This window comes from Myodes glareolus, chromosome 21 (assembly GCF_982192425.1).
Source record: "Myodes glareolus chromosome 21, mMyoGla1.1, whole genome shotgun sequence".
NCBI lineage: Eukaryota > Metazoa > Chordata > Mammalia > Rodentia > Cricetidae > Myodes > Myodes glareolus.
In genome coordinates, this window is record NC_142046.1 from 63125398 (window position 1) to 63197486 (window position 72089).

The window sequence follows — 72089 nt, forward strand, 5'->3', positions numbered from 1 at the left end:
TAAACACTATTCCCAACGAATTCACTGTTGTCAGCAAGTGAGCAGAGCATTCCTCGGTTCATTTGAAAAGCCATCCCAAGGCCCTATTTTAAAATAACAGTGAAAGCATTTGTCCTTGGACCTTTCATATTGGGTGACAGCAAGAGCACGTGGAAGAAAGACATAAAGTGAAATTGAAAAGCAGCGAGATTGCTAATATCGAATGGACGGACACTGGCATTTTCATTTACGTCAATGGCAACAGTCCAGTGTCCTTACAATTTCTTGTCGCACAAAGAAAAGGCTTGGAGAGCCTGCTCTAAATGGAGGTAGTCGGCTGTCCATTAAAGTTCATTTCTTTTAACTCATGTTCTAAGTCCGGTGCTAAATTTAGATCTTTTGCAGCCATGCTTCACTGTTGGACAAATCCACTATCAGGACTCAGAAACCTGGAGTGTTTTCTTCTTCTGGGGAATATTTAATGCTTCATTCTTAATGAACTCAGCCTGACCTTCAAGGATTCTAAATATTGATTGACCCTTTAAAATAGCAGCCAGATATATGGAAATGTCAAGTTCGGGCTGATACGCGATAGAGAAATCAGAAAAATTTATAGCAAGGCAGTTAAGATTATATTCAGATCATTCAGCAGGATTTTTCCTACAAGGCCATTTAGCTGTAACCAAAGCACACTGGTGACTGATCCAGAAGATGGGGAAAGTGCAAAAGACCCTCGCCTTCTGAGTTTTACATGCTTCCAAATATCCTCTCTGTCTCACACAAGAGCTTTGCTTGCATTCATAGTTCCAACCTGGTCTCCAACTTCCTCACGATGTAGAATCAAATTTCCAGAGGTTATGACAGAATAGTTTACCTTTTCAAAGAAAACATTCATCAGACACTGAGTAAGTGCATAACCCAACCAAGCTCAGTTTCAATATTGTCCGAGATAGGTTGAAACGACTTACCCTAGCAAACTCTGTCTTCAGTGCATTGTTTTTAACCCCCAGAGCCATCTCTCCAGGCCTGGTGAGTTGTTTTTTGTTGTTGTTGTTTTAAGGAGAACAGTGCATGAGAATCATGGGGCAGAAATGCCAGCAGGAGTGCTCACCAGCCTTGGGTGAACCAGACTGAAAGAGCTGTGGGTTGCAGGGCTGACTCAGCAGGTAGGAGGATTTGCTGTGTAGACGTGAAGACCAGGGTTCAAATCCCACACTAAAGAAAAGCTAGTGTCATCCAGCTTCCACCTCTGACCCTGTCACTGAGGAAATGGAGGCAGTAGGGTTGCTGGGGTTGGCTGGTACAAGTCTAGCTGAGAGGTGAAAGCTCTAAGTTCAGCACAGACCCTGCCTCAAGGAAACAAAGCAGACGGTAACACATGCCATACACATATGTACTTCATTCACATACATTAATTCCAAAAAATAAATGTTTTTAAAATCCTGTGCCACATTTAAGGCACAAACATCCCATTAATAAGCAATTTTTCTTGGTCAAAAACTTAAACTCTTTTTTTCCTGTTGTTGAAAATACAGTCTTTTCCCCCATAATAGACCCTGATTCCAGTTTTCACTCCCTCCGCTCTTCCAAGCTCCTCCCCACCCCGCCCTCCCATCTGCATCCACTCCCATTCTGTCTCCTTTAGAAAGCAGCAGGCTTCTAAAAGATGATAATAAAACAGAACAAAATAAAATATGTAGCAAGCTTTTTCTTTAGGGCCATGAACAAGCTCCCAAATCATGACACAGATGTTTAATATTAGTGATGAATGCTTGGCCTTGGCTTTCACTCATTTCTTGCTAGCTCTTATAAGTTAACCTGTTTCTCTTTATCTGTGTTTTGACTCGGGACTTTTACCTTCCTTCCTTCCTTCCTTCCTTCCTTCCTTCCTTCCTTCCTTTCTTTCTTTCTTTCTTTCTTTCTTTCTTTCTTTCTTTCTTCATATCTCACTTTCCTGCTGTCTCCATGGCTGGCTGACTGGCGACTGCCTGGCTTCTGGTCCCAGGCATGTACATCTCTTTCTTCCTCATTCTCTTCTCCTTCTTCTCCTCTCTTGTCTACATTTCTCCTCCTACTTATTCTCTCAGCCTGCCAGCTCTGACTATCCTTTCTCTGCCTAGCTACTGGTCATTTGGCTCTTTATTATGCTAATCAGTACCATGGGAAGGTACCAACACGTCTTTTCATAATCAAGCAAATTCATCATAGATAAATGTAACATATCTTTTCAGTTAAAGTAATATTCTATGGTATAAAAATTAAACTAATTTTCTATAGTATAAAATTAAATGAAAGTAATATTCTATAGTATAAAAAATGTAACTTATCTTTACATAATTAAATATTCCACAGCAAAAGTACAATAGGATTAAGCAAAAACATTAAGCAATTGAAGTTGGACAAAACAAACCAACAGAAGAAAAAGAGCCCAAGAGAAGCCCAGAGTCAGCAACTCACTCATGTGCAGTCTCAGGAATCCCATAAAAAGCTCTAACCTGGAAGCTATAACACACGCAGAGAAACTGGCGAAGACCTGTGCAGGCGCTATACATGCAGCCTCTGTCTCTAAACAGGTTTTCTTTAAGTCATTCCTAATTTGCTCTTACAATAGCTACCACATTTTAAAGAAAGTAAATATTTTGCTTGAATAGAACTGCCAATAGAACTGCCAAAAACTGTTCATTTCTTTTGGTTGATGTGAGCTATGAGAAACAATTGTGAGACAATGAGAGTGAAATGACCAAGAAAACTTGATAAACTACACCCAAGACCCACAATCATTTCTCACTACCTAGGCGTATAAAAGAGGGGGAGGACTTGCAGTAGACACAAAATCAGGGTTCTACTAAACACAGCAACTTAAAGGGAAAGCTGGTTCCCTGTGGGCCTTCAATCGGATGAAAATCTCTGACCGGGGTGGAAACCTAAAATTCCAAGCTATCCAAAATACAAAGAACTTAATTCAATTGCCTGACTAATGGGCCACCACTCGGGGAGGTGGGGCCACCCTAGAGAGGTGGGCTGGCCTAAAACCTTTCTAAAGAGACAGCAGAGTAGTGTTTCTTTAGTGAGATAATGTACTTTCTTCCCCAAATTCCTGTCAGCCGGCACAGTCCCTAACAACATCATGAAGTTCAACCAAGCGTGGCCTCCTGACTCCTGATTCATAAAGGTACAACTTTGCCTTTTAATGGCTCCTTCTTTCATTCAGATTCTGGCCAAAACCTAAATGTGTTCTCTTTGGTGCTTTTGAGCTTCCTTGGTCTTTGAGAAGTGTGGCTGACTCCATTCCAGTGTACCTCAAAAGCTGTGTCTTTGTTTATCTTTTCCTTTCTTCTCCTCCAGGCAGCTAATAAGATTCAATTGGCCTGTCCTGCGGTTTTTCTTTCAAAATTTTTTTTAATAAACTCTGACTTTGTTTGGTTTTCTAACTTTCCCTGCTTTTTTAATTTCTTAATCTACAGAGAAAACTAGCATGTTCCTGCAACCCTGACCTGAAGGGTCAATGACCTAAAAGCCTCAGGTGGGCTGAGAGGCTTCCTCCAGAGAGGAACATCAACTTGACCTGTGTGCACTTAGGATCCTACAAGCTTCTGCCAAGATTGTCTCACCAATCTCCATGTTTACTACCTCGAGACTGCGCGGAACCGACCTGCAAATGAAACTTTCCATCCCCAAGGTCTCATTGCCTGTCCTACACAGCCAGCCCCAAATCCCCTGTGCCACAGACGGTCAGTTTCCACTCCCGTGGAGAGACTTGGATTGTTCTGAAAAGGTCAGTTTCCTTTCCTTCATTTTCATATTCCCTCAATTAATCCTGACCTACCATAGACAGCATCACTATTGATAGCATAAAGGGGAGAGGAGATCATGAACAGACCACAAATATACTCTGCCTCGTAAACATATTAAGATGTCTCAAGCTATTGCTATCTCTTTACGGGAATAAAGACAGGCATTTTAATTTTTATCTTGTGATTTGATGTATGTCTTAATTTGGGTTTTTATTGCTATGAAGAGACACCATGACCGTGGCAATTTTTAAAAATTTTTTTATTCATTTTATATACCAACCGCAGTTCATGGTAACTCTTATAAGGGAACCATTTAATTGTGCTGGCTTGCTTATAGTTCAGATCTTCAGGTCATCACGGGGTGGGGGGAACATAGCAGTGTGCAGGCAGAGGTGATGCTGAAGCGGAGAGTGCTGCATCTTACAGGTAACAGGAAATCAACTGAAACACTGGGCAGTATCCTGAGGATACAAAACCTCAAAAGCCTGCCCCTACAGTGACACACTTCCATCAGGTGTGGCCCAGGTTAAAGACACGCTCAGGTCTCAAGATCTGGATTAAAGGTGTGTGCCATCGAGCCTTCTCCAATAGGACCACACATCCTCCAACAGGGCCATAACTCCTAATAGCACCACTCCCTCTGAGTTTATGGGGGCCATACACATTCAAACTATTCCAATGTATGTGGATGTTTGCTTACATGTACATCGCATGCTTGCCTGATGCTCGCAGACCAGAAGAGGGGTCAGATCCCTTGGAAGTGGAGTTGCAGATGACCATGAGTGGATGCTGGGAAGAGAACCAGAGGCCTCTGGAAGAACAGCTAGTGTTCTTAACTGCTGAGCCATCTTTCCAGCCCAAGAATTGCATTTTAGTTTAGAAAGGAAGGGTGTGGACAGGGCAAAGCCTGTGATGGGGTCCTTGGTCCTTGATAGTGTCCTTAGAAGAACAGATCACAACCAGAGAATACGGAATGGTTAGCCCAGCGACTGTTCTGCTGACTAGTCACAGATGGGCTAACACTGCTGTGGCTTTGTAGAACTTCCACAGCTGAATTTATTCAAGATTTTATAGATTAGATAACATACTACAAAATTTAAATTTTGTTAAGTTTGTTGTCATTTTAATAAGAAATTTGCTTTACACCTAATATCTACTTATGAGTGAGTACATACTGTGTTTGTCTTCCTGTCTCTGGGTTACCTTATTCAGGATGATTTTTTTTTCTAGTTCCACACATTTGTCTGCAAATTTCAGGATGTCACTGTTTTTTTACCGCAGAGTAGTACTCTAATGTGTAAATGTGCCACATTTTCTTTATCCACTCTTCGGTTGAGGGGCATCTAGGTTGTTTCCAGGTTCTGGCTGGCAGGTATAAGTCATTTTGATTTGCATTTCTCTGATTGCTAAGGATGATGAATAATTCTTCAAGTGTATTTTGGCCATTTGAGATTCTTCTGTTGAGAATTCTATGTTTAAATCTGTGCCCCATTTTCTAATGGTACAAAGGGCATCAAGATCATGGTGGGGAAACCCACAGAGACAGCTGACCTGAAGCTAAGCTGTGGGAACTCATGAACTCTGAATGGACAGCTAGGGAGCCGGCATGTGACTCCACTAGGGCCTCTGCAGTGTGCAGTTGTATAGTTGTGTAGTGACGGTTGTGTAGCTTGGTCTTTGTATAGGGTCCCTAGTAGTGGGACCAGGACCTGTCCCTGACCCATGAGCTGGCTCCTTAGAATCTACTCCCCATGGTAGAATGCCTCACCTAGTCTTGATGCAAGGGGGAGGAGCGTGGTCCTGCCTAGACGTCATAGACCATGCTTTGTTGACTCCCAAAGGAGGCCTTACGCCTTCTGAATGGAGAAAGAGAAGGAGGAGATGAGGGAGGGGAATAAAAAGGGAGACTTGGGGAGGAGGGAGGGGAAACTGTGGTTGGTATGTAATATTAAGAAAAAGAAATTTGGTAAATAGAAATTAGGCTAAACATGGGGTTTTGCTAGCATTCAGCAAAACTGTGCTGTTATATGAATAATACACCTTTCCAGTGAGAAATCTCTCCTCACTCCTAGAGAACAATAAAATAGCTCTTCACTAACAGTAGCACTTGTCCTGCTCTGGCTAATGCTCAAAGAAGAGCTGGCCACAAGCAGAAGGTTTTACTAATTTAAATACACCTTAGGCTTAGACAGTCCATGAATGCTGTCATCCTTAAATCTCTTTTAGACCTCAGCCCCAGGTAATATTTGAACAACCTAAATGGATAAAGGAGGTTACAAGTCTGGCTGCTTTAGCAGGTGGTACATTTATATGGTGAAGACATTGCCAAAAGTGTTTCTTAAGAACACCAGTGCTGTTCTTTTTGAATAATTGGTAACAGTTTCATCTTGGCCACTTCCCAGAATTATGTTTTCTCTAATGAGAGCACAGGGGACTTAATGGTAGATCAGGATTTATTGATAATTGTGACCCTGTGCTGCCCCCCTTAGAGGTAAGTTCTTTGATATGGGGATGGGCCTGCTAGTTAGTTGTAAATCGGGGGTGTCTCCTTTTGTTATGGGAACAGGGTCTAACTGAAGGTCAATCTTTGTATATAAACATTAGGAACAACATTCTCAGCCACCCTAAACTTCCATTACAGTAGAGAATCTTCATTCCTATACTTTCTAACAAGCCTGGTTACTATACTACCTGTCATATTGTAAGCCAGACTCCTTTGATAAATTCTGCTTTGTATAACTTAATATTTCTGACATACGTTTATTAGTCAGTCCTTCAGCATTGATTTTACTGCTCCAAGTCACTCCTACATGGGTATGAGAGGAGAATCCATTGAGTTTTCTGAATCCCTCAAAGGAAGTAGAGTCAAAATTAGAAATTTAAGATTCCGTGTGGAATAATAATAAACCTTTCAGCCTTTTCAGAAAGAACTTAAAATTGGCATTCATATGTGTTAAACTCAGTCTTAGTCAATACCCTGGGGCTATTGAATTAAGAGAGGCAATAATTATCTAAGAATAGAGTTCCTTAAGACTCTATTTTACTGCCACATATATTGTATGACAATTGTAATTCAAACACATAAAGAGAAAGCTAAATCGTACTTAAGAAACGGAAATGACCATCCTAAATTTAACTTCTATGCATTGACAATCATTTAGGTTATAGGACATTGGCATAATGTCTTTCCTTGCAATCACACCCAGAGTCACCTAAATTATAAAATACACAGTAGATGCATCAGCCTGAAAATTTCTAATTGTAAATATAGAATCATTGGTATGTGTTTAAAAGACACAATGCCCTTGGGAAATATAGCAAAACCGTTATCAAAGCCAAAACTGTCACTTAGCTAAAGCCTTAGAAACTCATTAAATTATAATGCATGTAATGATAAATACTGAATACTTGCCCCTCCCAAAGAAAAGGAGACATTAAAAGATGTAAACTCGAGTAGCAGAGCCGGCACACCCAGAAGTGTCTCATAATTCATACCAGCGTTCACTATACTGTGGATTTGCTGGTAACCTTCATCCTTTAAATATGTAGCTGTGGCATTAAACCAATGTTCCTGCAATGTAAGACTTGAAATACCCATTTCAACCCTTCCTTTCTATCTAAGCCTAAACCAGCCCTGAGTGGCTTCTTTACTATTCTGTCATAGATAGAGTCTTCTAACCAATGACCCCTGATGAGGGGAGCCACACACTATGCCTAATCATCCTTGAACAGTCTTCAATTCCCTGCCAGCCAGCAGTTATTTAGGTAAATCAAACAGAACGCGTTCATACTGTTTCTACTAGGAAGCCTGGGTCTTGCTGAGTGTTTGCTGAGTCTTTCCTAAAAGCCTCTGTCTGACCCTATGTGGTCATGTTGTTCTCCCAAAGGGTCTGGAGATTATAGAACAAATAAACCTCTAGATCTCAGCCTTCCAGTGCCAAATGACACCTCCATAGTCACAGAATGGAAAATCTGCCTTCTGCAAAAGAGTGAAGACAAGATCCTCACGATAGACGTTAACACTCAGAGCTTGAAGACCCAGAGATACAGCTCAGTTTGTAGGGCACTCGCTAGCATGAAGCCACATTCAGTCCCCAGCTTTTGGTTTGAGTTTTTCAAGACAGGTTTTCTCTGTATAACAGCCTTGGCTGACCTGGAACTCTATTTGTAGACCAGGCTGGCTCAAAGACATATTAATGTGATTCTCACATGCTGAGGAATGACAGTGGGAAAATATTAAAACACATCTTCCATAATTAGACCATTGTATTTCTGTAAGAGTATAAAACTGTGTGCAGAAAAAAAAAAAAAACCACTTCTATTCACACAGGCAACAGTTTCCACCCTGTGCTAAGGTGTTTCCGGCCGTAGGTGGTATCACATCATAGACAACACAAGCGGAGTTCAGAGCAGCGGGCGCAGTGACGTTGTGGGACACAACACCCACTCAGTCTATGTTATGTTACGTGTATGTGTGTTTTCAGAGCTGATCATTTGATATTGAAAACCAATTGGTGCAATCTTTCTTGGGGAAAATTATTCCTTTCTCTCAGCATTACTTTGTGAAGAGCTGCAACCTCCTGGGCTTTTCCTGTCCACTTAGATTATGAATTGCTGCTAGTGGTGACACTGAGTCTCTACTTCTCTGCTGCATATTATGTACCAGTAATCCTTCTGGAAACACCTCAGGACACCACCTTCAAGTGCCGAAGCTCCTAGTTTTTAAAAGTAAATGTTTTCAGAACTGATCACAGCAACTACCTGAATGTGAAATAGTGTTCCTCCCTGAATGCTGATAAAAATGCTTAAAGATTCAAATTTGTCTCAATAGTAAGCAAAATATACTTGAAACCACCTGTGCTTGTTATCCTAACTAAACTGGAATACGTTACCCAAATTTCTCAAAAAAAAAATCTTTTTCATAACCTTTATCCTACCTCTCATGCAGCTTCTGGATAATTTTTATTAAGAACTAAAAAAAAAAGACAATTTTCTCATACTCTGTTTTTGAGATGTAGATTTAAAATCTAGATCTGTAATATTGTTACTACTTTGAAAAATTATGCTTACTCAGTCTTCCCTACTTCTTGAAAAGACTTTTTGTTGCGTTTTGATTTCCCACTTTCAAAGCATCCCAACACGTATCAGGCAGCGACACAATCTAATCATTTAGCACTTACAGGTGAGCCATACAAATGCTAGGTCATCGGCTATAAAAATGAGTTCCACCTTGTGTATTTTTAGCTATGCAACTGTGAAGTAATAACTGATTTGTATAACAAAAAGTAAGATCAGATCTTTAATTTTATCCGTTTCCAATTCTTATATTAATCCTACTTTCATATCTAAACCACACCTTCATCCCAAGAGCAATATTCTTACAGGGTTACAGTGTCCAAGAGGTTTGGTAGGCACTGGGAAATAGCTGAACAGACAGGAGAATTTTCCATCTGAGGATAAGGAACTGCACATGGATTCTCAGCCCCCCAGAGAAAAGCCAGGCATAGCTGCATGCTTCTGAATCCCCAGCATTGGAACATAGAGGGAGGTGGATACCAGGGCTCACTGAACTGCCACTCTGGCTCAGACAATAAGGTTCCGTCTCGGGCAAAGGCTCACTCACTCTTAAAGTAATAAAGTAGTGAACAAGAGAGGACTGTATCTGGTGTTCTGCCCTGGTTTCCATGCACCACGTGTGCACACATTCTCTCTCTCTCTCTCTCTCCTCTCTTCTCTCTCTTCCTCTCCCTCCTCCCCACCCCCCACAACACATACACACACACACACATCGAAAACATTTTTGTAAATTAAAAAATTAATTAATTTAAATTAATTAAAAACTTTTACCTTCAATAACAATCCATAAATATACTCCTATTTTTATTCATATCTCCCTCCATTCCAAAAGACACTATTCCAGTTGTATTCTTGATACAGTAGAATGTGTATTAGCATTATCGACTTCTAAACTATAATAATATGCGTAGGATTTATTCCAGAGCAGCTTTTCTATCAATCTTGATCTCAGAAATATCAAAGCTATGTGCTTTTGGATACACATAATTTCATTACTAACTTAATTTAGTTGATAGGAAACACACATTCTTCTCCTATGGGAGAATGAATTTAAAAGGGAATTGGTTTTCTCCAGTAATAATCAAATTGGAATAAATATGAAATTCATCAAGCAAAGGCTTTTAATCATCAAAATATTTCCTATTCTAAGAACTTCATTAAAGGAAGCTGGCTGGCATTGGGCTACCACAGCTTCCAGGACCTCGGCTCTACCGCTCTTGGCCGTTTGCTTCTGTCTGAACAGCACATTTGCGCTTGTCTTCCCCTGTTCAAAGCACACCCAAGCTTCACAGTCCAGCCAAAGCCCACACCACACACGAGCTGTACCTCGGGCTGCTCTACGCTTTCCTTTCCCCTGAATGAATGTGGATTTGATTGTACCATTATATAGCTTTCTCTGCTTTTCTATGCTCGTTAGCCACATTCTCACAGATCCTAGGAGAGATGATCGTAGGATATGGCTTGCATCCCCAACTAGACCAAAAACTCTCTAGTGAACTAGACTCCTCTTTTTTAGCCAAGATTATTCATTGTAAGAGAAGCAGAAGAAATAATCATGATTATGTACATACTCTCTGTATAAGTCTTCAAGGAAGATCTAAAATTCAACACGTTTGACGATGATTTTTCTGGACCTAAAGCCCCCTTTAAGTTTTTTATTCTCATATTAAGGTGACTAATAAATGTTTATTCTTTGATATATTTATTCAACTGTATTAGTCCATCAACATATAAATTTTATAAGCACTCAGACACCCTGATTGGGTATTTCCCTGGCACACTCAAAACAAAACATTATATTAACTAAGACTCTGGCTTACCTGACCACATCTAGTGGTCCTGTCATCTGGAAATCTCTATTTTATTTGCCAGTACAAAATCTTCTATGTCCTTTTGACCTTGGGTTGATAAATAATTCATCACCTTTAATCGCTAGAAAATCTCAAAAGATTCCAGAGTTGTGTTGGAATCAATAACCCATAAAAATTGGCAGAGATATTTACCTTAGTATGTTTCTCATTTCTTTCACAGTAAAAAAAAAAATCCTCTCCAGAAATGCATGTGAGAGTTTATTGTTTTGAAGTCTGCTTTAACCTGTTAGGACATCTACCATTGTGTTCAGTGCCAAGTTAGATCCTGAATTCATACACAGGACAATAAATTCTGTAGTTTTCCATGGCCAAGTACCCACCATAATTCCAGCCCGCCACATGGGCTGTGTCAGTCACAAAGCAAGAAAAGAAAAGAAGACAAATCCTTTTCTGTCTCAAAACTGAGATCATTTTATGTGAAATAAGTCAGACTCAAACAGATACTGCATGCGTCCCTCACATGTGCAATTTTTGAGAAGACTTGAAAATCAAAGGAGAATTTGCAGGGAATGATGCGAGAAGCAGTGGAACAAGTGTAGGCGGTGGGCGTGGGGCACTAACAACCGAGTGCCTGTGTACGTGTATGAAAATCCAGAGCTGCAGGGCGGGGGCGGTGGTGGCACTCGCCTTTAATCCCAGCGCTCGGGAGGCAGAGGCAGGCGGATCTCTGTGAGTACGAGCTCAGCCTGGTTTACAGAGCTAATTCCAGGACAGGCTCCAAAGCTACAGAGAAACCATGTCTCAAAAAATCAAAAAGAAGGAATGAAAGAAAAAGAAAGGAAGGAAGGAAGGAAGGAAGGAAGGAAGGAAGGAAGGAAGGAAGGACGGACACAAGCAGCAGCATCTTCACAATTAAATGAGCTGTGCTTATTCCATTTTTGACATCCATTCGTCTTAAATTAAAATATGCGTGTTGGCAGCCTGTTGCCAATGCTTTAAATGAGCTGTTACTTTAATCGCAGGCCTTGGCAAAACAGTCTGGGTTTTCTTAATTGATAGGTAGCAAAGTTACATACAATAGGCATGCTCCTCTGCAGAAGCCATGCAGAAGCAATGCGTGGTTATTAATTTCTACACAAAGATTAATCGAAGCAGAATTTTTCTACTGGTGTGGGATTTTTTTAATTATTTGAATATAAAACTGTTGGTGTGTGTCTGGCATGTCCATCCTCTGAATGTAGTAATTTTTCAGAGCCTGTCCACTTGGAGACAAGGCCTCACCCCTGTGTTTTCTTTTGCTGAACTCCAGAGGAGATTTAGCAAGATGAGGGGAGACACACAAAAGAGCACTGGGAAGTTACTGGCCGGATCCCTTAGTCCATTCTGTGCCTGACAGTGACATCTTCTGGTGGCATGGAATACTGAGCCTTGGACCTGACACTCCAAACCACTCTCCTGTGTACCCAGACATGCTCCAGGAAGTAGTCCTGAATTCATGGTATCTCATCTTTAAGTATATGATGTGAGGGTCCACCCACTGAAAAGCGTGTAGCATGAGACACAGTCGAAAAGCAGATTTCTCAAAACCGAACAATTTACAGCTGACCCAATTAACAAGTCTGTTTTTAAGTATCTGCTATGAAATATCACTTCCTAAAAAGTTTGGTGACTGTGGAAGTTCATGACAAAATGGAGATCCAACAGGAAGACACTTTAGGGTTATGTCAAACAGGAGGTGGGAGAGACTTGTAGAGTCTGAGTGGGGAAAGGGCTTAACAGCAGCCCCCTCTAACTTTCCCTATGGGGTACATCTCTCCTGTCTAGGTTGCCATGGAACCCTGAGGATGCTTCTAGGTTAATCCTAGGTACTAAGTTCATGTTTCACCTGTGCATCCTTCTCCTTTACCTAAAGGCAATCCCAAGCAGTGCAGGGTGGGAGTACTTCTAGTGGTTGGAACCTCGGAGAAAGAGAACTTCAATCTTTTCTATAAAGACTGAGCCAGGCATTCAGCAGCGAAATATAAAATGTTTGTGCATGGACTGCTTTTCCAGAACAACAGGTAAGGAATAACATCTATGATTCCAAGATAGATTTCTTATCTTTTTTTCACTAGAAAAAACAATATATTTCACATATACTCATGGTTGTAGGAGAGGCCTCTTGTTTAGTTCCTAGCTGCTCAGCCCCAAAATAATCACACAGAAACCATATTATTTGCAATACTGTTTGGCCAATAGCTTAACCATGTTTCTGGCTAACTCATAGCTTAAATTAAGCCATCTCCATTCATCTGTGTATCACCATGAGACTGTGACTTAAAAGGTAAAGTTCGGAAAGTCTGTCTCCAGAGGCTCCCTGGCTTCTCGCTTGACTCGACCTTCTTTCACCCAGCACTCAGTTTTGTTTTCCCTGACTTCCTAAGTTCTGCCTTGCTATAGGCCAAAGCAGTTTCTTCATTCATTAACCAATAAAAGCAACACATAGACAGAAGGACCACCCACACCAACTCATTATATATCAGTTAACTTTAATCAATACCAAAATTCTAATCAAAGCTGACTCAAAGATCGTTTTATATCAGCAATAGCTTGTAGCAATAAAGGAGGGAGGAACTGGACTAAAATGTTTCACCAGTCGTGGACACAATGATGTACAGCGAGTTTAGTCTCATGAAGACAAAATGAAGCTCGTGATGATTTAAAATGGTTCTAATAATGATATACCCATAAAAACTTATTGTTAAACTTATACTAATTGTATTTGCCACATCATCTGTATCAGGCAGCATCTCCTTTGGCAAAGCCAGCTCTTCAGAACCTTCTTGTTACACGTCAGAAGGGAAATGTGTAGCGAACATTTTTAATGCCAGAAATTGCACTAAGGGATATGTGCCGCAGTCCTCTTTGTATTTATAAGCTAAAGCTTTAATGCTTCTGAAATTACAAATAAGACTTGGCTAAAGAAATATGAATAATAAATGATCATCTTTTTAAACTCCATCCATGTATTTGCATATGTGCATGTGTGCCCTCCTCCCTCCCACTGTATCTATATGGGTCCCAAGGATTCTACTCAGGTGGCCGGGTTTTGGGCCAAGCATTGTTTCCTGCTGAGTCTCTTAGCAGACTTATGATTATCCTTTAGAAGATGCATGATAATTAATAAGAATTTCTGTTAAAGTCAGAATTACATGTGGATATATTCCTTAATTCATGAAAATAACACTTTGAAATGTGATATAGATAAGCAACTCATTGATTTCCTTACCAAATCTATAAAAGTTGCATTGCTCATAATATTTGGTATTTTTTTTGCTTTGTTAATTAGATTATTCTGTTACTTTAAAGTACATTATGTGAATAGCAGATCCTTATTTCATTTTTAATATACTTTCTTGTAAAAAAAGGCTTTATAAAATAGATGTACCAATAGAAAGGAATGTTTCAAAAAGAAAAATTTAAATGCCCTTTAGGTATACAATAATAAAGTGAGCAAGCTATAAGAGTTTGAATTATTTTCCTAGTTGACAATAAATTCTCTTTATGTTCCATTTAAGAAACACAAAACTATCAAACAAACACCTTCAGGTACAATGTACGTGGTTTATTATGGATTTTGTTTTTAAAATTAGTAAATGAAATGCTAATATTGATCTATCATTTATATAGTTTATAAGCGTTGAAATGGATCAATGAAAGCTACAGCATGCATTCAATACCATGATCTTTCTAAGCAATTCTATTAACTAAAGCAAATTTCAAATCATCTAATGCCAAGAAAGGTAGCAGGAATCCGTTTACATGGTGGCCGAGAATGTCATTCTGATAGTGTTGGCAATTATTTTATTTTCAAATTCCACTCATTATGATTTTATTTCTGCAACTAAGGTTTTTGTCTCATGGTGGAGCCTGTATCTGAGCAAGGAGGCGACCATAAAGGGCAGAGGCATTCCGATGGGCACTCCCTAGCAGCACTTCATCTGCTGTGGGCTTCCACGTGGACTGGTCACATCTAGTACAGAAATCTAATTTTCCTCCTCCACTGTAATACCCCTTACCACAAACCTCCTTGACAACTCTGGGAAATACAGCTACAGCAGAATAGAAGATATACAACAGCAAGTTGCTTGAGTAACTGTGCTTGTAAGTGTATTTTTCAGTAACCAGTACTAAATAAAAAGTTTTGTGAGGGGAAAATGTCTTCTGTAAGTAAAACAAAAGAGTTCACAGGACAAGAACACAACAAAACAAACGTTTGCAGACACTGCAGTCTGTCTTACAGCAGTTGACGGAGCTTCTCAGAAAGGGAAATCTTGACTCTTGCTTTACAGCAGGAATGTAAGTCAAGCCGTGTTTTCCAAATACATAAGACTCAACATAATGTCAGTGCACCATGTCGGATACAAGGCAAAGTCTTTTCATGCATTTATCATGGAATCCCTGTTTGCTTGTGTTTTCCCCCCTATTAGCTGCATCAGACAATGCAGATCCAAACAGTTTTCATTGCTTTTCTTAAAATACAATCTTCTTTTTTGATAATAATTTCTGACTTGTGCATTTAACTACCAGACAACCTGTCTTCTAGGACTCTGCTTACCACAAGTCCGTTCCTATCACAGTGTCTAGTTCCTGATCTCAACCTTGATCCTCCACCTGCTGCCTAGAGCCATTCTTCATCCTTCAGCTAAAGCCACAGACACGGTCGTGGGACCTGCTACTCTGAACTCTCTCTGCTATGGTTCAGCGGACAGAGCTTTTTCTTGCGTTTCTCAAGCCGCCTTCCTCAGATTTGAAGAACATGAGACCAGCTTTTTCTTTCTCTCCCACAGCAAACTTGCTCATGACAACGCCTTCCTCAGCACCCCAGGCTGAGGAAGGGAAGAGAAAAGTAGCTCTTTTTATGTCGCATGCCAATCATTAGAACCATAGAATTCAATTTCCAATAGTTTTTCCTGCCTCTAACTCTAAAATACACAAGAAAACGTTTGCTATTACTCCAGCACTGCTATGATATGATCAAAACCAAACTGACCAAATAATCCAAACATGTAGAAAAATAAATGGATTAAAATGTTTATTAATCTCAGTCATCTGTCAGGTTTTTTAGTTTACTTCTTTGAAAATTACTAAGCTTCAAATAAAAATTTTAACCCCATGAATATTTCATGTTTAGAAAGGAAAATACATGGACCCTTTAATATTTTACAGAATGGTGTTTAATGATTAATTGGCTATTTTTTTATAAATGTGACACGTTTTCTGTTATCATTTACAAGGAAATGAATATTTTGCTGTGACCGGCAAATATTTCTTAACCCTGTCAACTTAATTTAAATAACCAAGAAATGAATCTACGGCGTTAGAAAGAACAGTTCTGTTTTCCCATTCAGCTGGAAGAACCAGAGTCTCAGGCAGCTCCTAGTCCATTCCCTGAGCAGTGTTTCCCTAGTTCCATTTAGTTTGCTAAATTGTTTTTTATTAATCACATTGCAGTTTTACATGGCCCTCTAGGATGCGACTCCCAAACCTATGAGAGTAATGACGGTGTAAACGTGTCTTGCACACACACCTGGATCGATGTTTGTAAAAGGAAACCACCAGCAGCTGGACCTAGACCTGCCCGTTAGCCGCCGTCACTCCCACTTCACCCTCACACTGCTTTCTGCAGAAGTGAATTTCCCCTCGAATCTGTTTTGTGTTTAAATTGCTGTAACCTTCCACAACTTTCTCCGAATATGGTACCGAAATCTGGCTCCCTTAAAAGTCTGCTCTTAGCTTTGTCTAGGGTTATCTTTTTTTTTTTTTTTTCTGCCTTCACACTCAAAATGAAACATGGGCTTTTCCTGGGCCTCGAGCTCTTTGGCATTCAAACTGGAACACCTAGTCAGCCTTTCCAATCCAGTCCGAAGGGATTAGCACCAATTGTGAACTCCCTCCTCATGGCCGGCCCCACAGCCTGTCTGTCCTTACAGCCTGTATCTAGACTCCAGTCCCAGTGTGCCCCCTAACGGTGAGAGATAGAAAACACATTCCAAAAGACCTACGTCAATTTCCTAAAAGAAATTGAAAAGATGTGCGAGACTAGATCCTAAAGTGCGAGAGGACCGTAGAAAATGTGTTGACTTTAATGGTGACACTCAGAGGATCCAAGAGGACCTGGTTTGGCTGCATCCTGATTTCGGTCTACATTGCTGTGATACAACACTGACAAAAACCGACTTGGGGAGGAAAAATTTTACTTGGCTCACAAGCTGCTAAAATCCATCATTGAGGGAAGTCAAGCAGGGGCCATGGAGAAGCCCCACTAACGAGCTGTTTTCCATGGCTGGCTCGGCTTCTTTGCTTACACAGCCCAGGACCACCCGTCCAGGGGTAGCCCTGTCCACAGTCGACTGAGCCCTCCCACATCATCTGCCAATCAGGAAACTGCCCCGCAGACACGCCCCCCCCGCAGACACGCCCCCCCGCAGACACGCCCCCAGGACACACCTCTTCAGTTTTGGTTTCCTCTTCCCAGGTGACTCTAGCTTGTATCAAGTTGAAAAAATTAATACAATTAGCGTAACCAGCACAAACTGGTTGGCTAAAAAGTAGACATGCCAAGGCTGGGGACTAGAGAGACAGCGCTGTTGGGGAGCTACTGACCTGAGTTTGGATGAACAACACCCATATTTGGGTGTTTGGGAACCCAGCTATAATTCTGACACTGGGGAAATGGAGGCAGGACACTTTCTGGAGCTCTCTGTCTGGCTGAAACAGCAAGCCCCAGGTTTAGTGAGACCAGAGCTCTAAAAGTAAGGTGAAGAGATGTGGAGGAACATACCCAATGTCAACCTGTAGCTCTCACACACATAGGCACAGGTGTGTACATACCTCCACACAGGTACGCACACCCAAAAAGGAATGGAGAGAGAAGGAAGGAGATGGGGGAGAGAAAGCAGGATGGGAGGAAGTGAGGGAAGGAAGGAGAGAAAGAGGAAAGGAGGGAGGGAGGGAGGAAGGGAGGAAAGGAGGGAGAGAGGGAGGAAGGGAGGGAGGGAGGGAGGAAGGGAGGAAAGGAGGGAGGAAGGAAGGAAAGGAGGGAGGGAGGGAGGAAGGGAGGGAGGGAGGAAAGGAGGGAGGGAGGGAGGGAGGGAGGGAAGGAAGGAGGAAAGGAGGGAAACCCAAGGGTCATGGAACCATGGCAGTTCCTGGCATTGAGGCCAGGCACGCAGACTGAAGCTCCGTAGCCAAGGTGAGTACAGCTGCCTTCCTTGGGGAGTGAGTGAAAGCAGCCATTGAAATAGTTCAGTTTAAACATAACAATGATGCTAGCAAATTGATCGCGTGTGTTCCCAGAAAACAGAAAGTTACCAGAGCCACATCTGTACAAGCAGACCTGAGCAAACATCTAACACTGCTCAGAAAGACAGCCTGGCACCTCAATCAACCCCCAAACTTGAGCCACTTTCTGAACTCAGAACTTCCTAGAAAGGCCAGCTGCTCCAGGGGAGGCCTTCTTAAACATTTTCCAGTAGCAATCCCTTGTCCCCAGAGAAACTTGTATACAGCCTCGAGTACATAAATATATAAAACAGGAGTACAAATGTTTACTGAAAATAAATTCCAAAGAAAATTATTTTAGAACAATTGTTTAATATATAGACACTTTTATCATTTATCAAACAAAAAACAAATGTATATACTAATAAGATAAATATGCTTTTATATTTTCACACAAAGAATTAAGTCTTGGCAATTATTCTTACTGAATATTTGTTAGTCTAGGATCATTAAGCATCTCCAATTTTTTTTCAGAGTTGGATCTCGTTTTGATTCTATAACTGTCTATGCTGGGAATGCAATTTTGTGTGAAGGTGCAATACAAAATGGCAGAAGTACATTCAGCGTGATTCAAAATTGGAAACTTTGTCCTAATCCCTAGCTGAAATTTATTGAATGATCTTTATGAAACTCAAGTCAGTAACTCAAATAGCAGTTTTAAAGTCAAACACAGTAAAATCCAAAGACATATTGATGTGATTCTCACATGCTGAGGAATGACAGTGGGAAAATATTAAAACACATCTTCCATAATTAGACCATTGTATTTCTGTAAGAGTATAAAACTGTGTGCAGAAAAAAAAAACTTCTATTCACACAGGCAACAGTTTCCACCCTGTGCTAAGGTGTTTCCGGCCGTAGGTGGTATCACATCATAGACAGCACAAGCGGAGTTCAGAGCAGCGGGCACAGTGACGTTGTGGGGCGCGACACGGACAAGCACTCCCAGAGGTACCAGGGATTCAGAGACCATTTACTGTTGCCAGTTTTTTTCCAACCCTGTATTCATTTGTGCAATACATACAGACTTATGATTTATGGCTTTCCTTTGTAATTTTTTTTCTTTTTGGTGGCATATGTGTTGAGGCAGGATCTTGCTTTGTAGCCAGAGCTTAATCTTAAACGCACGACAATTCTCCTGCCTCAGCCTCCCAAGTGCTGAGATTCCAGACATGTACAACTGTGCCCAGCTAGTGACTATTTACATTTATAAATGTGTTTTGGGAAAGAAAAAATTTAGAAGAACTCCCAGGTACTAAGAGATACAGGACCTGAACTAGCACTAAGTCCCAAAGTCCTAAAACATTGCGATGTCCCATCCATCAGGGTGCGTGCTATAGAGGCAAGGTAATTAATGCAGTTCTATAAAAGGGCTGCTTTACAGACTCTGGGGTCCTTGAGGCTGTCCTATGATTTTTCCCTCCAGTTCTGAAATACACAATCAGGACAGACAGACTCAGAATTAAGTAGAGTCTCCAAATGCTACTTTGGCAGGCATTTTCAAAGTATATCATAGTTATTCAAACTTTTCTGTTCTCCAAAGTATTCTCTCTTTGTTTTATTTATATTTGTTTAAATTAAATTATTTGTAGAGTGTGTATCATGTTTAACATTGCACCAGTTTTTAAATACATGATTTGTATCGCAATTGCATTTACCAAAGTCCTATGGTATTTCTTGTTCTCTCATATGGCCAACAGACTGATAATCAAGCCGCACCGAAGCAACTCACTGGAGTCCCAACAAAGAATTTTATATTTGCTGCTGCCGCTTCATCTTCTTGCTTCTGACCCATATAAAAAGCCAGGATCTTTAAAATCATAAGTGTCTCAATAAACAAACAGTGTTAGCCGACTCTGAATCAGACTTGGTAATGAGGCTGTCAAGGTGACCAGGACACTGCCTTTGACCTCCGGTTGCTCTGCTCAGTGAGCAACACGAAAAGTAAATAATATAAATAAGGAATGTGCTGTGTGCTGTAAGAGTGCCATGCAGGGGGAAAAAACTGAGTAAGTGGAGCTCATGGGAGATGGATGGGAAAGACAATCAGCACTGAGCACAGCCCGGAGCCGCCGCTGTGATGAAGGAGGGCAAGCTGAGAGCTGAGTGATGGGAAAAATAAGCAGAAGAGATAGAAAATGAAGAGAGGGGGAGCAGAGGAAATCACAAAGAGGCGAGGTCGAGTGCCGAGAAAACAGCAGCCTGACGGGCCAGAAATAACATGGCTCATTAATGATTGCCGCACGCCTTTAAGAACTATTATTGGAGATAAACGAATGGCTGGGGCAAAGTAAAGGACTGGTCAGACGGCGAGATCATTCAACACGTAATCAGCTACTCAGTCGACCTGGCACCTACTGAGGAGTTACAAGCAAGGACAAAAGAAAAGATGTGATGGTTTTAAGATTGTGTTTCCTGAAAAGCGTTGCAGAAGACAGCTCCTGTCTCTTCTGCCTCTCTGCAACTCAACCTTGTCCTCGTTGAGGAGTGTTTATTTTCAACTTTTCTCTGTCTCGTCACTGCTGTGGCCAACAGTCTGGGAGCAGGGAGGCTCTGTCACCTGTGAGAATAGCCCTTCCATTCCCTCTGGCTTTTTCTACCCATCTCTCGAAGCACTGGCTTTTAGAACACTGCTGCCTAGAAGCAATTGCCATACTATGAGAAGGGCAGGCTCTCTGGTAGAGCCACTCACAGGTGCTGCTTAGCCGTCACCGTGAAGTTTCCGGTATCTACTTCTGTCCGTCTTTGAAATGACTTCAACCCAAAACCAAATCCGACACTAAAAGACAGTGTCCGTGTAAAACTGTCTACCTAAAGCCATCAACGCGCAAGAAGCAAGCAGTAAAAATACAGCATTTTAAACTATTAAGCAGTGGGGTAGTATGCCACATGCTCCCATGGCCTGTTGGCACTGCTGTGTGGGTTAAACAACGGAAATTAAACTACTCTGTAGCGTGAAAAGCTGAGCTCAGGGATCCAGCATGGGCGGCTGTTAGAGTTCTCTTCCTGGTTTTCAGACAGTGTCTTTCCTATTGTGTCTTTATGTGACATAGAATAAAGAGAAAGACCTGTCTTTTCTCATTTATCCTAAGTGTTTTCATGTCACTCATGAGGATTCCCTCTTCATGACATAATTCCAATGGCTCCATCTCCTACTGCCATTTCACTGAAGAGTAATGCTTCCAAAGAGAAAGTTAGGTATAAATATTCAAACCACAGTACACACCAACAGGTAGCAGTAGGACCAGGGAAGGTGAGGGATAAGCAGATATCAAGAGTAGGAAGAGCAGGTTCTCCATACTCAAAAGTGATGTGGCTATTTCTTTATAGACCACGAGATTTTCTTGCTTACAGGGAACTGTGTAACAAGCAATGTCGTTAACCAAATATAATTGAAAGAGGATCTTGCCATTAACTAAATATTTCTGAAAGAGTTTACTGAAGAAATATAGTAAAGAAATTTAATATGTGGAGTCTGAGTTGTTTGTGATAGAGTCCTCTGACAATGATCAATAACCGCTTATAAATAGAGACTGTGGGTTTGTGAAAGACTTATGGGCTGTCTGCGCTTGCATCTCAGTATACTGAGATTTATCGAAGTCCTGTGTGGGGCTGAAAGGAGGCAGAGAGATTGCAAAAGAGAGACCCAAAGCACAGCAACAATTAAAGTGAGACATAGAAGTGTGGCGAAATATCAGAGTCAGAGAGTTTGCATAGCATGCACAGGGCATCATACAATAAGGTTATACAAAGTAAGAGTTTTTTTAATAATTTCTGTAAAATGCTTTTATTTTATTTTTCAGCCAATACTTGATCTATCCTATCATTAGGAATGCTGAAAAAGAATATTCTTATTTATCATTATTATATAAGTTTTTGGGTTTGGAAGGAAGAGAGAACAGGTTATACGACTGAATTCAGACTGAAATTGCAAAGTACTGAAACATTTTTGACAACACCAAAATATTCAGAATTTGCATTAAGTAATACATACATGTTTGAGTAAATAATTTACCCAAAATTATTATGAGATCCCAGACCAACCCAGCAACTCTTTGACCTACAAAGCATTAAAAATCAATCTCTTTCCCACATTACTTACAAGTCATTGAGTTTGATCTTATTTTCATGACATCTTTAACCTTTCCACAAAGCTAAATAATCAAATTATAAACTCAGACTGGTTAGGATTCTTTTTAAAATCTTTTCTGTCAATGTATAATTTGATTTTTTTCTGGATTTGCACTTTTATGGATCATCGACACCTGTGAACTGCATTTGCTATGTGTAGTGTGGCTGCTAGCTGTGAGCACAGGGGAAGTGGGCGCCATCACTCCTCCCTGGCCCACAGGAGAGAACCCGTTTCCAGAGCTGTAAACCGTCCTTTCTCTCTGCACATTTACATGTGTCCATTTATCTAGGCTTGCTCTCTTCCACGCTGTCCTGATTGGAGCAGCACATTGTAAAGCTCAGTTGGGGTAGTTATTCTGTAATGTTGCATTGAACATTGCATGGTTATTCTAGGTCTTTGGCCTTTTAAAAATATTTTTGAGATTATAATAATTATATTATTTCCTTTTTCTCCCTCAAAACCTTTTTGTGTACCCCACTCTCCTCCTTTCTTTCAAATTCATGACCTCACACACACATGAATACATACATATATTCCTAAATACATGTAATCTGTTCGGTCAATATAGTTTTACTTGCATGCGTGTTTTCAGGTTTGATCATTTGGTATTAGATAATCATGTCATCTAAATGAAGCAGGGAAAACTGATAGCTTAAAATACTGAGACTTTGGTCCAATTTGAAGCCCCTGCTGTAAGAGAAAGTTTATGTCTGACACTGGCTGGATAGCCCAGAGACATAAAATAGAAAATAATCAAAAAATGATTCCTAATGCTATTCTTCAATTCTCATACATAGATCAGTACCTAGCCCAATCATCACCACAGGGGTTTCCTCTGGCAACTGATGGGAGCAGATACAGAGATCCACAGACAAGCATTAGGTAGACAGAGAACCCAAATTGGAGATCAATCCCTCCCCTTGCAGGAAACTCCAAAGAAGAGGGAGAAGAATTGTAGGAGCCAAAGGGGTCAAGAACATCAGAAAAACATAGCCTACAGAATCAAGTGAGCAGGGCTCATAGGGGCTCATGGAGACTGAAGCGACAATCAGGGAGCCTGCAGGGGTCTGCCCTAGGTCCTTTGCATTACGTTATGGTTGTGCATCTCCGTGCTCTTGTGAGACTCCTAACAAGTGGAGTAGGGGCTGTCTCTGAGTCTTTTGCCAGCTTTTGGGACTCTTTTCCTCCTACTGGGTTGCCTAGTCCAGCCTTGATATAAGGGTTTGGGTCTAGTCTTTTTGTAATTTGCTATGTCATAATTGTTTGATAACCCTGGGAGGCCTGCATTTTCACAAGAGAAACAGAGAAAGACTGGGACTTTGTATTCACAGTCTCTTCTCTTATCCAAATCTTTTCCTTTTATTGAAATTTTTTGTGCTTTTCCTAGTACAGGTAGGTATTGAAAGCTTTGTTAGAAACACCTAAATACTTTACTTATTGGTATAAACAGAAATATTATTTGTTCAAAATTTCTAATTTAAATTGATTATGGTTAATATAAAAGAAATTGTTAGACATATATTTTGGTTTGGGGTTTGGTTTGGTTGGGCTTATGTTTTTTAAGACAGCATTTTTCTCTGTAACTGAGGTTTTACTGGGACAGCATCTTTCCTTTTAACTGAGGTTGTGCTGGAACTTGGCTCCTCAGCTTCCTCATTATAGAGTGACAGACACACAGAACCAACCAAGCAGCTTCGACTTTTACATGGTAAATAGCTCATATCTTGCAACCATGCTGTCTTCTTATACTGGCTTCAGAATGCAATTTTATTTGTCTTGTTCTTTGAGATTTTTCTGATTAGTTATCCAAGTTTTTTTTTTTTAATAAAAAGTTTTGTTCCTTGCTTCAAAGTTGATGTATAATATAGACCCTGTCCTTACCATCTCGTGTAGTTTAGGAGTACAGCACAATACTGAACAGAGTGGAGGGAAGGGATACCCGTGTCTCCTTCCTTACAGTTATAACCTCTACTGTCTCCTCTACTGTCTACTGCACATTACCAGCTAAAGATTGCCTATTTGCTTGAGGATGTTGCCTTCATTATGAATTTGCTAAGTTATTTTCCTTTTAATTGTGAACAAATGTTGGATTTCCTCAATGTGCATTGCTATCACCCCTGACAACAGTTAATTTGCCATACGTTGAAACTAGAACTCTTAAATGGTTTGGCAAGATTTCTTTAAAGTAGCCATTTCAGATAATAGAAATTTTTAATTTATAAACAAATAGAAAAGAACAATGAAGAGAAAAATGTGCATACAGATGCATAATCCATAGATTAAATATAGTATGATAGGAAGATAATTAATACAGACAGATAGATACGTAGATAGGCAAAGGATAGCTGGTATGGAGAAGATAGGCAGATAATAGAGCAGAAATACAGAAAGAGTCAGAAATAGGGACAGATGCAGAAACTGTGAGAGAATAAACTGTGCTCTGTTAATTTAAAAAAATATTTTTGAGGAAGGTACTGTGCATGAGAGGCCTCTTGGCCAAGTTGTGTTGACTCATTCAGAACTCACCAGTCATAAGAGAGACTTGAGAATAAGTTACTACGAAGATTGGTAAGATAGAAATAAAAAGTAATAGGAGCACTCTTTACCATTACTATAAGCCTCAAAGAACTAGCTTCTATTTTAAGTGAAATGCACTTGAAGTTTGCTTTAACCCATAAGTTAAAAATATTCTTACCAAAGAAATTTAGGAAAAGTAATACATGAGTTAATATTCCTAATATTGACTTAAAATATTACCAGTCATTATTTTGAAGCAACCAACTATTGTCTTTGGTTGTGTGATCCTTGTTCTTGTTCTCACTGAGTTTAGGAGTCTTCTTCAGCTAAATCAGGTCTAGGTAGATTTCATGCCTTTCAAGGAACTCCACAGGCGAATCATTTCTTTGTTTATATGGTTATCAAAACTCAGTTCCTCCTGATTAGATTATTTTACTGTTGTCAGATGATGGTCGTTCTCAGCTTCTAGAGACAGCCAGTGTTCCTGTGTTCATGGTCCCTTTCATCTTTCAGCCCAGAGCCCGTGTTGTTGACCTTGCTTCTGTCTCAATAATACTTTCTTCTTTTTCTTCTACATCTTGATTATGAATATCTTGGCTGAACTATCCTCACTAATCTTAGATAGATTACTCTCCAGTTAAGTTTTGAATCTGAATTGTTTCCCACTAGCCTAAGAATTGAATTCTTGGTCCAAGATGATAGCTCTAACTGGAGCTGGTGGAAATGTGGTATGTGGTACCAGCCAGTAGAGTAAGAAGGTTCTTCTGCTCTGCACCAAGGAAAGAAAATTTTTACCAAAAACTCTTTTAAGTAAGAGATTTATTTGGGAAGGAGGAGTCCAGGTGAGTGGCTGCCTCTACCAGGGTGGTGAATAGCAGCCAGCAACTGAACAGGCAGAGGGGCTTATATAGGAGTCTTAGGGGCAGAGTTTTCCCAGGGAGAATATTTTCTGCTCAGGGATTATAGTGTTCCTGCCCAGAGATTGGTTGGTTTATATGGTCAAGGGCAGAGTTAGCTCTGGGTTCAAGACCAAACTGTGTTTCTTTTACTGGCCCTTTTTAGCCGTTTGGCTCTATTTTCAAAGCTAAGGTGTATTTCTTTCAGTGCCTCTGGTTCTAGGGACAAAGTATGTTTCTTTGGTTCTGGTTTCAGACTTAGGGTGTGTTTCTTTGGATCTGGGTTCAGAGCGAAAATGTTTCTTTCACTGGCTCAGGTTTCAGACCCAGAGTGTGTTTCTTTTACTGACTCTGGGTTCAAGGTCAGAGTGTAGATTTTGTGCTCTAGGACTGGTTGGTTTCCTGCTCAGGGATTGGCTAGTTTTGTGTTCAGTTGATCAAGGGCAGAGTTGGCTCTGGTTTCAAGGCCCAACTGTATTTCTTTCACTGGCTTTTTTTCGTTCACTGGTTCTGGTTCCAGGGCCAAAGTGTGTTTCTTTAACTCTGGTTTCAGAGTCAGGGTATGTTGCTTAGGTTTTGAGTTCAGTTGAGACTAACAACTCACAGAGACTGGGGCAGCATGCCCAGGGCCTGCACAAGTTTAAACCAGACAGGGTCCCAGGTCTGAACAGAAGTAGACACAAGTCTCAGTCTCTAACTCACAGTTATCTCCAAGTGGTAACCACTCACAAATGGAAAACCTACTTTTCTTCCATTGAGCCTCACTGGATATACAAACTATTCTTAGAGCCAGGCGACTTTCCCAGTAGTAAATACGGCATTTTCGGAGATTCTTTTTTCATAATTCTTTGTCAGGGCTTTAATCAATTTTTTTAACCTTACAGGTCCTTTGCATATATGTGATGGCTTCCAGTTTTGAATTCTCATGGGATTTCTATGTGTACAAACATGTGTGTTGCTGCATCTCTAAGTGTTCCTTGAACTTTTTTTTGACTATTTTCTTCTGTTTGTTTTGTTTTTATTTAATATAATTTTATTCCATTATTATTTTTAGATGGTTATTTGTATTCTAATGAGAAAGAGAAAGAAAGATAGTGAATTTGGGTGAGTGAGAAAATGGGGAGGATCTGGGAGGAGATGAAGGAGGAAAAACTGATTAGAATCTACTGTATGAAAAAACTGTGTGAAAAAGCAAAGTGGAGAAATGCTACAATTACTGTAAATAACGGAGTATGAGAAGACTATGTAAAATAAGTATGTTTAATATGTTTAAAGAAATGAAAAGGAAATTAAGGAAGGATTATTAATATATAAAGGAGACATTAGAACTTATAAATGAAAAACATATAATAAATATTAGAAATTCAGTGATATAGACCATGTCAAACAGAATGAAAGGAAAGCAACAGGTGAAGAGGAAATGATGAGGATTTCTTAAGAACAGTTACATTAAACCATTTCTGCCTTAATTACTTTTCTATGCAATGATAAAACACCATGACCAAAGCAACTTGAGAAAGAATAATTTTAGCTGAATTTAGTTACAGAGGGTTAGAGATCATAATGGGGGAGCAAGAGCGTGGAGGTCGGTGGCTGGAGCAACGGTGCAGAGCTCACATCTTGATCCACAGGCAAGAGCAGAGAGCACACTGGGTAATAGTGAGAGGCCATACCTCCTTCAACAAGGCCACACCTCCTAATCCTCCAAACATTTCTACCAACTGGGGACCAAGTATTCAAATGCCTAAGACTTGCCTCATTCAAAGCACCACGCCATTCCAAGATTTCCACAAAATGGTGAGGGGGAAGGAAATATCTATCTAGCATTTTGAAATAAAAGTTTATTAAAGTAAGAGCTTAAAAGCAATCAAAGAAGAAGGAAATCAGTGACTGTGGAGACAGTACTTCTCATTCAAACACACAAACATGAGGGCTTGAGATCGATCCCCAGAACACATGGAAAAATCTGGGATCAGTGGTGTACGTTTGTAACCCCAATGCTGGGGAAACTGAACTAGGTAAGCTCCTGGAACTTGCTGATCAACCAGACTACTCTACCTGGCAAGTTCCAGGCAGCTGAGAGATCCTATTTCCAAAATCTGTGTGGACAGCACACGAGAAACAATACCCAAAGTTCTCTTCTAGTCTTCTTAAGAACACACATTTATGTATGACAGAAACACACACACACACACACACACACACACACATACACACACTCACATGCACATACACATATAAACTTGCACACACACACATTAAAAATAAAAAAGAGCAGGAAAAAACAGAGAACAATTACAAAAGAATATAGTGTGTTTGTGAACTCTATCAATTTTCCCTAACAATTTTATAAATATACATATAAATAATATATACATCATATGAATAACATATACATGTGCATATATGTATATATGATGCTACATGATCAATGTCTTCCTTATTGCCCTCTCTTATCTCCTTCCCCCTCCCATCAAATCCCTTGTTCCTTAGTCTCTCTCCTGCTGTGAATGCAAGGAGAGCTACGGTTTAGTTAGGGTTGCCTGAATAAGCAGGTGTAGGAGGTTAATTGTTTGAGTGAGGGAAATGTACCAGTGGCTACTCCCCTAAGGAATTACATTCTCTCTTACTTCTGCAACCTTTAACTTTCTATAGCTTCTCTGGGCAGGGGGAGACTCTTATGAGCTCTTCCAGCATTTCTGATAGGATGTTGATGAGCGAAGTCTTGAGCAAGTGGGCATCGCTGTTGTGCATTCCTGGGTACAACAGCCACATCCTGTCCAAATAGCAGCATTTCCCAACTGTTCTTTCCATCTTCCAGCCCTTATGTATTTGGGGTTACCTTTCCAGATGGTGCCTAGGTTTTGGGCAGATGTTATAGACATCCTACTTAGGTCTGCACATAGCTTTACAATACATATAGCAACAAAAAATAAATTGATATCTTAACCTCATATAAAAGAATATCATGGAGCAGGAGAGATGACTTGTCATGTAGAGGCACTCGTTTGTAAGTCTGATGACCCGAGGTCGATGTCGGGGCCAACATGGTAGAAGGGAGAACCAGCAACCTGCCAGGTGTTCTCAGAACTCCACACTCACACAGTAGCACACACAAAGATGAATACAGAGTGGGCAGAAAATTATTTGTGCATACATACACACATACACATGATCTTAAAATATTTTCAAAGTGTCTATTTGCTTTAATATGATTACAGACCTGGGGCTCTGTAGTCTAGCATCAAGGTACTGGAGGATTCAATGTCTGGAGAAAGTCTTCTTCACATTCATAGAGGACTCCTCTCTGGTTCTGTTCTCAGGTGGGAAAAAAAAGCATAGGAGGCCCTCGGGGTTACTATATAAGTGTATAGGTCCCATTTACAAAGGAAACATCTTCCCAACCTAATTACCTGAGAACTTTACCTCTCAATATTATTACACTGGGCAGGGGGTGGTTAGGATTTCACCATCCGAAATTCAGATAGCAAAAATAGTTAGTAATTAGAGTACACGTCACTAAACACACAGAGAAGCAACCAATTACAAATAAGTATAGACGTCACTTACAGTTGTACATTGATAAGAGAGGAAGACACTTGAAAACAGTGGGAAACAGTAACACTGGATTTTTCATATGTATGAAAGAGAAAAAGTAATAAAGCTTTTGGAAGGTAATGTAGGATAATAAATACTATAAATTGAAATTATGAAAATCTTTTACAATAAGATTATAAAATCATTAGCTAGAAAAATGGTTTATAATTAAACTATATTAAAATTAAGAATTTATGTTTATCAAAAGCTATTACTGAGAGAATTAAAGAAAAACCAGAAAGAAAGATATTTTCAACAAATATAACTAAAATAGCTCATATTTGAAATTAGAGTCTCTGCTCTTCAAATCATGTCCAGTACTTAGAATTATTCATTTAACATTTTTTAAAACAACACAGTGAAGTAAAATCCTAACTCCTGTGGCTTTATATTGCATTTCCCTGATAGTTAGCAAGGTCAGTTTCCCCCTTTTTCACCCATTTTATATTCTCCATATTTTCTTTTGAATCTGTAAATGTGCGTGTTTTTAAGATATAGTCTAAATAGAAGCGTGCTTATAGAGTAGCTTTATCTTCACAGTTCCTCGGTCAGATGTCCTTCCAAAAATGGTACCAAGTCAACAATCAAACCTCTCCCAACTAAGATGGCTCTTCACCGTCTGTGGTGCTCCCATGGGAATTTTCGGCTTTTCTAGCTTTTTGAAGTCAGTCACTGAAATGTTGATGGTAATTATCCTGAACCAGTACATCGCCTTTGGCAGCATGGCCATTTTGCGATAGTAATTTTGTTGTCCCAAGTCCTGCTCAGCTGGATCTTTCAACAGTGGCTAAGCCTCCCTGGCTCTTAGGTAGAGTTAGACTTGTGATGCAAGCTAGCAATTAGCAAGTGTCCTGTAGTTATCTGAGCTCAGAGGTTCTTTATGGGGATGTACTGAAAAGAGGCGAGTCGAAACGAAGCTCTGCTCTTTGGAAGTGTTTGACATGTCAAGTGCTCTTCCACCTCCAATGAGGCTTCCTTAACCACTTTCTGAAGGCAGGCTGTTCTCTCTGTGCCCCTTTTTGGGTGAAATAAGCAAAAGAAAGTTTGAATGGCCAGGTCCTTTGAATGCATGAGTCATGCTTCTTTCTCTGCAGCACAGAGATTCAGTTTGTATTTATTTGGTCATTTGCCCACACTTAAAAAGGCATCTCTCTCTGCTTGAACTATACTTAAAAATATGCTACATAGGTCGAAAATGAATGTATACACACGTTGAGAAGAAGCCCCTTTGATACGCATTATACATTTTCACTCGGTCACCGATATGATGGGCTCATCTCACTTTAGCTTTGTTTCTTTACCAGAAGCATTTTAAATATCATGGCATTGTTTGCATCAAGTTATCCAGACAGATGAGGCATTAAAATCATCCTCCATCCCTAAAACATCAAAATAATCTGATTTATTTTGTCATAAATAATTCTAGATCCAGAATCGTATGCTTTCTCTTGGTTAAGCCATTCTGTCATATACAGGAGTTCTTCATATATTGAAGATTTCAAAGATTTATGTTTAGATACCCCAATTGTAAGATTCAAACTGCTGGTATGATTTGGGACTTTTTCTTTGTACTTCTAAATATTTTTGTTCTTTTAAATATCTTATGAGTTATGAATTCACCTATTTCATTACTACAAGCTGTGCGTTGAAAGGGGTGTTTCCATAACATTTGTCTTTAGTTGTCAACACCATCTGCTTAGGTTTCCCCAAATTTTCAGTCTAGTATTTTAGGCAATTGCTAACAGAAGAAAAATAACAAATTAGATTTAACAACAAAGAAACTATAAAATAGTCTTCAGATCTCTGCTCTGCTCTCCAAGGCTGTATGAATGGTGTGGTAGACTATTTTGACACAAGGTCTACATGAATCTCTTCACCTGCATTTTAAATCTTAAAAGGTTCTTATGAGAAAAAGATCTAGCTCCATCTAGTTTCTATCTCTCTTCCTCTTTCTTTAAGAAGCTTTCCATAAACTTTCTTTCCATTAGAAACTGGATCAGTATTGCACTGTACCAACGTCTCTACGATAGTTTTGCTCTGTTCCATTTTTGCTGTGATGGCAAGGTTTTTGTTCTTATTCTTCTTCCTCTTCCTCGTCCTCTTCTTCTTCTTCTTTTTCTTCTTCTTTGTTTTCTTTTTTGTTGTTTTTTTGTTTTGTTTTTTGGGTTTTTTTTTTTTTGGTAAGGCCACTAAAACTCAGGTTAGGTATTTGAGGAAATGTGCAATAAAATAGTCAAAATTAAGCCAGGCAGTGGTGGCTCACATCTTTAATATATGTAACCTATAAATGAAAAAAACCTGAGTCATAGTCTAAGTATATAAGATCTGCAATATTATAAGTAAGAATTTTAGAATTTTCTTTTGCTATTAGGATAAAAAACTGTTTAGATAAATATTAACCTAAAGAATCTTTTAAGTTGTAGATACATATCATCCTGACACTCAGGAACTTAAAGGTGAAAAAGCAAGAGTTCAAAGCTGAGTTATCCTACGTAGTGGTTTCTAATGCAGTCTTGAGTATGCAGCAAAAGCATGATACAAAAAGAAATAAAATTAATTTAAACAGGATTAATTGCTCCTTCGCATATCCCTTTCTAGTGTCATAAATGATAAAAGATGTTTCTTCTATTATTTATAAAAATTAAATTATAAAAAGTAACTGAAATTCTCATAAACGCATGTAAATTTATGTATGGACATTAATTAAATTTAAGAATTTAAATCAAGGGGCTGGAGAGATGGCTCAGGGTTTAGAACACTGGCTGTTCTTCCAGAGGTCCTGAGTTCAATTCCCAGCACCCACATGGTAGTTCACAACCATCTGTAATAAGATCTGGTGTCCTCCTCTGGCCTGCAGAGATACACGCAGGCAGAACACTATGCATAATAAATAAATACATCTTTTAAAAGAAAAATTCAAATCAAAATTGTAATCTGTATTACCATGTAACCCACTAAATGCAAAAGGATCTGGATTATGGAAATTAATTATTAATACATTAAATCACAATTAACTTAAATTACAAAATTTTTCAGTTTTGTGTATTTTCATTTGCTCTGATAGAAACATAACTTGGAATTTTCAGAAAAAACAGTTCTACAAATATAACTTAAAGCTTTTGTGTTATTTTTAGCAGCACTGGGAATTGCTATTCATTGATCTTACACATCAAGAAACCTGCCAAGGCTAACCACAAAATCCATGAGCTGAAGCTGATATTAAAAGGGAGTACCCCGAATTTATCTGCTCTTCCCCTTTCCTCTCTTCCGGGAAAGAGCGGAGGCGAGCACAGGGGGCAGAGGTCAAACACTTCCCACATTCTGATGGTGCAGGGCCAATAGCCTGACACAGGCTAATAAATGCAATAGCACAGCCAGACTGACAGGAATTGGTACCTGGACTTCCTGCCCGCACCGAGGGCTTTAAGTTATGCTGTTCTTCCGTCTTTCTTTGTCTGACCCATTCCTCTGAAAGCACTTCCAGCTCCTTACAGGCCTAGACCTGAAAGGTTTCATCTGTGCTTCTTGCGTACTTAAATTTTATATTTCATTTCCTTTGAAGTCTCTCCTCTACTGACTCCCTGCACTCTGCAACTAGTCAATAACACAAAATATGGGGTTTTGATTAATCCATTTGTTTTTATGGTCACAACCAACTCCGTCACTTGTGGACTTGTGGAAAGTCCACTTTCACTTGTGGAAAGAAGAGGAACTTTCCATCCTCTCTCTTTAAAAAAAGAGAGAAAAGCATGTTTACAACTGTTATGTTTCTAGGTTAATCTGCTGTAGAGAGATATTGCTAAATGTGAAAGAATCTTGACATATATTCTAGCATTGAATTTCCTCGGGGGCTGCAGAAATGGCTGAGTGGTTTAGAACATACATTGCTCTTCCAGAAACACAGGCTCAATTTCCAGAACCCACATCAGAAGGATCACAACTGCCTGTAACTGCAGCTCCAGGGGGACCCAATATCCACCTCCCCCGGCCTCTCCAGGTGTCTGTACTCACATGCACATACCCAAACACACATATACACATCATTAAAAGTAATAACAATAAGTGTTTAAAAATTCCATATTTTTCACTTACTTTCCACCAAATTTTAGAATTCATGTGTCTCTAAAAAAATATTATAGCACAACTAATAAAAATGCAGAGACAGAAATTGGAGTTCAACCTGAAGGTCAGAAAAACAAAACAGCCAGCCACTGGTTCTTACCTCTACCTCAGTCCGAAATGGGGATCCTGCCTCCAGGAAACTTCAGAATGAGACTGTATGTTGAGAGCTGTCTCCTCCCGTTTAATAATCTAGTTCTGGGACTAAAGGCGTGCACCACTACCACCAGTTTCTATGACAAACTGGTGTGGCTGCTGGGATTAAAGGTGTGTTTCACCACTGTCTGGTCTGTAAAGTTGATAAGTGTGGCTATTTTACTCTCTAGTCTTTAGGCAAGCTTTATTTATTAAGATACTTATGAAATATCACTACAAAATATCTTGTTCTATCAATTTGCTCTTAAATGAGAATCCTTACTCACAATACTCTCAAAGATTCAAATTTTAATAATTTGAATATAATCTATTATTATAGATCATTTGAATTTTGAAAAAATATTTTCAAATAATTTTTAATGTTAACATTATCTACATTTTAAGTGTTTCTGTCTAAGTACTGAAAATATTTTGCCATTCTTAAGAAACACGAACTACGAGTTCCCAGACAGTCAGGGTGCACACAGAGAAACACTGCCTTGAAAAACAAAACAAAGGAAGAAAGAGAAAAGAGAGAGAGAGAGAGAGAGAGAGAGAGAGAGAGAGAGAGAGAGAAGAGAACTACAGCGCCATGTGCTTACCAAATATTTTATTCAGAGCAGAAACTCGTAAGAGCCCGTATTACGAGAGTATAGTTCTTTGTATTGTTCAGGCACTAAAGCAAAACAAAGGAAGTTTTGAATATCTGAAGATTTGGGGTGATAGTTTTATGTGAAAAGAAGGCCAAATCAGTTAATAACCTGCCAGCCAGAATTCTAAAATGCCTCCCAATACCTACACCTGAGGCACACACCTCATATATTCCTATGAAAGTGCTGGGAAAACCATTCATTTAATTGGACGGCATAATGTAAGTCTGCATGGTGGCAAAGAGAGCTCATCATTGTCCCAGTGATCCTGAAGAAACGGGAAGTCCGGTGGATCCTTCCACCACCGTCCGCCACGATGAGGTTTTAGTCAGTTTCCTGGGAGAAAGTGGTAGAAATTCATGAGCACTCTGAGCAGAAAGGCCAGTGGAGACCTGCGGATTCTCGACACAGAAATTGTCAGAGAGAACTGTGATGTCCCATTACTAAATGAGATACACAGCATTAAATATAATACAGCAGTTTAACACATCAGACAAAAAGCCAGTGGCCAAAACATGACAGGAACTGTCCACCAGGTCATTTGAGAGAGGACCCAGCACCCTGGAAATGTGATCATTTGCATCTCTCTATATCACATCTTGAAAGTAAGATGGTTATGTATGAAATTTTAATCTGATGTTTTGAATTTTTATGGGGTTTTTTGTTTGTTTGTTTTTATTGTTTTGGGGTTATTTGTTTGTTTATTTTTTGAGACAGGGTTTCTCTGTGTAACTTTGGACCTTGTCCTGGAACTGGCTTTTGTAGATCAGGCTGGCCTCAAACACACAAAGATCCGCCTGCCTCTGCTGGAATTAAAGGCGTGCTCCACCACCGCCCAGCCCTGATGATAGTTTTAATCTGAACAATCAGAGGGACACTGTAGAAAACATCATTTTAGGAAAATGTAATTACTACTCTAATGTATTTCACTGCCCCTACCTATATTTTACTCACAAATTCTAAAAAAGAGAAAAACAGTAAAAATACTGTATTGAAAATTGTACTTATCTTTTTTATTAAAAATTCCCACCTCTTTCCATTTCCCTCCCACTCCACCCACTCCTCCTCCCTCTCCCTCTCCAATCCTAAGAACAGTCAGGGTTCCCTGTACTGTGGGAAGTCCAAGGCCCTCCCCCCTCCATCCAGGTCTAGGAAGGTGAGCATCCAAACAAATCAGGCTCCCACAAAGCCAGTACATGCCGTAGGATCAAAACCCAGTGCCATTGTCCTTGGCTTCTCAATCCGCCCTCATTGTCAGCCACAATCAGAGAGTCCGGTTTGATCACATGCTCCATCAGTTCCAGTCCAGCTGGCCTTGGACGTGACAAATGTCTGAGGTGATAGGTACATCTACTTAAATATCACACTGTGTCCCACAAATATATGAAGTGGCTATGTGTTAAAATAAAAATAATTTTGGTAAAAAAAGTACTTATCTACAATACATAATACCCACTTTTATCAAATGTTTTTGTGCAGAGAAATAAATTTTAAAGCGAAATCTCGTGAGGCTGATTGCATGGTTCACCTCATATGAAATGTTAGAAAAGAAAATTAACACCTCAATCTTGCACACATGCTTTATATTAAAAAATTATTTCATCCTGAATTTCTGAGGAATGTAGAAGATACAATCTATTCATCAAATTACAATTCAAAGGTTGACATCAACCTACATAATTTATAAGCAATAGATTGTCTAATACTTCAAACAGCTCAGCTTTATGTTACAATTTACTTATAAGCATTTACCTTCTATTTTCTATATTTCTTGTACCTATTAAATATATAATGATGTTTATATTTCAAATCAAAGGGAGATAACTGGATAACTCTGCAGTTTCCTTAGAGTTAGTATTGTGTGACATACACCTCACCCTCTGAAGAAGTAAAGACCATTGTGTTTGTTTTGTGAGCGTGTGCATGTCATGTGCATTTGCGTGTACATAAATGTGCAGGTGCACAGAGAGTTGCAGGGACACATGTATGCCCACATGTGGAGGCAGGGAATGCAGATAGTCTGTTTTCCTCAGTCACTTTCATGGGCAGTCTCTTTCACTGAACGCCACAACCATCGAGTGGCTAAGCTGGCTAATCAGAAGCTCAGGGACCCACCTGTTTGACTCCCAACCCTGAGGTTACAGATGTTACAGACGTGTGCCTCCTTGCGTGGCTTCTACATGGGTGCTAGAGATCCAGACAAAGGTCCCTCCTACAGCCATATGAAAACATAAGCAGAAAACAGTCGACTGAGTGAGCCTCTGGGTTTTTATTATTAAACATCTTTAAAATTCCTTGTGGACAGGAATGTGAGAAAAAATTCAGGAAAAGGTTTGAATGGGAGTGGAGAGTGAATGTGTTCAAAATTATTTCTTATTGATGTACAAAATTTTTAAAGAATAGATATTTAATTAATAAAAAACCAATAGTTGTGTTAGGGATCGCAATCAGTGCCTCAGACATGCTAAAATACTGCTCTGTCAGTGAACTGTCTCCAGCCTCAAAGACAATCTTTTTTGGTTTTTTTTTTTTTTTTGAGTTTTGTGTGTATTTATTTATTTATTATTCATTTTGTATACCAACTAGTTCCCCTCCTCTCCGCTCCTCCAGTTCCACCACCACCACTTCCCTCCAGCCCCATCCACTCCTCAGAACCAGAAAGACTTCTCCTGGGAGTCAACAAAGTCATCTGTATCAAGTTGAGGTAGAACAAGTCCCCCACCTCACCCCGCATCAAGACCAAACACGGTATCTCACCATAGGGAATGGGTTCCAAAATGCCACTTCATGCACCAGGGATAAATCCTGATGCCACTGCCAGGGGCCCCATAAGCAGACCAAGCCACACAACTGTCACCCACATGCAGAGGGCCTAGTTTGATCCCATATAGGTTCCCCGGTTGTCAGTCCAGAGTCTGTGAGATCCTGGTAACTCAGGTCAGCTGTCTCTGTGGTTTCCCCACCATGGTCTTGACCCCCCGCCCTGCTCATATAATCCCTCTTCCCTCTCTTCCACTGAACACCAGGAGCTCAGCCCAGTGTGTGGACGTGGTAAAAGGTAAAGGTTCTATGATGACAGGTAGAGTTAGCCACTGATCTGATTACAGGGGAAGGCCAGTTCAAGCACCGAGTCCAGTGCTGCATCAAGTCATAGCTGGGGTCATCCTGTGGATTCCTGGGGGTTTCCCTAGCACCAGGTTTCTCCCTAGCCCCTTACTGGCTCCCTCTCCCGAGATTCTCTTTCATTGCTCTCCTTCTCCATCCCTCCCCCAACTCAACCATCCCATTCCCTCTTGTTCTCATTCCCTTTCCCTTCCCCTCTCCCCAGCCTGACCCCAATCTTAAATTCTATAACTTCACAATCCTCCAGCAAAAAGGGAAGGATTTATTCATTCACAGAATGGTTTCCCTGATTATTCATCCTTTTACGTTGATCAGTTAAAAAGTTTAGGAGGAGAAATATGTTATATTGTAATGATATCCAACTATATATGGCTATAATTAACTATATATGGAAATGTTTTTAATAAAATAAATATTGCTTTATCTTATTTTACATTCATTTTATTTTTTAGTTTTTTCCCCCTTTTCTATCATTGCATGAATTTCTTTGTATAGGTCTTTTAAGATTTTTTGCCCCTATGGGGGTTGAGCCTAGGACCTCATGCATGCTGGACAAGCTGTATCACTGAGTTACAACTTGGGGTTGAGCCTAGGTACTCAGACATAGTGGACAACCTTTATCCACTGAGCTACACATCCTGTACATTTTTTTTGCCAGATTCTATCATCACTAGCTCGTAAATCATGTTGTTTTCACATTTTTGCGCATTATATATTATCAAATGTTGTTGTATAACAATAGTATTGGTCTCTTATTAACTATATATGGAAATGTTTTTAATAAAATAAATATTGCTTTATCTTATTTTACATTCATTTTATTTTTTAGTTTTTCCCCCTTTTCTATCATTGCATGAATTTCTTTGTATAGGTCTTTTAAGATTTTTTGCCCCTATGGGGGTTGAGCCTAGGACCTCATGCATGCTGGACAAGCTGTATCACTGAGTTACAACTTGGGGTTGAGCCTAGGTACTCAGACATAGTGGACAACCTTTATCCACTGAGCTACACATCCTGTACATTTTTTTGCCAGATTCTATCATCACTAGCTCGTAAATCATGTTGTTTTCACATTTTTGCACATTATATATTATCAAATGTTGTTGTATAACAATAGTATTGGTCTCTTACACCATCACATGTCAAAAATTACTAAATGCTCACAGTTTTAAAGATGTATTTAGTTTTTCTATAGAGCAAATTATAGCATCTCGAAAATAAGTTGTAGTGATGTCTTGTTTACACAAATAAAGCTTGCCTGAAGATCAGAGGGCAGACCTAGCCACTAGCTAACTAGAGGTCTGGAGGTCTGTACACAGACATGAAGTGATATGGCTGGGTGGAGAGAGGAAGTGATAAGGCAGAAGGAGACAGGAACTAGTCTCTTTTTGGCTGAGAAGTTGAGTAGGTAAGGTGGGCTGTGGTTTTGCTCCTTCATCTCTCTGATTTCTCAGCATTTTCCCTCATATCTGACTCTGGGCTTTTATTATTAAGACCTATTGGAGCTCCTGCTACAGTAACTGGACACTTTTCAACCCTGATCACATTTGCTGCTGTGTTGCATTTGCTATGCCCTCTCTTACAGAAAGAAAACCCAAAGCATTTTGTCTTATTCTGGATTTTCTGAGAATGCCTATACTTCAGTGAAAAGCTGGTTGTTAGAATGTTTTGGATATAATATACTCCAAGTAATAAATCCTTCTAAACTCTTAACTTGATAATGTTCTTTTTTCCTGATGGTTGGGGAACTTATCTATCACTTCTGTACCTACAGAAGTGATTCCTCCTAGTCTATTGATATTGAAAACTTTCTACATTTCTGGTATGTATCATTGGCTTGAGATATGTGTTTGGCTTGTATACCATGTTGAAATTTATTTGTGAATATATGGATTGAGATCTGAGTATATTTGCTAGAAATGAGACTGACATAATCTTACTATTGTATTAATGTTTGTATAAAGGAAATAGTAATTTATTACCTTTTCATTTTTTATACCTTTCACTTTTATAGTTTTTGAGAATACCTATGTCTAATGATAATAAAGATATTAGAAACAGCTTCTTGGAAGTTTGTCAAAATTTGTCTCTAGAATCATCTAGATAGGGCTCTCTCATTGAGTGAGGGTTTGTTTACTGTTTCAATGGCTTGTTTTCTACTTTTTTTCCTGTTTTCCTATTTTTATTCAAATTTATTAATGTGTATTTAGCTCAAAATTAAGTATTTTATCCAATAGCTGGAATGTGGTTAGACATCTAAGAATTCCTTTCAGTCTTAATGGGTGATAATTTATATCACTTTTTTGCTAGGCAAACACAGTTAATGTTCTTTCTTCAGTCTTGGCAATTCTTGCCAAGAACGTATATAGTTTATTATTTTTCAAATAATCTTTTGGCTTTCCACATCTATTATTTTTATTATTTTTACCTTATCATTTTAGTTATCTTTATTTTGCAGTTTAATTTTTGTTTTTGACTTGGTAGTTCTAATTTTTTGACTTCACATCTGTTACCTTTATTGTTTTTATCTTATCGTTTCTACTATTGTCTTGATTTTATTTTTGCTGTACTTTTTGTTGCTAACTCAATTGGGCTTATTTCTTGACTCAGCATATAACTTTTATTTTGTATTAAACCAAATATAATTGAGACTTTAAATCGACTACTAAACAACATTCTAAAATTGTTCCATAAGTATTGACAGGTAGCACCTTTATTTTCCCACTTCCATATTTTTTAACTTATTATTGATTCTTGGTGGACTTCACATCATGCATCCCAGTCCCACTCACGCCCCGCCAGTCCCCTTGCTTCAGCCCTCTGCCCTTGCAACCTCCCCCACCCCAAAGAAACCTCCAAAAATAAAAGCAAAACCAAAACCAAACCAACAAAAAAAAACAAAAGCAAATTCTTGGCATGGAAGCTGAAGTGTGGCCCAGTGAGTCACACAGTTTACCCCGTTAGTCCATACATCTTTACTTGCAAGTGTTCATTGCAATGAATCATTGGTCTGGTTCGCGGACTCTCATTCTGCTACACTGTCAATAGTGGGCTCTTCTCGGGGCTCCTCCACCACTGCAAGTGGAAATATCAAATTTATCTGCCAGGGTCTAAAAGAACCTCCCGGAGAACTTAGTTGGAGTTGCTACACTAGCCTTGCAGTTTTGCTTGGACTATGTACTAGGAACACCCTTGGCTGTATGTTTTTAGTTTCCTCACTAAGAATGGGTTGAAAATGTGGTCATTTTATCCCTGCCATGGTAATAAAGCTAACAGCTCTGGCTAATGCATTATGCTAATCCACTGTGACCGGAATGGAAGAGACGGTTACTATTTTAAACCTTAACACACGGATTATAGATTATAAAGATATCAAAGTATCTTCACTCAGAAGTGATACGCTGAACAGTCTGATCTTGAAAATTCATTAAGACTGTTAGTTTTAGTAACAAAGTGCTACTTAATCCTGACCATAAAATGTGGAGAGAAAAATCACACTGTTAGCAAAATGTCATTCAAATAGTTACAAGTAAACAAGAGTTTGCAGTCCTTTAACAAGGGAAGTGCAGTGCTGACATATGTCTATCTTTGCCCTTAGGATTGCAACTTCGTAACTAAGCTAAGCCAATAACTTCTGACTTGATTCATCAGTCATCTTCACATTTACAATCATAATTGCACTGAATTTATTAGATTCAAAAATTACAAAACCAAACTCATCTAAGTGAAAAAAATTAGTGTTAGTGTTGCCTGGTCATCATTCTGGATACACATAAATAATTCATGCATAGAAGGCTTCTTAACTGTGTTATTGTTCAGAATTCAGTGCACTCTGAGAGTTTTTAAAGGGAAGGACATTTTCTGGTAAAAGAAGACACAACTGTTGATTATATTTTAAAATACAAGATATGTAAAAGCACAGAAATAATTGCGCTTTCTATAAAATCATAATGTAAAAAATTAGAACCGTGAGTCAGAAGAAGTGGCACATGCCTATAATCCCAGTTTCTGTCTTTCTAAGATATAAAACTATAAAATGTAACCACTATGGAAACCGGCATGGAGACTTTTTTTTAAACTAAAAGTAGAACATTATATACTCCACTGCACCACACCCTGCCACACAGAGACTTGCAAATTCGTGTTTCTTTCCACTGTCTCTTAGCAGCAAGGCAGGGACTCAAACTCGATGTCCATCAATTGATCTATAGGTGAGGAAAATACTGTATGTATACATGATGGAATTTTATTCACCCATTAGGAAAAATGAAAATGTGAAATTTGGGGGGAAATGGATGGAACTGGAAGATATTATGTGTTCCATAACTTTCATTAGTGGGGACCAAGAGTTCAAATAACTGAGCCAATTGGGAGACATTTCTCATTCAAACCACTACAGTTACCTTTAAAATTTTTAGGAGACCAAATTAAACATATATGGAACATGATAGACAACGTTGTACCTTTGAGCAATTTATACTCCAATTATAATGAATATGAGCAAATCGTGATCATAGTTTGTATATATATTTATAATGTAAATTGTGGAGGCCCAAAGATGCCAACGGTTGGAGAGTTTGGGACTAGTTGTTAGTTCATTCAAGGTTATTGTGCTTCTAACAAAGGTCTCAGCTAGTTATAAATCAGAGTTCTGGTCTCTCAAGGCTATTGTCAGCAGGTATGGCTAGTTGCCAGACCTCATGCTCCTGAAATAGGGAAGTAGTTGGTTCCTACCTAAACTAAGGATCCAACTAAGTTCCAGTTCCATTTACGGAAATAACTTGGGATTCCAGCCAGGGAGTGGTTTGTCGACAGAGTGTTTGGTCTAGGGTGTGAGTCTAGAGCTTGAGCAATGAATGTAGCCCATGACCTTCAACTGGAATGTTATCAAATGACAATAATGCAAAGTTGTTTGTTTTCTTATTTCAATTAATGTAAGTTTTTTTTTTAAGTTTCACATCTGCTTGGACAGTTTCAACTGTCCGGTTAGGAAATGGCATTTTCACAACAAGCTGCTAAGTGCAAGTCACACCTAACACACATGGACTTTTCAAATGCCTCATAACCTTGGAACATTTGACTGGATCTGCTCTGTTCTTGTTGGAAGAGCTTATTGTGTCCTTTAATTCTGGTCACACAGTCACACAGACTTAGATAACAGAGTCTCAGAACCAGTTCCAACAAAAAAGTGAAGTGTGTCAGACTGGGAGATACAGTTTGTTAAGGTTCTTGGTGAAATCCATAATTCACTAATATTGGGATGATGTAACTTCCAAATGAAAAGAAATAGCAATCAAGATTCCTTGGTAGTGATGGTATCATTCTCTAATAAGCAAAATAAAGTTTACCGACATTACTTCAACCTATGCTTACCTCAGACATATACAATAAGAAGTATTCTTACCTCAGACATACACAATAAGAAGTATTCTTACCTCAGACATACACAGTAAGAAGTAGCAATTAAAATAGAAAGAGAAACAGCTTAGGGGATGCCTAGAGTGTAATTCCTATGCCACTAATGACAGGCATGCCCTGGGGCACACACAAAGAACCTAGAAAAATCAGGAACCATGCAGAAAGAAATCGCCAGTTCCTGATGAACTTGTGGGGACTTCACTTTGTCACCAGAACAGTTTTACTGCACACACGTGCCTTCTCTGGCCTTCTGCTGTCTGTAAATTCTGCAGTCTCACATCTAAGTAATGAGGGTGATGAGGGTGGTATCTCTATGGTCATAGTTGACACACACATGGAAGCACTGGATTGCATTAACTTCTTGGTCCTAAAAACTGTCCATGAGGTTCATGTTATTACTTCCTAATAAATGAGGACATAAAAGCAAAGTATCAAGGACTTGTCAAGGTCACACAGTTAGTAAATAACAGAAATCACTACTACGGCCATCTAAGATCAAAATTCATGTCTTAGTTATCCCCAATCAAGTCAGGAGCTTTCACAATAAAAGAAATATTAGAATTTCTGTGTTTTTCTAAGATATAAAGCTACAGATTTTTAGTTTCAGAGTTGGACTAGGACATCTCTTCATACACAGAGAGACCAATGGCAGGTGGCAGAGTGTTTTCCCTTCATTTAGCAATGTCTGAAGAAGAATCAAGCCTTACAAGAACAGGTTGACTTCTAGGACCAGATATCTGTATGGTCAAGTCAAAACACAAACAATTACCCTCCCTATCAGAGAATAGACCAGGAATTCCCTAATACTCATGATATCTAATAGGTAACTTGAATAGCCTATAAAAGCATGTCACAGCCCCAATAAAATGAAAATACTTCAAATTTTTGCATACTCAGTGTCTTGCACACTTCTCTGAGAATGATCTAATCAGTGGCAGTTTGATAAAATGTTAATTGGAATGTTTTATTATAAATCTAATGCTCTTAAAAATGTAACATATAGGGGCTGGAAAGATGCCTCTGTGTTAAGAACACTTACTGCACTTGTAAAGAACTGAGCACCCACATGGTTGCCCACATGTAACTCCAGTTCCAAGGACTCTGATGACCTCTTCCAGCCTCAAGAGCACCAGGACACATGTACTGCACATACATATATGAAGATACTCAAAATACATGCAAATTAAAAATAAATTCTTAAATATATATTTAACATGTATGTTAGTAAAAACTGTTTTTAGCCAGGAGGTGGTGGCACCTCCATTTATTCCAGAACTCAGAAGGCAGAGGCAGGTGAATCTCTGAGACAGAGGCCAGCCTGATCTACAGAGAGAGTTCCAGGACAGCCAGGGCTACACAGAGAAACCCTGTTACAGAAACAAAGCAAAGCTGTTATTTAAAAGTGTTTTACTTGGACTGAAGAGGTGGCTCAGTCATCAAGGCTGAGCTCACAACCAAAGTAAAATAGTTTTTCTTTCTGATGCAGCCTGTAATCAGAGGTTCTATTCAAAATATCTGTCAGCTCATCTGAGAACAATTCTGTGACATAAATATCTGTGGGAAAACCCGCAGTATGTACAAATACAATCTAAGAAAACACAAAATCTATGTTTTTGGAGCTATTTTGTTACTTTACTTTTAAAATTTATGTTTCAAGTGAGGCACATATAATCATCTATCATAAATTAAGGAAAATAATACTCAATAATTTTAAATCTTTTCTCAATAATTTCATTACTTTTAAAGTCTGAGGTATTTTTCTAAAGACATGGAAAGGGAATGGAATTTGAGGTGATGTGATGGGAAGGGTTCTACAACACTGGGGATATTTCTCAACTATCTTTCTAAATACAGAAAGTCATCTATCAAGGGCCTGAGGAGACAGAGTTGAGTGCCTTAGCCCAGTGTATTTTTGGAAACTTAACAGTGTCCTGGAATGAGAAAACTTAAGTTAGTACAGTACTTTAGGGGAAACTTGAAGATTCTGAAATGTGACATTGCAGTATATTTAGAAAATAGTTTGAAAAGAAGGAAACCGAAAGAGAGACGATGTCTGAGGCCTATAGTATAGGCCAGAGACTTTTAAGCATGAAAGGTATCTTTATTCATTGTCCTTGTTTTCCCCAAAGCTGTGCAAGATAGATTGCATTATCCAAATTTCTGAGGAATTTGACTTTCAAAAGGTTTAAATAAATTATCAATATTCGGGGGCTACATCCCACTAGGTAATGGAAGCATAGTTGCTGCTTGCTTTTCTACTCCTTAATTTGGAACTACCTCCTGTTGAATACTCTTGGACGAGTGGACACCTTCTGAGATTTGGATGCGACCAAACTTCATTCTCACAAATTGTTGGTCCACGTCCTTGAAATTCTAGAGTATATATGAAGAGGAGTGCTGCATGTGAGGCAAGACATAGAATCAATACCAAAAGAGAAGAGAGCTCCCAGAAAAAGTCCCAAATTAAATCAACTAGTATGATGAAATAGTAACACCCAAACCATAAGGAATAGGCCAGGTGGGAAAATGTAGATCCAAAGCTACAGAATGGGAAAAAAAGAATTTTCAAAATGGAGGCTAAACATGTATTTTATGCCACTGTGGCTCCATAGAAATATATAATGTCAGAATTAAGAGTGAATGTGAATATGGATTAAGTTTGTCAGTTGGTTCTGCCCATTTACCTTCAAATTTCATGATGTCATTGTTTTTAGCAGTTGAGTGATACTCCAGTGTATAAAAGTACCACATTCTCTTTATCCATTCTTCAGTTGAGGGGCATCTAGGTTGTTTCCATGTTCTAACTATTATGAATAATGTTGTTATGAACATAATTGAGGAAGTGTCCTCATGTTAGGATGGAGTGGCCTTTGGGTATATGCCCAAGGGTGATACAACTGAGTCTTGAGGTAGATAGATTCCCAATTTTCTGAGAAACCGCCATATTGAGTTCCAAAACAGCTGTACAAGTTTGCACTCCCACCAGCCATGGAGGAGTGTTCCCCCTGTTCCACATCCTCTTCAGCATAAGAGGTTATTTGTGGTTTTGATGTGAGCTATTCTGACAGGTGTAAAATGGAATCTGGCCCTTGCCAGATCTGGGATCGTAGGAGCTCACAAAGTCTGACCCAATACACAAGGAGCTTGCATGGGACCAACCAGGCCCTCTACATATGTGTTACATCTATATAGTTTGGACTGCTTGTGGGACTCCTAGCAGTGGGAGCAAGAACTGTGCCTAAGGCTTTGTCTTTCTTTTAGGAACTCATTCCATGTACTGAGTTGCCTTGCCCAGTCTTACTAGAAGGGGAGTTACTTAACCCTACTGCAAACTTGATATGCCATGCTTTACTGATACCCGTAGGAGGTCTGCCCTTTTTCTGAACAGAAGCAACAGAGGAAGAGATGTAGGGGTAGGGGAATAGGAGGAGAGGAGGAAGGAGAAACTGTAGTCAGGATGTAAAATAAATGAATAAATTTAATTAGCAGAATAATGTAACTCAAAAAAAAAAAGATTTGACAGTTGGGGGTTAACTGGGAACTTTTAGCGGTATCAACTACAATAAGTTCCTCAATAGAAGAATGAAACAGAGTTTCATCAAGAAAAAAAATCCTCCTTCCCTTCCTCTGGAGCTGAACAGGCTGTTTTCTCTTGGAACCCACCACAAAATCGGGTTCTGGTGACCCTAACTGCTTTCGCTCTTCAGATCTCTTGCCTGCCAACCACCATACTGAGCAAACCCACCCATTCCTGCACCAGGGACATGCTGCCACTCACACCTTGCCCTACCCATATCCAGAACTGAGCTGGGAGCACAAGAAGGAGATGTGTGATGTCACCCATCCATTTGTGGCTCCAAGTAAGTGCATCCCAGCTGCAAATGAGCACCTGGAGTAGTGCCACGCAGCTGCAGACCCGTGGACCAAGAACAGTCGCTTCTACCACCAGCCACTGACTGCTGCTAACTGGTAAATCCCTCCATGTGGGTGGAAGAGATGATCCTCTTGCATGAGACATTGTACTCAAAAATGGGTGATGGATGTCTTTTCCCCCATTACCAAGACCATGAGTGGTGATGTGGGCATTAAGGTAGACAAGAGAGTAGGGTCTCCTGTTTGAACCAACTGTGAGGCCACCGCCCAGGTGTTATGGGATTCCCCTCTGTATGCTATGAATATGGTTGCCACTGGTTAATAGAGAAGTTGCTTTCAGCCAGTGGCTTAACAGAATATAGCCAGGCTAGAAAAGATAGAGAGAGAGAGAGTCGGCAGAGTTAGAGAGATGCCATGTAGCTGCCACAGGAGACAGATGTGCTAGAACCTTGCTGGTAAACCACGAGCCTTGTGGTTAATATATAAAATAATAGAAATGGGTTAATTTAAGATGTAAGAGCTAGCTAGAAATATGCCTAAGCTATTGGCCAAACAGTATTGCAATTGATATAGATCCTGTGTGATTATTTTGGGTCTGGGCAGCCAGGAAATGAACAAGCAGACCCCAACACCACCCAGGGACTGGATGAGCTTTTTGAATACAGTGCACAATAAAAGAAGGATGGAACAGACTTTACCAAATAACATTGTGTGTTAAAGATTGTGGAGCATATGCCCTTAACCTGTGCTCTTATGGGAAAAGCCAGTGTTGTAGTCCATTCTGCTAGAGTCTGCCAGCAGAATGGAATTGTACCCAGTGTGAAGTCTGAAATCCTCCCTGATAGAGACCTTGACTTGGAGAACTGACAGTATGTGACTTTAAAAAAGTGCTGACTATTGTCTAAAAGGCTACAAGTGACCACTACATCTACCTTGAAGGACCTTGCTGAAGCCCAACATGGTCACCCATGCTATGCTTGCACTCAGAAGTTTTCCAAGGAAGAGATTACCATAGTAACTATCAAAGATCTCATTGCACACTACCCTTTGCTGTTCCTGGGAGCACGTACGTGTCTGGAAGGCAGAATGAGGAAGGGGTGTCCATCAACCTCAATGTTATCAGCAAACTCCCCCAGTGACAAAATGGGCCTTGACTTGTTCCTATGACTGAGCCCTTCAGGTCTTTTCACTAAAGACCAGAGGCAAGAAGGAGACCCTGAAAGCTACGCAAAGGGAGTACATGAAGGATCCCTGGTCAACTGCCCCTCTTATCAACAAATGTCCACCCAAGTGGTCAGTCTCACGCATAGGTAGTGAATCCTTCATCTCTCACTGAATGAAGGTATTCTAAGGCTGCCCAGTAAACACTCCAGGCCCCTGCCTACCCACTTGTTCTTCCTCTGGCCATTCTCATGACTTTGGTTTATGGAGTTAACTGTGGATTTTAACTCCGTCATCCCTACCAGCCCACTGCCAATAAACAAAGGAAAAAGATTTAAGATATGAAATGTGGCTAACACGGAAAGGAGATAGTAAGCAAAAAAAAAAAAATGAACATGTTCATAGAAAGGAAGTCGAGATGATGGAGAGAATTAACCAGGAAAGCGATTCTGTCTGCAAAATAGACAATACACAGTGAGAAACACAAAAATTAATGAAGCAAGAACACGATGAATGGTCTAGGACATGGCATTGATGCACATGCGGAGAATATACCCTGTGCAGAATTCTGAGTATTCTTCCAGGACCACTGAAAAGGAAAGAAGTCTGTGGGTAGATCCCTGCATTCAGTAATGGTCATCATAGAGTGTAAGGAGCCACACGTTTTCTGCAATGTTGGCAGTGAAGTTATTATTATTTGATTATTAAGACATAGATATGACAGGTTTTATGTTAGATGCATATTTTAAATTACAAGTACAAAGGAGAAGCGATGAAGCCAAGGACACTGGAAGATCCTGTAATGTAGAGATTGAATTGTAGGGAAATGCAGGGAAACCAATTCTGATGTGAAGTCTTCTCTGCTGCACTGGGAAGCCTGGCAGAGGAGCAGAGAGGGGTGACTACCAGAAATTCAAAGCAATTTATAAGAGGACAATGATTGAAGATGTTATGGATAAACAAACACTTCCCTGTTCTTATTTTACTTTCTGCATGACAGTGATCAGTAACAGTGTAGAGATGGATAAAATGAGGGTCAAAGAAGAAAGTATCTTTGACCTAGGTTACTATCTTCAGCACAAATGAGGTTATGAAGAAGTGATAGAGCATTCAGTTTTCAAACACAGAACTGCAGAACCTTGTTGAAGACAGGGCTTACTTGAATGCAACTTGTAGTAGAGACAGATACTAATGATGTTCATCATGGTTGTTACACATAAGGTAATTATGCATAGATGATGAGCCCTTTTGTTATTTTTATTGATGACTGTCATTAGTATTCATTCAGCTAAGTGAAGGGTTTTGTCTCTTGTTCTCTGCAGTAAAAACTCTCTATGGTGACAGCATTGCTGGGTACAAAGGCTAGCTCTTACCCAGTGTTGGGAGATCCCTTCAGGCTAGCTCTTACTAGTGTTGGGACATCCCTTCAGGCTAGCTCTTACTAGTGTTGGGACATCCCTTCAGGCTAGCTCTTACCCAGTGTTGGAAGATCCCTTCAGGCTAGCTCTTACCCAGTGTTGGGAGATCCCTTCAGGATAGCTCTTACTAATGTTGAGAGATCCCTTCAGTCTAGCTCTTACTAGTGTTGGGATATCCCTTGAGGCTAGCTCTTGCTGAGTGTTGGGAATTGCCTTCAGAACTAACTTATTTATTTGACTGAGCCACTCTTCCATTTCCCCACACTCCACTCAATAATACCAGGCAGAGAAGAAGAGAAAGACCTACTATGTGTGTGATGAATGGAAAGAAAAGGAGAATAAAATGAATCACTGCTCTTCCCTAGGATCTCTTGCTGCTAGCTTTAAGGTAGAAAATTCTTTCACAGAGTAGATGTGCTAGCGAATATCTTAATGCAATATGCTTAATGTGAATGACCACTTTTCTTGTGAGTGAGACAAGGCTCTTCAAAAGTTAGTGTTTTTAAATCACTTTTCATCCTTGGAAAAGAATAATCAGACAAATTTACTACAAATGGAGGAACAAGGCTGAGACTCCCTGGGTTCTCTCAACTGGGAAATTGCTCATTGTGAGACTGTGATAAATGAGTGAATTGTGGCAAGCGGGGGTAGTCTGGAGGGCAGCAACAGAGACTGCTCATTAACTGTGCCCAGCATGTGAGCATTTAGTAGGAAGTCAGTGTCCCTCAGAAGTTTGATCCCCATGAGACCTGGCCCTTTTGTTCTTCTCCGACTAGCTCAAAAAACTACTCGCCTCTCTTTGCTTTACTGGGCACAGATGGACACAACATTCACTTTCATAAAAACCTTCTATTTTTAACAAAGACATGTTTAAAATTCTTGACATTAACAGAAATGTATTTCTCTATTTCAAAGACAGAAAATTATAGCCACATCCTTCACAGGAAACATTAAAAAAAAAATACGCTTACTCCTAACAGCATAATCAATGCCCAGAGAAGCTAGCACTGGCATGGATGTTTGACCCTATTCTGTGTGTTAACACACATGATGTGGGATTCCCCTTTGCATGCTGTGAATACCATTGGTTAGTAAGAAACTGCTTTGAGCCTATAGCAGAGCAGGGCAGAATGGAGCTAGGTGGGGAAAACTAAACTGAATGCTGGGGGAAAGAAGGCGGAGTCAGGGAGAAACCGTGGAGCTGTCACCAGAGACAGACATGCCGAAACTTTGCGGGTAAGCCACAACCACGTGACGATACACAGATTAATAGAAATGGGTTACATTTAGATGTAAGAGTTAGCCAATAAGAAGCTAGAGCTAATGGGCTGAGCAGGGATTCAATTAATATAGTTTCTGTGTGGTTATTTTTAGTCTGGGTGGCTGGGAATGAACAAGAGGCTCCTCCAACACACATACCTTCAAAGCAATGTCCTAAGCCTCTCTCCCTCACCAGGTACAGTTCTTGGAGTCCTACCCTACCAGCAGATAGTCTTTAGAGCTGTGGACTAGATGAGCAGTTGCTCAAATTGTCCTGCACAGCCCCTCTTTATGTGATTACAGAAAAGTCTTTCAGACCCTCTGAGGACACCCACAAGAGTGGAATTCCTTTGTCTGTTTATCCCCCTGAATTACTCACTGTTTTTCAGGGCCATTTTGTCTAGTGCTTACCTAAATGTCTGCGAATTTGACTTTCCTCCACACCAGCAGGTCCCTTAACTATATGAATATTCATATAGATTTGAAAATTAAGACCTAATTTTACATGTCTCCAAAGAAAGCATACAAGCGGCCACCAAGAGCATGCACAATGCTCAGCGAGACAAATTATTAACTAGAGAAATGGTAATCAAAATCACACAGAGACAGCAGCACTCTACACCCACAAGGTTGGCTGTCATCAAGAAGGCAGATGTTAACAAATGCTGATGAGAATGTAGAGGAATTGGAGACAGTCTACATCAACACTAAAGCACATAATAGTGAAGTTATTTGGAAAAACAGTTTTATAGTTTCTGAAAATATTAACCACAGAGTTAGCATATGAAGAAATTACACTCCTAAGGTATATGCCCAGAAGAAATGTAAACATCCCACACAAAAAGTGTTTATAAATGTTCATAATAGAATTATTCATAATATCAAACGATAAAAATAATCCAAGGCTCATAAGCTAATAAATGGATAGCAATTTCAAAAACAATGGACTATTATTCACCAATGAAAAGGATGTTAGGTTCTTGGCTACATTATGTTAAGTGAACAACACTCATGACAACTGAAGTCAGGCAAGATTATCTGGCTTCACCTAGTCAAAACAGCCAGAGTAGGCAAATCAAGGGAGAAAGTTATTAATTGCCTAGAAGTAGGAGGATAGTGGGGAAAGAAATAAGAATGAATGTAGGCTACATTTTGTAGTAATCGGGGTATTTTAAAATGAGATTTGTGTCTAAGAAAAATCTAAGTCAGGAAACAAATGCAGTTGTAGGAAGGCTGTCCACAGCTCTGGGTGCCGATGTGCAGTGGTGTGGCAGCCGACGGAGACCAGGCAATGGCTGAGGAACCCTGTGGCAAAGGCAAGGGAGGAGAATGATCCAGCAGAGTGCACCAGAAGATTCTCCAGGGAAAGATTTTTCTCAGAAAGATGAAGCAATGGAGCATCCATGCCTCCACACACCTGGGAAGAGGTGTAGATTATCCAACCTGGACACATGGTCTTCCACAGAGCTGATTCGGCGGACTTTATATTTTACAGATAGAGAATCAGGAAAGTCTATGGGTGGTAAACTGAGGAAGCAGCAGGGAACCTGTTCAGACGGGTCTGTAAAGCCCTGTGACTTCAAGGAAAAGAATGTGTCTTCCTCTGAGCACAGGGGAGGGGCTGGTGGGGGAAAGGTCTTATGAGCAGCAGGAAAAGTCAAAGAGCTTGCTTCGGGCCTGCTTCGGGCCTGCTTCGGGCCTGCTTCGGGCCTGCTTCGGGCAGAAGGAGAAAGAGCAGCACTTCCTCCTGCTCTTTGTTTAGATGCCCAGAAGGCACACTTGGGATATATGTATTCTCTGTGTTTCATTAGCTAGCCCTTTATTTAATTAATGGAGTTTTCTCCTGTACTTTCCAATACCTTCAAGGATATTGTTGTATAAAGTCTACGTCAAATATTTTACTGTAAATAAATTAAGAATATATTTTGTGTAAAACAGCACACTGAATAAAGATTAAATTTTAAGTTTCATTTTTGTCCATAGCTGTAAAAAAAAGCTGCATTGCTCATGACTGTCTATGGAAGGACAGAATAGATACATAGGGTGCTTAAATAGTTTCCACTTTTTTCCGAGGCATTACCAAGGTTCACTTGTGTCCTTGTAGGGTAAAATTGAAATTATGCGACTGTTCAATTACTGTGGGGGAAGATGTAATCTTTTTCAAGCTTTCTACCTAGAGTTTCTGAGCCACTCGGAAAGACTTTTCTTTCTGACTTGTAGATAATTTAAATTCCCCTCATATTTGATCTAAATCTAAATGTCATTTCTCTTTCAATCACATGGGCATAGGTAGTAATGCAAGCCCTTTTTTTATCATGTATCAGTTTTTATTCTAGTAATGGCAATAACGATGCTTCAATTCATGACTTTATGTCCTTTAACACAAAACCACTTTTCAAGAATTGAGTATTGAACATATCATATAGTTCTATTAAATGCATTGGAATTACTTACGTCTGAATTTGATGAAAGTTTCAATAAAAACTAAAGTTTTCCGTTGAAACTTTTTAAATATTTGCGAGTTTTTTCATTTTATTTTCTTAATTTTTTCTGTTTGAATTAACACATGATAATTGTACATTCTCAAGGGATACAATGCATAAATCAGTATGTGTGTGATGCTCAAATCAGCCCTCTCTGCTTAAACATTTTCTTTTGGGAAACTTTATGACTTTCACTGCCAGTTTCTTATAAAATACATAATAAATTCTTCCAATCTAATTATCATTATTGATATGTGTTGATATATTATGTTAAATCATGTGCTGCATAAAAATGAAGTAAACATACAAATAAGAAGTAATTTGTGGTTTTAAAGATTCCTAATTGTTGTTTTCTCTAAAGTATGCAAAGATTTTCTAAAGCTATTTTAAGAGGAAATGATTGAATCATTATTTCCACAAAATAAAGTGACAGGAACTTAGGAATTCAAATACAAATGTCAATGTAGATCAGCAATGAAGATTAAAATGCTTATGAACCCTCTTAATCATTTTCAAATTTTCAACTAAACTCTGGGAAACAAAATTATCTACAACAAAAGAATATTTTAAAATAAAATAAAATGCTGTCATCTGGTTTATAACCTAGCAACTGTGTTCATGGAGGTGACTGGGCAGACAGAAGGGACCACGGGCTGTTAGAGCTATCCCCTCAGCTCGTATCTGCCTCCTACGCTGGAAAGATGCTCAATGCTGGCTGGATGCAAGAGCATGCTTCAGATTCTTTAGGATTCTTGTTAAATGACCTTCTGTTTTTACAATGACCTTGGTAATCACCACTACAAAGTGCTGAACTTTTAGAATATAATATTTTGCATTTTCTTGCATATAATGAAGAATATTCCAGTTACTAAACAAACATTTCCATAGTAAAAGAAATATACTAAATCTAACATCAAAAGTAAACACGATCACATTCAGTAAAGTTAGTAATTATTTTATAATCATAACACTTAAGAGAATTTAATAGGATTTAACGATTATAAACAATAATATTTCCCTTGCTCCTCAAGGATTGGTTCCCAAGGTGAAGAAAGGATTTACAGCAGGAACTTCCTTTTCCTGCCCCATTTCTGTGACACGAGGGATCGAACCCACAGATCCCCACCTGCTAAGGACACGGCCACTGAACTACCCCTCAGACAACCAATAACTTCCATTGGCGAAAGTGATATGGTTGGGAATGGCGCATAGCCACAGCATCTGTGATACCTGCGTACTCTTTTCTCGCTTATGTAAACACAGTATCTTTTACAGGAAAGGCAGCATCTGTTTAAGTTTTCTGCTTCTTAGCAATCACCATTCACAGCCAAAAGATGTCCTGTATACTAATAAAATCTTGAAATGAGCATAAACTGCAAAATCACAACTAAAAATTGTCATATTTCTCTTAGTTGCATTATATTAGTATCCACCGTAGCCTGTTGATTTATTTGAATTCCTATGACTAAATTGGACCTTTTAATGAGCTTGTCATTAAACCATGTCACTTCTTTAAATCTGGTTATCCCCAGCGCCAGTAACTGTGGAAATAAAAATGAAATAATATGAAGAAGCAATTACTTCATTACCATAGATGTTTCCATGCTTTTCCTCATGTAAATAGATTTGTTTAAATATTCAGTTCTTATTTTTAAAAATGCCATGCTGTGTTCTTATCTTTTCATTACTACAGACATGCAGTATCAGTAATTGTCTCCTAAAACTGTATATAAGAGTATTTCCTTTTTATTTTTTAATCAGTAAGAACATCATATGTGGCAAGAATCAGTACATGATGTGATCTTCTCAACTTTCTCTTGGAAAGTATCACTCTTCACCCACAAATTGGACCTTTTGGCTCAGGGTATTCCTCGCTGGTTCTCTCATCACAGTGCTAGAGTCCCTTTGCTGAAGAGGTCTGGGTAAGTACCCATGTGGACATTACTTTAAGCCAAATTTACAATAGTCTTTACTTGGATTGTGATGTCTCTCACCTGGCCTTCTATGACTCCTTCCTGCTTTCTCTGCACCTCCCACCTTCCATTTTCTACTCTGCTGCCTGAGAGTCTTCCTCCACTGAAGTCCCCCTACAGAATCCAGAAATGGACCCAATAGTTTCAGGATAAAAAATGTGATCTTTGTAACAAGTCCTCGTGACTTCCACATTAATGTCCCTGTTTTCCTGTGCAGTCTCATCTCCTTCCATCTGCCTTACTACTTGAACATCACTCAGAATTCCCCAGGAGCAATATTCTGCTCCTGGGTACAGTCCCAACTCCCCTTCCTGAGTCCATCCTTCTGGGAAGGTCGGTGTAACTCCTTTCTTTTCTCCATCATCTTGGACCTTTACCATGCTTCTGGACTCTGTCTTTTCTGGGCTTTGCATCCACCTGTGAGCACCCAGAAAGGAATGGTTTCTGACTTCTCAACATGGTGTTTAATGTATAGTCACATGGATGTGATTATGAAAGCGGAGTTTTTGTTTTGAATTTTTATTTTTAGGAAGGTCCTGATTTAACCATATTTTTTCCTCATTGTTGCCATAAATATATTTTACAGATATTACTGACAGAGATAAGGAAATACTACTCTAAAAATATTTTGAGCTAAAGGAGATGTAGGAAAAAAAACCATAGAAGTGTGAAGGAAACTTTGGTCCACTTCTGCCCTTCTTTCCTTAGCGGGCTGTAACACCTGGGGAGGACCCCATGCCTTTTGCTGAAGCTCTGTAGAAGGGCAAGATGCACCTCTCCTGTGATCGTGGGAAATATGGCTCTTGTGCCTGGAGACAACAACTCACAGAGAAGAATGGGAAGAAGCAAGACTTGCGATGCTTCCTTTAGATCCTTGCCAGTTTATTCTTGTCAGATTCCTCCATGCCCATCCACTTCTCATGAACACAAACTACAAAGGGCATGGGTTTCCTTCCCTTTCACTGTTTATTTCATTATGGAAACTGAGGGTCATATACTCACTGAGGGGTCATATACTCACTAAGGGGTCATACACTCACTGAGGGTCATACACTCACTGAAGGTCATACACTCACTGAGGGTCATACACTCACTGAGGGATGTGCTCAGTTCATGTTGTTCAGCCCGGTTGCAGAGGCCGCAGGATGGGTGAGAAAATCTTGGTCTTCCTCTCCCTTAAAAACACTTCCTCGTTTTTAGTATAGAAAATATAAGATGCACAGATTTAGCTATGTGATTCTGAGAAATAAAATAATATCATATGCTGTAGTACTTTATAGTAAATACGAGTATCAGTGTCTCCGGGTCTTAAAAAATCATGAAAGTTTAGGTATTTATTATTACTTTTAGAAACATGGCTGGAGTCCAGTTTGGGGAGTCTTCTCTCTTAATTTATACAAAAAGTGTTCAATTTCCTTTTCACTATAATTGCCAATTAAAATTATCTAAGAAAAGACATTAACTTGCCTCTTTTTCAATCCCAATTAGCTTAGAGGAACTTAATTTTCAGCTGCACACTTCCTCCCTCTCCTTCTCAGTGATAACAGAAAACACCAGACCACAGCAGTTGATGATACAGCTGTCAATCAGAGTGACTGCCATTTGTCTTATTTTAAAAGAAAATCCTGGGTTGGAGGCCGATTGAAGGGGGAGAAAAAACAAAAAAGACGTTTTGATGGAGAAGCCATTTTGGAGTTAGGGAGAAACCTGGTGCCAGGGAAACCCCCAGGAACCCACAAGGCTGACCCCCAACTGAGACTCCTAGCAATGGTGGAGAGGTGCCTGAACTAGCCATCTGTTGTAAGCAGATTGGTGACTTCCAGAGATAAATTGATGGCAATCTACAGAGACAGCCGGCCACAGATAAGCGCTGCATTGAGCTCTGAGATTCTTGCCGGTTCTTGCAGAAGACAGGGAAGAGGGATTGTATGAGGCAGGGGGGTTGTGATGGGGGGACCCATAGAGACAGCGGACCTGAGCTCTTGAGAGCTCATAGATGGCAGACCAACAATTAGGGAGCCTGCATGGGGCAGACCTATGTTCTCAGCTTAGGTCTGTAGCCAGATCTCTTAGTAAGGCTTCTAACAGTGGGAGCAGGGCCTCTCCCTGGCAATTTGTTGGCTTTTGAGGTACCCCATGCTGGATTACCTTGCCTTACCTCCACGTAAAGGGAGGAGCGTGGCCCTATGTCAGCTTGATGTGTCATGCTCTGTGCAAGCCCATGAGGCCTGTCTCTTTCTGAATGAAGATGGAGGGGGAGTGATCGTGGAGAGAGGTAGATGGGAAAGAGGGGGGATGGGAGAAGACGAGGGAGGGCAAACTGGTTGGTATGTAAAATAAGTAAAAATAATGTTATTTAAATAAAGAAATTTAAAGAAAAGAAAAGAGAACATCCTAGGCACTTAAACTCATTAACTTCATTCATAATTCATGGTTCACACGTGTGTTTTAAATGTTACAAAGCTGGGAGCTCTGGGCAGTTTTCAACATAAGTATATAAAACATGAATATGTAGAGCTTGTATGTGTGTATGTATGTATATATGTATGTATATGTGTGTGTACATATTACCCCCATTCTACCCTAATCTCAAAGAATAAGTATGTCAAGTGTGGCAGTCACCACACTGATGTTTTCCCAAGGGTTCTATGACTCTAACTTTTATCTCCCCCAGTCTTTGAAGCAAGCAGAGCAGGGACTGGGGTAGCAAAGGCAGAAATGTTTGCCTTTAACCTTGCCTGCCCTTTTTCCTTTATCTCAGGCATCACATCATAATTCTCTGTGGATGCCATAACCAAGAAAGGTTCAGGCAAAGCTGCCGAAGAGCCCGTTGGCAGACACAGTGCATACTTCCTTCCTTATCTAGACTTGCTCTTACTTGGTAATCTGACCTCACCATCCACCCAGCTAAGCAGGTCAAAAATATGAATTGTGCATAATCTTCTCCATTACCACATTGTTTTTAACCCCAAACATTTCTCATGAGTCCGCTCCTCTCCACAAACCATCCACTACTGTAACGCAACTCTTCCACATCCTTCCTATGGGAAGGTCACTGCGTCATGGCCTTTTACATCACCAGTTTCAAATTTGTCTTCTATGGAGCCGCTTTCCCAAAGGTACATTCATTTGTCAGACCATGCCAATGGACTGTCACTGGGAATGGAAGCTCTACTACCCAGGCTAAGAAGAGCTTTGAAAATAAACCAGACAAAAAAGAACAGAGAGGTACCTTTAAGTCAGACCTCAAACAGGCTATAACCTGGTGAGAACAGAACTTGTAAATCAGAGATCAAGTAAGCCCTAATTTGGTCTGTCATCAATGTCCTGTTTGTGTTGTTTGTATTTCCCCAGGAACCATCAGGGGACAAATCCACAAAGTAACTAAAAGTAAAATCATCTGCCTTCACTTTCCATTTATCTCTTCTGCCTTAAGACTGAGTTAAGATTCCTGCTTAACTCAACTTAACTCAGCACATAGACATGTTTGTCACTCCAGGGACGTCTGCCTAAACATTATCCTTCTAAGCCTGCCTTAACCCTTTGTGATGGACAATCTTGACCGCCGCTGTATCTGGCATCAGCCAGGAGACACACTTCTGGATGGGGCTGTAATGCTATTTCCCGGAAGGATCAAGTGAGTGGAAATCTCCTCTTCCAGAGTGGACAGCACTTCTGGAAACACAGAACTAAGAACGTCCAAAAGAAATGCTGTTATTCTTTACTTGCTTGGTCTCACATCTTGCTTATGGGCATCTTTCTGTACCTAAGGTTTTAATGCTCCCTGACTCCACCTTAACCTTCAACAAAAACTACAAAGAGCCTAAGATCCAGGAAAGTGACCCTTTGTCCTTTTTCCAGTTTACCTTCCTTGGTACTTTTGAAACTGTAATTGATGATCTTACTTCTACCTCTTTAAAGCTTGGTTAGCTTTCCTGGTCTCTGTTTCATGCTTTGCTTAGGGAGGCATCCATAACTTCAGCAGCTTGACCTGAAGACTGGGGTATTGGCCCATGCACTAGTAATATGTCTTCCTGAATTCTTAAAACAGCGGATATTCACAGGCAAATCATACAGTGGTGAGGTCACTCCAAAGAAATCATCTTATGGGAGCTTGGGGACTCTGAGACTTGTTCTGAACTATCCTGTAGGACTAAAGCTGAGATAGTGATGAACCAGACCTCACTTTGAATATGATTGCCTCGTTATTAACAACTCTTGCTCCCTTTTGCAATTCTTCTTCTCTTTAGACTTAAAGCTCATGACTGCATCCCAAAGATGGGCATCACTTACCAAAGCCCATTATCTGTTTTCCTCAACACAGCACTTTGCTTAAATCCTTCCTCTTCTCTTCTCTACTCCGTATCTCTTTGACAGATGCTATGAGTTAGTAAAGTTAGGCTTCATTTATTAGTACTCCAGAGCTGGAATTTTTATCTGAAAACACCTGTCATAAAACCTAGCTGGTTCAAAGATCTACAAGATCTAAAAGTGAGAGGTGTCAACTCTACTAGAAGAAAAGAAGATGCTTGTCTCTGGAACTTTCTAAAGTTCGCTATGTCCATTATCATTCCGTCTCTGCTCCTTGTGAAGAACACACCAAATTTAACGTCAAAATTTCAGATAGTTACTGAGACAGAATTTAGGACATTTGGGCCTGGGCCCTTTTCTCATACAAAGCAGTTTGTAAAACCAGGAACTAGAAAGTGAAGACTCTAATTTTTGTTTAAAAGAATGAGACCTAAGATCTAGTTATGGCCATAGGAGATTTTACATCCTGAAATACCTGGAAAGTAGATAGCTCTTGAACCTGGCTCCAGGAACCCAAAACTTTAGGATATTGCTACCTAGCAGGAAACATTTAGATAAGAAACAAGACATAGTACTGCCTGTCCCTGACATATGAATCAATCAGATTTGAACTGTCAGCTGCCTAGATATGAAAAGGCACCTTGGGAAACACTGTTCACATTCTAGAGACATTAGAAAAGCATGAAGTCTACGTGAAAGGTAGGTTGTCCAATTTCACACACTGAAAGTGTCCACTTTACTTCTTAATAAGCTCGACTGCTACTTCAGAGCCCATGAGTCTCATCTGCATTTCTTCTTCTGAGATTACAAGGATCAGGGAGCCTGGAGGCAGTCAGCTTGAGATTCCAGGAACAAAAACACAGAAGTGTTCCTATTTCTTTTTGTCTTTATTTCCTTAGGAAGGGCCATAGATTTCATAGACTTCTATTAAATGAACCTACATCTTCTTTTTAAGTTAATCTGTCTCTCATTGCAGGATGCTTCAACCATGAGCTTAGCAGCCTGTGAGGGAAGAGTCCATCTCCTCTGTCATAAAAACCCTGAATACAAGTTGACCTCAAGCTCAAAAATTAAATATCTTCACAAGAATTTACACAAAATAACCTGACAAGCCAAAGTTCTGAAAACAAACAATGTTGTGGTTGAAATCTAGCTCATCTGATGGGCCACATAATCTGCTTGCTCCCAAGTCTCTAGTTCCACACCACCGAGAGTTCATGCCTTTGCCCATGCAGTACTGGAAATGACCACCTCAAGGGACAGATCTGTAATGTCGAAAATAAAGGTACTTCAAATTTTCATAGTACATTGGCTCCTGGGTAGAGCTAGACCGGTTCTTAAAGAGTTCACTCTGATGAGCCCAGCTGAAGGTCTTTGCCCGATTCTATCTTCTGGTCTTTCATTTGTGTACCTCTCTGCCCTTGGGTGTCCTGTCTACTGGGCATTCTTTAGATGTCTTCTTCTTTGTAACATTTGGTCTGGGGTTGAGGTGTGGAAGTATGGATGCATACCACAGTGCCGGGTGGTGGTGACGCATGCCTTTAATCCCAGCACTAGGGGGGCCGAGGCAAGCTCATTTCTGTGAGTTCGAGGCCAGCCTGGGCTACAAGAGATAGTTCCAGGACAGGTTCCAAAGCTACAGAAAAACCCTGCCTCAAAAAAGAAAAAACAAAACAAAACAAAACAACAACAACAAAAAAGTACAGCTGGGGGTAGGCTTTCTCCTTTCTCCACATAGGTGGAGATCACTTATAGGTGATAGGTCTGATCTTGAGATCAGACCCAAATGCTCAACTCCATGGGCAGGCATCTTTACCCACTTAGCCATCTTTCTAGCCCTCTTCAAATATCTTCTACAGTCAACAGGTAAGGACAAGATCTTTCTTCAAGTCTCTCCAATGCTGCCTGAACTCTAGAAAAGATCAGCTGGATTCTTACAATTACCGCAGCGCCCAGAGATTTGACCTCACTGTGTCTTTACTACTATTTCTGTTCCCTCTGCTTTTAAATTTATTGTTATCTTCACAGTTTCAATTCTGGAACTGGGTATTTTTAAATTCAATTTATTTATTTTTTGGCTTTTTTTTGTTTTGTTGTTTGGTTATTAGGTTTTTGTTGTGGTTGGTTGGTTTTGGTTTTTAGTTTTGGATTTTTTGAGACAGACTTTCTCTGCATAACTCTAACTGTCCTAGAACACACTCTGTAGACCAGACTGGCCTTAACTCAGGGATTCACCTTACTCTGCCTCTCCAGTGTTGGGATTAAGGGTACACACCACCATTGCCCAGCTAATTCTTTCCTTAATACTCAAAATTGGCTTCATTTAATCTTTTTTCTAAGATGTAAGAATTTTCTTTAAACCTACTGTATTTTTAAGACTACCTTAGGACTGACATTTCTCATGGCTGTGAAGAATATGTCTTTCATATCCAGAAAAGATTATAAAATGCTCTTTCCTAATCAGAAAGTTTTCTTAAATCTTTAGCTAAACTAGTTTTTTAAAGACTTACATAATAAAGTATCTTTTTTCAATTGAAAGATATTTCCTCCCAATGTGCTTGTCTAGAGAACTTCGGCTCTCATAATGAGGTCTTCTTTGTAGTCTGTAATAGACCAAAGATTTTAAAGCAAATGATAAAAGTATAAAATCATCTTGAACATCCAGCTATCAACACATAATTAGGCAGTTACCTTTCTAGTTAGACATCTACCCTCATGTTGTTCATAATATCTCCAAACTTCATTGTGATGATATATTTTTCTAAAAATATTTCTTGTTATCAAAGAGAAGGACCTTTCTGCCAGATCTCGCCACCAAGTTAACAATAAGCCTTTATATCATTTAAGACCGTATACATAACCTGCTATGCTACTGTGAACTCAGCCTGCATAAATTTAATCTGCTTTAGGAGCACAGTGTAACCAACTTCCCATGCCTTAGATCTCCCATGCAGTCAGCCTGTTCAATATAAGCTTAAATGCATAGCTTTAATGATAAGCTATGGGCTCTCCCACATCCATCACGAGGAACAAGATATGTGCGTGCTGTGACAGTCATTAAGTGAATCAAATGATTGCTTAAAACAGATTAAAACCAAACTTACAGAAAGCGAGTAATCCATAAATGTTGGAAACAACATGGAACATGGGTTAGTGACATCTATTTAAGGTTGGAGTGTTAGTCTGAGTCGGTTGGGGTCAGTAAAGTAACTTCCCTTATAAAATTCTATTAAAGACATCTTTAAAAATAATTCCTTGTTCCTTTCCAGGGCTACGAATTCTGTACTGTTCAGTAAATGCATAGAAAAGCTTTTTGTTAGGGACCAGCACCAGACACAGGCACAACACTTCAGACAGGCAAGGATTCTGGATAGAACAGATGTATACAGCAGAATACAGACAGGCAGTAACCACAACTGCAGACAGATGGAAGTCACACAGAGAGACGGGGAAAATTCAAACTGGAGCTCACGCTTGTTCAAACTGTTCAAAGAGGAAGTCTTTCTGTTTTCATTTCTAAATGTGACAATGGCAGATTTTGGTGCCCTATCCGAGGTTTCTTTAATGTGTTCATCGATACATGCCAGTTGATCTCAAGTATTTAGGTAGCGAGGGCAGGACAGGTGGAGTCAGAGCAGCCACTGACTGAAAGTAGTAATCGCAAGCAGTGCTGTGCTGACTTTTTCTTGACGCCAGAGACAGAAAGAAAGCACCTCAGACAGCCGCAGAGATGAGGTGTTGGTTGTGCCTGAAAACCTGACAAATAGTGAAAAGGAAAAGGAAAACTCAAGACAATGTTGTGAAATGGATAGAAAAATGGTAGTAATTATAGCAATAAATAGCATCACCTAAAACCCCATGAATATGGAAAGCTCCCACTGCTACAAAAGTGTCATCAGTGATGGAGAAGCATCAAAGAGCATCAGCAATAGCCTTCTGAAGTGGCCTACAAATTCCAGATGTGAATGAAAAATTATTCAATCCCAATAGTTAACATATCATAAACTTTAAAGTTTCAAGTTAAAATATGTACGTCTATGCTGCTTTCTTCCAGTCAATAAATCTATTGTGAATCTGATTAAACTCATTCAATAATTCAGTACTTATACATTTTATGAATTATTAAGACTAAATATATTTGAATAGTATTGCCTAAAACTAAATCATTGCAAAGTCTACACTCTGAAATAATCCTATGCCTGCAAAAGATAGATTACAAGTGATTAATGACTCTCTTAGTTGAGTATTATCATTTGTTATAATTGAATTACTTTAAGAATTTGGCCCAGTACTCTGCCATTATTAAATACGTACAGAACAGTACAAGTAAAACATGCCAGAGAAACAATGTCTTTGACCTTCAAAAACTCACAGTTTAATTACTTAACCAATCCAATTTATGATCAACAATGCAGAACAACTTTGCAGCATTAGATATACATCATGTGCAGAGCATTAGGGAGCCTTCCAGACTGGGTCTTCAAATCACTGTACATCAGACATTGTTGCTGAGCCGCTCTACCCGCCTCTGCCCTGGGGGTAGGGGACGAGATGGTATGGAGGCAAAGACATAGACTTGGGGAGTTTCTAATGTAGAAGCTCTTTATTGTAAAAGGGTCGGCGGGGTTTATGGGGTTAGGAAAATGCTGCTGCCACAGGAGAACTTCTGCTTAGTCCTTCTGTAGCTGGTGATTGCTGTTGGTGTGTTGTGATGGGCCAGGAGTGTGCATCATGCATTACGACGGAAATGACTTTCACACAGGCTGCTTTGGTCAATTTGCCTCCTCATGGAAACTCTTACCATGTATGTGCATGCTTTGTTTCTGCCCAGCCACAGTGCATAACAAATATCTTTCGTTGCTGTCTATTTTAACATTGGATGATACTCACACCTATGATAGTTATTCTCAAAATGCCTTCTTTCAAGATTAACATCTCCAGAATTTTCCATTTGGAATGAGAAAGACAGTTTAATGTAGTGTTAAGTTTGAACAACTTTTCAACTAAATAGAAAAAGTAAGGCAACTGTACTGTGAAATGAGTGTGTTCAAGTGTGTATCAAACTGAATTATTCCAAGATAAAAATGTTTTAAGTTTATTTATGATTTATAAGGTTGACTAACAGACTGTATTAGAAAGAGACATTTTTAGATGTGTTGTGGGATATTTGCTTTTTTGATATTTTTATTTTTTATTATTTTTGTTGAACTATATAGTTTTTCTCTACTCCCCTCCCTTTCTCTTCCTTCCCCTTCTACCCTTTCCCATGGTCCCCACGCTTCCAATTACTCAAGAAATCTTGTCTTTTTCTACTTCCCATGTAGATTAGATCCATGTATGTCTCTCTTAGGGTCCTCATTGTTGTCTAAGTTCTCTGGAATTGTGAATAGTAGGCTGGTTTCTCTTTGCTTTGTGTCTAAAAGCTGTTGTGGGGTATTTGTACACAGTGTGAAGATGTATTGCTGTGATTGGTGTAATATAAAGCTGAACAGCCAATAGGTAGGCAGGTGACATAGGCGGGACTTCCAGGCAGAGAGGGTGAGAGGAGTTTGAGATAAGTCTCGGTGCATGAGTGACGCCAAAAGACACGGAAGAAGCAAGATGGGTAGTGTATGACAGAACACAGATTAATCGAAACAGGTTAATTCAAGTGACGAGACCTAGTTAAAAACAAGCCCAAGCTAAGGCCAAGCTTCCATAACTAATAATAAGTGTCCGTGTCGTTATTGTGAGCTGGTGACAAAAAGGAAAGTCTGACTATATAGACTTCCTTCTCCCAAATGTGAAAGACTTTATTTGACTTTGTAGCGAGTATTTTATTTTTGAAACTTGTTTAATCAATTCTATAGAGATGCATGTTATATATGATAAAATTTACCCATTTCAAAGATATAATTCAAGCAAGTGCCTGCTCTTTCATCATAATTGTTTTGAGCTATTTTTGTTCCCTCAGTCCTATTTTACACAAGTCATTTTATATTTTCAATTTGTTTGATTGTCTATTTTAGTTTGGTTTTTTTTAATGAGAACTAGATTTTCTCATGTAGCCTGCCTGCTGTCCAACTCGTCATGTCGTCACGTCACGTCGCTAAGGATGACCTTGAACTTCTAAATCCTCCTTGTCCAGTTTCCAGTCTCTGGGATTGCAGGCATTTGCCACCATCCTGGTTTATGTATGCTGGGGATTGAACCTAGGGACTCACACATAGTCAAGCACTGTCTCACCTGAGGACCAGCCCCAGCCAACAAGTAACGATATCCCCAGTCCTGCTCTAGACAAGAACTCACTTTCTAACTTCTAAACTTTCTGCATTTGGACACTAAGCATAATAATATAAACTGGATATCAGACATAGAGTCAATCTACCAGGAGAATGGAGTTAAAGCAATTGCCTGGGATTATTTCCTTCTCCCAAGTGACGGGAGTGGAAGATGACTCTTCTTGGGAAACCAAAAATGAAGGTGACATACAGTATACAGTCTTCCTCTCAAATGCTGACAAACAGAGTCATAGAAAACACAATAATATCCAGTAGATAGTCCTTCTCTGTGGAGGATAGACATGATTCTCAGACTGTTAATAAAAATCAAAAATATAATCCATAGATTTGTAAGATAAAATGTCTGATAACCATTATGTATCATCGGGGTATAAAATGGATTCATTTTATAACCCAAAAAGCTACATATGTTTCCCATAGGGACCACTGTATGTAAAAACTGGACACTAGCCAAGGAATAAGCTCTGGCCACACTTCTCAATGTGGGATCCTAATAGGCAAATACATTGTCCAACATCATCTACACAGTCTCTGGCTGCTGATTTCCAAATGAGAGATCTATAGTACGGTCTGAAACCCTTTCATTTTTGTTTGTTTGTGTCTTTGTTTGTTTTTGAGACAGGGTTTCTCTGCAGCTTTGGAGCCTGCCGTGGAACTAGCTCTTGTAAGACCAGGTTGGCCTTGAACTCTCAGAGATCCCCCTGCCTCTGCCTCCTGAGTGCTGGGATTAAAGCGTGTGTCACCACTGCCCGGCTGAAACCTTTCTTTTTCTAATTAATACTCCCTTCCCTTTCATCATTCACAAATGTGAAATCCTACTAAACTTTATTATGGACTGATCTGTGTCTGCTCAGATTTTACATAGTGAGACTCTAAGGTCTAAAATTATTGTACTTGGAGACAGGGCCCTTTAGTAGGTAATGTCTAACACCCTTACAAGGAGAAAGGGTGTATATATCTGTAAGAAGAGGAGAGGGGCGTGTGCACACAACAAGAAGATGGCCATCCACAAACTCAGGAGAAACCAAAGCTCCTGGCATCTGAACTTGGACCTGTGAGCCCAAGTCTCTGGAAAAGCAGAGTTCTTATTTGGGTCCCAGTCTATGGTATTTTGTTATGGTAACACTATCTGATACAATAAACCTCTTATAATCCTAAATTTCCCTCAGCATTGCGTCCCAGAGAGTTTAAAGTATAAATCTACAAGGATAACTCAGCATATTGGCCTGAAAAAGTTATTTCCCAGCTTATGGGCACAGACAACTGCCTTTTCAGTGAAGAGACACACATTTTCAAGATGTTGCTATTGCACAAACAATAACGTCCCCATCCTGTGACAATCAAATCCTGGCTAAAAAGAAAAAAAATGTCTCTGATATTGTTCCTTGGTGATCTGTGAGTTTTAAGTACACAGCATGAAATAGTAAAGATATATCCATTCTGATACCTCCAGGTGTACAAGATACCAGAGCTTTCCCTGTCTGGTAAGAAGCATGGCCTTTTATCTGCCTGTCTCTGCAGATGCAACAGAATCCACCCAAACTAATGACCATACTTCCATCACTGACTCAGGCTGTCTTAGAGATAGAAAATCAGGAGGTGGGCGGGATCTTTGATCTGTAAGGCAAAGGGCAAGGTGCTCAAGAGATAATCATCTAGCCAAATTGAGGCTGCCAGTGCATGCAGGAGCTGGGATACCAAAGAATAACATTCTCTCTCTCTCTCTCTCTCTCTCTCTCTCTCTCTCTCTCTCTCTCTCTCTTTCTCTCTCTCTCTCTCTCTCTCTCTCTGTCTCTCATGTGTGTGTGTGTGTGTGTGTGTGTGTGTGTGTGTGTGTGTTTACAGGTATATGAGGGTACATGTGCATGTGCGTGCATGGAGGCTAGGGAAATTGAATCTACAAAAGGAGCCAGAGATTCTTAATTTTAAACACTTTTGCACCTATTGATGTGCAAATGAAAGATGAAAGCTGGAGAGTGTGCTGACTAGATTTATGTCAACTTGACACAAGACAGATGATACATTTTAGAAGAGAGCACCTCATGAGAAACTATCCCCACCAGTTCTGTGAAGAAGCCTGGGACGCGTTTTCTCTATTGGTGACTAAGGTAGGAGGGCACAGCTCACTGTGGGGTGGGCAATACCACCCGAGGACGAAAGACCTGGGTGTTATAAGAAAGTAGGTCAAGCAAGCCATGAGGAGCCAGCCAGGAGCAGCACTCGCCCATGGCCCCTGCATCAGCTCCTGCCTCCAGGTTCCTGCCCTGTTTGAGATCCTGTCCTAACCTCCTTGATGATCGGCTGGGATGTGGGAGGGGAAATGAAACGAAAGCCTTTCATCCTCAGGATGCTGTGGCTATGGTGCTTAATCACAGCAACAGAAACCAGAGCTAAAACAGTAACTCTGATTTTTAAGATCTACTAGAGACAGTTCAAGTTTATTGTTATCAGCTATGTTTCTTCTTACTACTTAACAGGTTCCTCAGTAATAGTTCCATGGCCAGACACAGCAAGCGAATGCTTCCATCTACCCTCCTAGCAGTGTAAAGAACAAAGAAGAAACCTCTGAAATTAACAAAACATGAAGGAGTCTCTTCTATACATTCTTCTCTTAGCATTCTCTGCCCGAAAGAATCACGCAAATTCAAACTTTTAAAAGTGTGGTTGCATATTATTTAAGTGATGAATCGTATACACATGTCAGGGACTCAACAACTTAATTAAGTTATTTTGAGCTTCCAGTCACCTTCCTAGATTTATTGCCTTGGGAAATGATAATACACTCCAAGACTTGAGAGATATCTCTGTGTATATATATATGAAGCAGAAAATAAATTTGATTCCCAAATCTAGGACACAAGAGAAATCACTCAAGAGCAACAAGAACAAAGCAGGATTTCCTCGTCTCTCTAATGTCAAAAGAGAACACAGGAGCTATACAATTGGAAGGAGGAAGAACGACTAATCTTGTTTCACTTTTTTATTACATGGTTTATCTTTAATAAGAGTCTAGAAGCTCACTTTGATCCGCAAAGGCCATAAGAATAAATATAATATTAAATATACTATGCTCCTTAGATAGGACACCGGAAGGGGACATAACATTGATTGGTCCATAAATGAAAGTCTGAGGGCAATAGTACAGCTTTTATCTTTATTTTTCACTTTTGAATGCACTGAAAGAAGGCGTGCATATGCTTTACTAATAGCAGTTAAAAGTTATCTTGATAATTGATGGAAGCACAATCTGAAACCTCAGCTCACGGTGTTACAAAACAAAATGAATACAGAAAAAGACACCATTGTTCGGTAGGTCACAGGCAGCATGTTAGGACCCTCTGTCCTCATTGTCTTCCCAAACCTGCCGTCTAGGAGGAAATAGCAGGCCCATTTGGAAGGGCCTCAGTGACGCAGGTTCTGATAAGGACAGGTGTAAGCACAGCAATTACAAGTCTGAAGAGTTCAACTGTCTCCCAAGTCACTTTGGAATGCAGGAGAAGGATCCAGCACTCTGGAGTCACCCCAACCTGAAAAGGTTTCACTGAGGTCCTGTGGCCAATCCTGCTCAGAGTTACTACCTTTCTTTTCTGGCCATCTTACTCCTGGTGACAATGGGCTTCTCTCACTATGCAAAGTAAGCTAGAAAGACAAGGAATAAAGTTCTAACCCTATAGAGGTTGTGCTGAGTCTAGGCATAGACTGTCTAATTAGCTAAGAAGGATCTTCTATTGCTCCTGCCTCCTTCCCTAAGCAACTGAATCGTAGGCAGATGAAAATCTTATAGCAATGGAAAAATGTTCCTCTGTCTACCTGCTTCTCATCTTGAAAAGAAAAGTAAATGGGATAATATCGTTTACCTTTACCTGTGAGCCTAAGCCAAGGACGCTGAGGCAGGAGAATCTCAAATTGGAGGCCCATCTGGACTACGGAGTAAGACTCTGTCTCCAAATACAAGGGATGGTAAGAAGGGGAAGATAAGAAAAAAAGGAAAGGGAAGAAGGAAAGGATGGAGGGGGGGGGAAGAAGGAAAGAAAGAAGAACAGGTAAAATAGTTCAGTGGGTAAATGTGCTTTCTGGTTGGTGGTGCAACCATGAAAACCTGCATCCCGAGCTCCATATGAAGGTGGACAGAACAGACTTCTCAAAGCTGTCCTCTGACCTCCATACATGCAACACAACTTAGGCCCACAAAAATTACATAAACACACACGCACATGCACACACACACACACACACACACACACACACACTCAAATAGAAGCAGGGTAGCGCTGGAGAGATGGCTCTGGGGATACAGCAATGAGCATAAGCTTGTGAGGATCAGAATACAGATTCAGCAGGCGCGGCAGCCCACCTGCAATCACAACTCTGGGAAGACAATCCCTCTAGCCGTCTCCCTAGCTAGTTTGTTAGACAGATGATCCAAACCAGCAGGCCCTGTTCAGCAAGAAACTCTGTCTCCATAGCTAGTGAGCAATAGGAAGACTCCCAGGGTCCACCTTGGGCTTCCATAAGCATCTTAACACACGTCACATTCACCTGCACAGAGGAGCACGTGACAGAATATATTATATACACACACATGTACATACAGACAGACACAGAAAAAAGGAGAAGCATGAAGAAGAAGGAATGGGGAGGAAAAGAGAGGGGAGGGACAGAAAGGAAGGGAAAGAAGGAGAGGAAAAGAAAGTAAGAGAAATTGGAGGAAAGTGACCTTTTAAGTACAAATTAAAGAAACTTAGAGTTCTAGATTCAAGCAAAACCTGTCTATACATTTTACTGTTTTCATGAGATTTGTTGAAAATTTTCATTACAGGCTATTTTATCTCTAAACGTGTGTTTATTCAATACATTTCATTATTTTACCGCAATCTAACACAACTTCACCATTATCTTCATCAGTCTTCTGCTGCACTTTATTGCAATGAGTGTGTGCATCATCCTGTAATTAATAGTGACAACAAAGAACATGGACAATAAGCACACTGCAGAAGTCAGACTGCTCTTGCACTCTATAGTATATACAAACTGTATATACAAACACGTGCACAGTGTAAAAATTATCATCCTTTGGCAAAAAAAAATATTACTTAAATTACCATTTTAACATGACAGTAAAAGGAATTGTTCTGATAAATGCTCTTTCCAAAATGCATTATCCTACATTTTCTTTTTTACAAGAACTCAATTTATTTGTCTAAGAAGAATATAAGCAGAACTGCTGTGAGCTTATGTCAGTGTCTGTTGCTATGTATATTATTATAAGGGAAGCTGTTTGTTTCAAAAATTTATGAAATCGTCCAATATTCAGGGAACTATTTCCCTTTGTCTGCACACATTCTCTAGAAAAACCTCAGAAATATATCTAATTTATGGTCTTCCAGGCATTTCCAGACCTATGCTACTAAAATGTCAGTGCTATGCTTCATTAGCGATTAGAAAAAACACAGAACTTGTTTAATGCACCGTTCTCCTGGCTGAACACGGCTGATGTAACCTAACAGAGAACAAGTCCATGTACTGCTGGGCCAGATTTTACCCATGAGATGTGGGTGTCTTATTAAGAGCATCTAGATGAATCGAATAGTTCTCAAATGCTGACATCCTAGTGAAAACCAGTGTGATTAATTTAAACAAACTTTTATTAGTAGTACAATCTGTCTTTTAAAAGTGACTGCATAGATTTCAAAATTTTACAAAAGAAAAGATTTCTACCACTTTCAAATACTTCTCCAAAAACACTAGGTAGTTACTGTTTCGTGACCTAATAAAAGCTGCAGATGCTCTTGACTCTTCAGTCAACAAATATTTTTTAATTAAGCCTTTGGAACAAAGATTGACTTAGGAAACATAATCCCTAAAATGAGATGCAGGTTCTATGACTTTCACTAATCTTTTTTTTTTAATTTATGATTGCAGAATCTTTGGAAGCAAGGCAAATACAGGAAGCAGCATGCCCAAGTTTAATCACTTATCAGGAAGAGAAGAACAACAGTTTCCAGAATAAATATTATTTTGAAATCATTTTATCCTAAGACTGCCAGAAGAAACTGTTCTGGCCTTACAGTGAAGAAACAAACGTGATACAATATACTCAGCGCCCCCCCCCCCCAGCAAACAATGAATTATAGGACTCCAACTGCAGGCTGATAGCCAAGACTGGAAAGTGGAGGCTGATCAACTCAGTGATTACTAGGATTCTAAGGATGGCTTAACTACATGAAGTTTGCAGTCATCTTATACAGTTCACCTCTAATTACATCTGTTTGCTAACTTGTTTAACATAATCTTAAAGTAGCTGCTAGCCTATAGTATGCATAACCCAGAGTCTGGATAAACTGAGAATGAATTCCACTATCACTGACAGAAAAACAAAGGCAGTTCATTTACTCTGAATATATGATTTTAAAAATCCTGCAGTCTTTTGGAGATACAGAGCCTTAAATATTACACACTCTGACATTTCCTGCCGACTAGATGAAATGTAAAATCGTAGAGTCAATTTTCTAGGTAAGATAACATCTCAAACTCAAATATATTTTTCTCCACATAAAACATCTAACTGAAGTAAAACATTATGCTCACACTGCAGCCTCTATGAAAATTTATAAAACTACAGATGAAAACACAACTTAGAGATTCTGTCTCTAAGCTGAACAAGTTATTAAGGAAAAACACCCAACATCAAATTCTGAACTGTACTTGTGCCTAAAGGTGAGACACTTGCACACACATGCCTACAATACACACACACAC

General features: G+C 39.6%; 1 pseudogene; it reads left to right on the top strand.

Annotated features, from left to right (window-relative positions):
- The first annotated feature begins 27091 nt into the window (after nucleotides 1–27091).
- LOC148118743 (fructose-bisphosphate aldolase A pseudogene) lies at nucleotides 27092–53977 on the top strand (annotated as a pseudogene).
- The last annotated feature ends 18112 nt before the right edge of the window (nucleotides 53978–72089 follow it).